The sequence below is a fragment of the Malus domestica genome, chromosome 17, assembly GCF_042453785.1.
Source record: "Malus domestica chromosome 17, GDT2T_hap1".
In the NCBI taxonomy this organism is placed as follows: Eukaryota; Viridiplantae; Streptophyta; class Magnoliopsida; order Rosales; family Rosaceae; genus Malus; species Malus domestica.
The window spans coordinates 7777035-7849123 of NC_091677.1; the positions used below are offsets into that span (position 1 = coordinate 7777035).

Genomic DNA, 72089 nt, shown 5'->3' on the forward strand with positions numbered 1-72089 from the left:
TAACTGTTATGTAGGCATTCTTTGAGTATAGCGATTTGGAATGTTCGACAAATGTCCTCTGTAAGAGATGAAGGCAAGAAGTAAAGTGACTTATGTATGAATTGTTTGACAGAAAGAGAAACGTGGTGTTGTTCGCTACGTAATCTTTTTGAAGTCAGCTTTGAGTACGTGATTGGTTGATAACCGTAAATACATTGTTGAATTCACTTAAGTTATTGTTAGTAGGGGAACTTTAACGAAAAGCACCCGGTACTGTTCACTTTAACGAAAAACCACATTTTTACACTAAAAAGTCAATCCTGGTACTATTCACTTTACCCTTTATTTTGTCCTTATCATTAAAACTCAAAGTTTTCAAGCCCTTTTCATTAGTTTTCCTTGTTAGTAATTGATGCACGTGTGACTTGTCGTAGCATTTGTAATAATTAGGATTTATATTTAATTTTCTAATAGATAAATCAATTTGTAGTGTGTTTACAACTATTCCGAATGGCGCGTGAGATTTGTGGAGTTCTCCAGTACACAATCAGTAAACAATTGATTTGGATGGGGATAAAAGAAGATAAGAAGCTGAGAGGGATGGTTAAGACATTACAATTTTTAGTTGGCCATCATCGAACATGCTGTCGTATTATACCATATTTTTTTGTTTTCTCATGGCATTTTCTTTTTCTTTTTTTGGACAATCATTTAATTTGTGTGATGAAGTCTGTTAACAATTTTAGTCATAATTATGATTTTTCCTTAAACTTCGTACAAAATTGCACATTAAGCTCATATGTATGCATAGCTTAAAATCTCAATAAAATAATTTTCTCCAACCATGAAATAAATTTCTGATGAAACATCTTACTCATGTGATTGAGTCATGTCAGGATCATGTACAACCTTTGTTAAAACGTAACTAGTTCCACCACATATAAGAGCACATATAACATCTCTATGATCATAGTGACAACAAACGTAGTTCCACCTTTATATTTCCCAAACCTGAAGAGTCAACATCTAAAGACCACCTATGCCAACCAACACTTGATTTAGAGGTATGAGTACAATTACTCCAAGCTTTCCAAATCATCAAAAATTCTATGCCAACCAACAGGTAAGTATGCAACTACCTATCAAAGGTTGGACTAAAGAAAACTCCCCGCTTTATCCAACTACCATTCTTCCTTTGTCTTCCTCTCTCTCACCTCACAGCCCGTTCTTCCCCTATCCTATCCATCGTCATGCACAACATTATTTTTCTAGGATTCTTCCTCCTATTTATTCGACGACTGCCTTCAGTTTCAAACACAGTTTCCTGCACTACTTGTTATTTTCTATATATGCACTCATATATAAACCCTAGTTGAAATCTGCGGCTCCAATTTTTCTCATATTTTCAACTCCAATGGCTGACTTGGATCACTCCCACTCCTCTTCTGACGACAATTCTGTGGATTCTAGAGGTACCCTTTTCATAATATCATGTTCTTTTTTTTTTCCAAGCCATATATTTCAACTAGTGGTCCAATTTTCTACTCGCTATTGATACTTTGATAGGTGACCCTTTGCAATCTGTGTTTTTGGTTTTACATCTTATATTCTATTTGAATTTTATATGTTATATATGTTGGAGAATAAGATTCTATATCAGTTGTATAACAAAATAGTATATGACTAATATATAAGAATTTTCACCACTAATATCATCGAGGTCTTTTATGTGATTAAACTTAACAACTAATAATAGGTGGTTATGCTAGAATAATATCGGTGATGGTGTGATAGGCTATGGTGGGCCTATAAAGTTTACCAATATGTAGTATGTTTAGTTTTTGGATCTATTTTTCTCTTCCCAGGTAACTCTCTTTGAAATTAATAATCATTTAGTTGTTGTGATTAAACATGCATCCACTTTGTCTTAATATGTGATTATTGGTTTGGGAAATTTTAGTTTTTTCTCAACAAATAACTCACAAATAGGCACCTTAATTATATATCTCAAATTTTTGCAGAGGAAAGTAGTCAAGACTCTAAGCTTGACTTTTCGGAAGATGAGGAAACTCTAATCACTAGGATGTTTAATCTGGTTGGTGAGAGGTGAGCCATTATTTTCTTCTTCAACTTTTTATGTCTAATTTTTTCGTAGTTTCCCTTAATCAACTTGGCTAGAGAGCAGTCTGCTTCTCTTCGGCTCTCAGTTCAAATCCTCATCTCCGTAGTTAGATGAACGTAGTGTAGTATATCGCTTGCATAATAAAATGACCTAATTTCCCTTATCTTTTCTTCTTCTTAGGTGGTCTCTGATTGCTGGGAGAATCCCTGGAAGATCAGCAGAGGAGATTGAAAAGTACTGGACATCAAGATACTCAACAAGTGAATGAAGTGCCAAAAACAATGAATGGTTCAATGGCGTCTCTCTCTGTTTAGAGCAGAAAATTTTGGGGGTGTGGTTAACAACGTTTGGGGTGTACTTAAGGCATGGGTTGTTTTTTCCAGTTTTCTTTGCTTAAACAAGAAAGCTGTAGTAATGAGGTTTTTGCTTGCAGTCAAATGGGGGCATTGTGCAAGTGCCCATCTCTCTGTACAATAGTTATTGCCTTATTGGTTTAATGATGTTTGGGTTGTCAGTTTTAATTTACTTCTGTATATGTAAAGTTGTTTGGTTTAAGCTGCTTAATCTATGGGCTTTTCTTATTTTTAGTACCGAGTGTTGAATTGATTAAGATTAAACATTGTCATTATCATGTGGAGGAAACTGTTGATTCCTGCACACATTCTGAAGAAATCCAATACAATAATCCCTCTTCACCACCAGTCAAAACCTTGGACTACAAGCAGAGGCGGATGGAAGTAGGGACCAAGGTGGTCCCAGCACCATCAGAATCTAAAAAATATACAGGCCTTCTGAGAATCTGAGAATCCTTCAAATGTTTGATACGATTTTCTTTTATGCCTATTAAATGTTTGATGTAGTATATGCTAAGCATATCTTAACAGGTTGTGTCGACAATACTTGACAAGTTCTCTTTATATCAATCATCAAATTCTTTCGCCATATATCGCTATCTGTTGACATGTGTGCAATACAATTTGGTTGGCGAGAACAAGCTCACCAACCGTTTGACGAAGTGCCTCAGTGAATAAGCTGAATTTTTTTTTTTGTTCGCTTCACGTTCTGTTTCTATCTAAAAAACTTGATTTAACATTGAGACACCTCAAAGTTCAAATCATGGATCCAACACTAATCACAATTAATGCACGCATTTACACGAGAAAAACGTATCTACATCTTAAATGTAACTGTGACAGTACTCCAAATCAATCACAAATTGTTATATACCATTTCGTATGTTAGTATCTTACTAGCTCGGAATAGTGGCATGGTATCACAAGTGTAACTGTAAGTAATTAATTAATCATTCTCATTTGCAGAAAAGGCCATGCTAAACCATATTAGCTTTTTGTGTCCTGATTCTTTCAATTTGGAGCTATCTGTCAAGGCTCCTAGTCATGGCAGTAAGAAAAAGAAGATGAAAATGACCTTTAAGTTTTCACCTTCAACTTTTGGATAGGTAGCAGGTCCAAATTTCCAGCTTGTGAAATTGGGTGGAGGACAATTTCATCGTCACCACATTTACCAAGCATGAATAAGTTTAATTATACTACATCATGAAAATTATTTTCAAGTTTGGTTCATTCTTTCCTCAGAAAAATGAAGGACAAAGTTTGATTTTAGTCCGTATAGTTTAGCTGAAATTCCACTACGATGAAGTGGAACTTTGCCTAATCTACAAGGACCACAACAATATACTTTGGCCAAGAAGTCCCTTCGAAGACAACTGTAAAATTGGAACGATATATGTCAGCTGAGAATGAATGTAGTAACTAAATTTTCCTTGTTGAAGAATCAAAATAACACATTAATTATAACAAGGTTTTTTAGCCAAAATGGTCCCTAAGATTTGCAAAACACATCACTTTGGTCTCTAAGATTTGAAATCAATAAAAGTGGTCCCTAAGATTGTCCACCATCAATCATTTTGATCATTCCGTGCAAGATTATGTTAAATAAGGATCAAAATGATTGATTATGGACAAACTCAAGGACCAATTCTATTGATTTCAAATCTTAAGAATTAAGATGAGGAGTTATGCAAATCTTAGAAACTATTTTAGCTAAAAAACCTTATAACAATGAACAGCAAAAAATTCCGTTCACTTTCTCTTCTCTCTCGCCCAAAACACGAAGCCCTAAACTTTTCTATCTCAACCACCGACCCCTCACTTTGGTTAGTGTCGGTGGCAATAGTTACTTATGCCCTATCTTTTACTTCCCCAATGTTTCCTCCCTTTCGCTTAACTTCTATGGCTTTAGTTCTTGGAGCCATTTTTATGAGCTTTTTGCGTCTCAATGTTCTTTGAACTTTGTCTTAATTTAGTCTGAGCTTGTCTTAGATTTGGTCATTCTTTTTGTCTCCAATTATCGTTACTCATCGTGAATCTTCTACAATCTACTCCTACTACTCGGTTCATTTGGTGTCTCCTCCAATGATTTCCTCCAGCAGCACACTTTGGTGATTGGTAGCTTTTAAAGTGCAATATGCACTATTTGGTTGGATTATGGGAGCCTCAACTTCTGTGTGGCTATTTACAATAAGAAGTTATTCTTCTATACGTCTAAGTTATAATCTAATACATATGTAAAAGTAATTTATCAAAAGTCACAAAAATAGCAGATTTTACGCATATTTTAAAAGGGAATTGTTATTAGCACTCCAAAATTCTTATTTTGCACCCCAAGCTTTCTATATTTAGAAAAAATAATATACTTGTGAGGAATACAAAATGAGATTTTTAGAGTGTCAATAACAGTTCACTTTTAAATTATGATTTGTATTCACAGGGACATAATTCGTTAGGTGTAATTTCATTGGGAATTGTTATTAGCACTCAAAAATCTCATTTTACACTCCAAACTTTTTATAATTAAAAAAATACACTTGTAAGGATAAAAATTTTAAAGTACTAATAATAGCTTTCATTTTTTTGTTTGTTTAGTACTGTAAGAAAAGCTGAACCAGCCAACTAAATTTTTCATTTTTTGTTTGTTTAGTACTGTAAGAAAAGCTGAACCAGCCAACTAAATTTTGCAGAAATCGAAGTGTGCTTAGAAATCTAGTAAAAATCCATCTTTTTGTTATTAATTTATAGGAGAAGTGGAACGTGAGCTTGGGCATAATCATGATCCAGGGATAAAAAGCACCGTTGTGGCCAAAGAAAGGGGTCTAAAGAGAAGAAATACAGCTTTATGCTTTTCTCATATCATCATATGTTATATACGATGAATGATTTCCCAGGGCGAAGACCGTTTGTTAGAATAAGATGGAGCAAAACGATAAGAAATAAAAGCATGCCAGAAAACATGGAAACCGTGGAAACCAATGGATGCATGTATTTATAAAATGGCCAACCTACTTTGCAATTCGGATTGGATTGACTATGTAAAATTTATAAGATCCTACAGATTATAATAAATATGTATTGACTGTATTCAAACATGATTTTATTAAATAAATAGTCCCAATTCACATCTAACATAAGATAGTGTTATTCACACATTCTTTTATGAACAAGGATTGTCTGCCCTCCTTGTTCCCATGTCATCTCGTGCCTTTCTGTTTGTGTGATCACGGTTAAGCCACGTCAACATTTTATATTACTATTCATTTTTGTCTTATTATCTCTATAAAAAAACAATATAAAATGTTGATGTGGCTTAACCGTGACCACACAAAACAAGAGGGCACGGGAACAAGGAGGGCAAACAATCCTTGTCCCTCTTTTATACCTCCCACATACTTTTATTAATTTTTTATTTATTGATTTTCTTTAATTTATTAGATCTCACGCTCGAAAACTAAAAAAAGTATGTAAGAAGTAAAAATTAGTGTTTAGATAACACCACCCTTAACATAGTAAAACATCGTAACACATATAACAATTGAGTAGAGAAAGCTAGTTATGTATTATGAACTTTTCTGACACCTGCGATTGAATTAAGTTGGATAACTCATTATATAAATAAGTTATATTGAACAAAGAAATTAAATTTTGTTGTCTAACTTAAAAATAAATTATAAATTACTTATTCAAAGAAACTTAAAACTAAAAACTGGAGATCTCGAGTTCGAAACCTGTTGCTGATGTAGAAGCTAGACTTGTGGTCAGGGAGAGACTGAAATGCCTCTGTGAATCTTCCCGACCCCCGGAAGGGGTGGATAACCGTGGCTTGCCACCAGTTGTTTCCCTTTTTATAAAGAAAAATAATAGCATTAGATTGAATATGAAATACCTTTTAACATATCATGAGTTAATCCATTTAACGGACCATGTATATCGACTAAAACATTGTATATAATTTTTTTCTTTATAAAAAGGGGACAACTAGTGTCAAGCCACAATTATCTTCTTTTTTTTGGACCCGGAGAGGTTATTGAGAATTTCACCCTGTCCATAGTCACAGTCAAATAAACTTATCAACTCAGAGCATCAAACACGAGATCTCCCTATAAAAGGGTTAGATCTATTTGAAGTTGATCGGGCTTACAAGCCCGGGGACATAATATGGGCTTGACCTTGATGCGACACCTTCATGCATGGCCCTTATATCACCAACCAAACTATACATTGACCCAAGGATTTGTGGCTCGAAGTAGTAAGACTCAGGCCACGTGTGATATTGATTTTTTTCATCAAAAGTTAATTTTAAAGTTTAGTAAAAAGTTTTAAAATGAATTATTTTGCTTATTTTAAAACAATAACTTAAACATATTTTATTTATTATTATTATTATTATTATTATTATTATTATTATTATTATATACATATTTTTTTATTAAACAAACTGTTGTAGACATAATTTAGTGAACAATTATGAAGGTCGTACAGAGAGGGGGTGCGTCAATAATAGAGAGAAGAGATAGATGTGTAATTGTGAGGTGTTCTATTCCACCTCATTGTACCTTTATTTATAGTGTTAGAGAAGGTTAATTCCTTACCCTTTTAGAATTACAACTCTAATGGGTAATTAACTACTAAAGGGAATATAAAAGATATCCCTAGATATGTTAGGATTTACAAATCACATTCATAATCTAATAAGACTGCAACACTCCCCCTTGAGTGTGTAACTACTCAAACAAATGGCACATCAGGTCTTCAGCGATGAAGTAAGTACAATTGATGAAGTCGTCGGCACAATGAGCGAATGCGAGTCTCAGATCAATGGAAGAATGCATAAAAAGATAAAACTCACAAAACCTCGCTGTGGTAAAACCCAAGATGGGAGAAAACACATAGGCAAAGGAGAAAAGTGAGAAATTGCATTAAGTCAAAACTATACATCTTTTGGATCCAAGTAGAAGATCTCACAAGGGTATGATCAGCCTAGGATGTGTGCCTTGTCAAAACCTAGTTAGGTAGCAAAAACCCAGTGGAAAAAAATACTCCTAATCGTAGGGAAAAAGAGTATATTAAGATCAAGTGAGTATACTTCTGGATACTCCCCCTTAGTTTGACAGAACTTCCAAATGAGAACTATAAGCATTGCATATGAATAGTTAGGCATACCAATTCCTCGGAAAAACGTCTGAAAGGTTGACTTCAACAGTGACGTTGTGTAAAGATTGACAAGGTTGTCAGGGATCGGCTTGCATGACTTCAATCTTCTGATGCTTTGCTGATGTAGATGTAGACGCAATATGTCTTGGCGTTGACTTCGTTGATGTAACATGCCTTGGTCGGGTGGATACATGCTTCATAATCTTCATGGATAGTTGTTGGGACTCAACGATTAATGAAAACACAGCAAGTACTTCGAATATGCTCAACAAGAACTTCTAACCATGTCTTACTTGTGGAGTAGTGCAGTGAGGTGAGTCTTGGAACGATTCGAAGATTTTGCAATTAAGGTCATATCATGGACCTTCAAGATATTGCGATATCCCTTAACGGTAAAGACATAACCATTCAGGGATTTGCCTTGTGCAGGTTTGATAAGTAACATGTGTCAGCATAACAAACAAGGCTCATATTTTCTCGAGATGCGTTGGGATTTGCCCAAACTCGTAGTACCTTCAGGTTACTTTTTAAATACAAATTTAGTGGTTGGTGTAGGTGCGGTGCTGCATTTTTACAAATAGATCAACAACGAATGAGATATCATGTCTAACACAATGAGCTAAGTACAATGAGCACAAAGTTGAACTTAGATATGAAATTTCGGATTCCATAACCTTTTCAAAGGTCTTATTTGCATATAGCGCATGGACGATCATAGGTATACTCAAAAGTAACACATTTGGGATATAGTTCGATTGGTAGACCAAGGTACCATCAGAACAACGTTTGAACTTCATGTCAAGGTATAAACGAGTTTTCCTAAGATTCTTCATCTGAAATTTCGTCTTCAGGTGCGATGCAGTTTTCCCAAGCTCTTCTAGTGTCTTAGTGAGATTTGTGTTAACGACATAAACTGTAACTCAAGCAATTCGAAATAAGACTGCATAGTTTAACACGCAAGAGCATTCATTCATATCCCTGACTGATCAAATAATCACTTAGATGAGTATACCACATTCCCCGGATTGCTTCAATCCAAAAGTGAACGCCCCAAACGAGTTGAGAGGGTGTTCTGTGGTTTGGAACTATTTGAACCAGTCCATGTTATTCTTCGGGAACTTACATGTAAATCTCTATATCAATATCCCTATGGAAAAATGCTAACCATATTACATAATGTTGCTATCAATCACATAATGTTTAAGAGAAATATTGCACCGTAAGGCGTGCATCATATCACATTATTTCATTCATTTCAATACGTTTCCTTTCCCAATTGTAACACAATAAGGTTACCTTGGGCAGTGTAAGAATGATAGGTTCAATACACACTTTGGTAAGGAATTTGACTTGGATTGTAATTTCGGTTGTCCAATCAGTTTTATGTTGTCACTTAATCAACAAAACACGGTTCGATATTGTCGCTTTTCATTTATATCAGTAGTTACTATATAAGTGAAAACATCATCGATGGTAATCTCATTTCAATTCCATTTTCTCATCCAAAAATAGTATATTGGACCAAGAACTTCAAGTCTCGGGAGTAATTTGGATTAATCTCATGAGATGGAAATGATTTGAGATAGTGATCGAGTATAGATTCATTGTTGTGATGTGTCTTCCTCTTCTAGGGAAGTGAATCCTATGAACTGAGTGGTTTTCTAAGCTAAGATAGATTGATTGGCTATCGGCCGGTGTACCGAATCGTCCAATAGGGGCAGCACACCCTTCAGGGATGTTGACTTAACGTCTGTTAAGTATGTCTATCCTTGCAGGCATGTTTGCAGCTGGTATATGATCTTGTCACTTTAGCTAGATCAGAGGAATGCATCTGGAGCAACATTCTGAAAGCTAGAATTCATCGCACTTGCTAATCATACTTGTGCGGTTTGAGGATCAAGATGAGACATAATGGGTAACGTCCACGTAAATTCGCACCGTTTTACAGGAACGTTGATGTTCTTATCTCCCCCTAACGACGGGAAGACTGTCTCATTAAAGTGAGAACTCACAAATGAACGGTAAATAGATCGTATGCAAGGGCTCGAAGAGAGCTAGTGTAAAGGAGAATCATAATTGACAAAGATTCACATCCTTCGTTAAGGACCCATATTGGTACGTTACGGCGGCGCAACTTGGCATATAGAATGCACACCCAAATGCGTAAATACGAAAAACATCAGGTCAGTACCTAGTAACCAACTGTAACGTCAAATAGGTTGGGTGGCAATGAGCCTTAAGGTGGACCAACATAACTGCGTACAAGATTGCATAACCCTAGGCAGAAACCAAAAACTTGGTACGTTCACCAAAATTTGGGCAATCATTTAAATTGCGCTTTATGATCACTATGCGAGGCTATTTGGGGGGTGAACATGAGACTTCGATGTTTAATTATAAACTCAAAAGACTTGCAATACTTTATCTAAAAGTGTTGATATAAACTCTCCGACATTATTTAAGGGATAAATAAAGTGGTGAACCCTTAATCGGCCAGAAGGTTTAGTAGCAATGTGTGTAGACAAACATGTGACCAGTTTGCCGATTCATCAACCAAAACCATAAGTATTTGTATGGTCCCCATTTTAGTTGGATTAGTCCACATATATTCCCTTTAATCCACTATGAAAAAGGGTGATTTTGTATCTTTGCGAGGAATGATATAGGAATCAAATTTCCCAGACGAACGGGCTTTGGCAAAGTGTGCTTATAGGCACAAGATCCTTACTTCGGGTAAGGAGATGCGTTGTCGCATCATTGTTTGACCTAAATGTCCCAAAAGGTTGTGCCAAAACAAGTAAACTGCTCGAATCACCCAGCTCCAAGCCGGCCACATGTGGCGTGTTCCTAGTTGGAAGGCAGCCCATTGACCCCAAATCAAAGCTTCATGCTCATTTTTTGAAGGTGGTGCAAAGATATTTCACTCTATTTTCTTAAGTGGTTTCATTCATGATCATTGTCATCTCGAATATCCTTAAGAAAACTCAACGACGTTTTTCCATAACAGATAGAGTATAAGGTCTCTGACATGGTAATTCAGTATCATTCATACAACAAGGAGCGTGCCAATGCTTTTAATTAGGTTGGATAGACCTGAAGTCGTTGCTAGAGATGTGATTTAGGTATAAAGTTAGTGTGCGTAGTATCACATTCATCCAGACAACTAACTTTTTCACATTCGTATCTAATCGCGTGTTTAATTGAATTCAGTGACATGTATACACCAAATGTGAATCCAATAACATAGAAAATGTTCACAAAGTAAATGGTTTGCAAAGGGGATTTGGCCAACAAGGCCATCCATGTCAAAATTATGCTCTTCCAATGTTGTTCAGTGGTGCAAAATCAGTCTCACATATTGACTATGAGAATGGTACTCCTCAACGACATTGGTAGGGGCACAAACAGGTGCATAACCAATGATTTATTCAATCGAGAGGGAAGTATATTCTGCAGGGTTGAGGTTCGGGAATACTATCCCTTATTCTTGAAGTTTTAGGTCTTAGGTACCAAATATCATGCTTCGGGCATGATGCCACACCTTGGCAGACCCTGATTCTACATATGTTGTAAAAAAACAAACTCGAAATTGGATTGTGAGAGTGACAGGCACAGACTTGAGTTCAGTAGGCTCCAACTAAAGTTGGAAGCTTTGTTCGGTAGGCCTCTGCGGAAGTAAAGCAGTACCATTCGGTGCACCTCTGCCGAAGCAGGGCACCATTATTCGGTAAGCTTTGACCGAATTGGGTTAAGCCATTCAGTAGACTTCAGCCGAACTGGGTCTATACTGTTTGGTAAACTCCAGCCGAAACTGGGTTTATACCTTTCTCTCATGTTTGTGGTAGTAATCAAATCCAAGAATTTCGTAAACTTCCACATTCTACACTGCTGCTTTAGGATCGAGTTAAAAACATGGAAGGACGAGAAAAAAAATACTCTCCAGTCAAAATTCGATAAGATTTATAAACTTCAGAATTGTACTCATTTATGGACGTAATCATGGTGTGCTTCAGGCAATATCTTTCATGATTACACAGTCCGTATGAGGGAACCAAAGAGCCATGGAATCCTCGTTAGGGAGGTACTTCTGTTTGTAATGCTTTGAGCATAAGTCCTTGAATGAAGATCATGGCAGAGGCTTATTCAGCTCTTCCATGACATTGTTGGCTTCAATGGTTTCTTAGCTTCTTGATAGTCAAGTAAAGATTCACGTCTTGTACCCCACATAAAGTAAAGTGGTTTCTATTATAAACGTCCAAATAAGGGAAATCAAACTTGTGACGGTTCAACAATCTACTGAATTGGAAGGAACAAGATTGTGATTTGTGCTATGAGAATGAATCATCCATAAACATCAAAGTTAGAACTTCGAGTTCTAAGACATGGTTTTCATAAAAAATGTCGGGTTTTCATGGGTGTGTTGTTTTATGAAAACTTTGGGTTTCAAAGGCACTAATTTGAAAGTACAGGTTCAATTTAGTTTATGAACGTTTAGTTCATAAAAGAGAGGTTCATGCAAGAACACATAATGCAATATGCTGATTGAAGTGTAGTGGACTTGATTTGTTTTAGACTTAAGTGTGAGCACTTCGGGACTATGAAAGGATGTCAACGGTTCAAAGAATAGAAATAAATTATTAAATTGTTAATGTTCAAAAGTGATCTTCAGGTCAATAATTTTCTATTCATTATTAGATTAATGGATTGTAGGTCACTTTTAATTAATTCAATGAATCGGGACCAAAAAGGGTCGATCATGGAAGCAAAAATAATAATAACATTCAGGTTAAAATTATTTAGAAAGTGAAAAATTAGCATTGGGTCGAAAAGTATAGCCCAAACGAATTTGGGCTTGGGTGCTGTGAGTGGGGCAAATCCCTAGATGCTTGGGTTGGTTGCAAAAGCAACTCAAAAGTGGCAATAGGCCACGGGCCGAGGGTTTTTAAGCCCAGTAGCAAGTTGTTGGCATATGTGGGCCGAGACCATGGTGAGGGGGAAAGCCCAGCCGAGGCTGGCTTGCTGGTTGGCTTACGCGAGACCCAGTCAGAGCTGGGGCCATATTCATTGGGTTGTGGGACAAGCCTAGCCACATGGGTTAACATATATAATCACAAAGCCATGGCAAATGCAAAGCCCAGCAAGCACAAAGCTTGCCGGCAAATTGGGTCGAGTTCACAAGGATGGGCCAAAAAGTCTACAGGCTTTCTTAGGGAGTAGGCTGGGCTTCGGGCTCATGCAGGTCAACTAGACCAAAGGCCTGTGGGATGTCTATATGGTTGCAGCAAAGCCTAGAGGGTTGCTGCTATGGTGGTGCCATGATGGAGGTGCGGAGGTGGTGTCGCATAGTGCCCATAATTTGTTTTGTTTTTCGATATAGTTAGGGTTTGACAAACCCTAAATTGCTTCTAATTTATTTATATGCTTTCACTCACAAATTCCACATAGTAAAAATTGAGTAATGCATGAAACGTGTGTGTGTGTGTGTATATATATATATATATCAGAATGTAAATATAAATGTAGGGGTTCATGTAGGCCTGGAAAACAGGTCGTGTCTGTCATGTTCGTGTCGTTTTCGTATAACACCTGTTATCTTAACAGGTCGTGTCGTGTCACACCTGTTATCTTCAAAATATTACCACATAAATATTACTTCAAAACATTAAAACATATTTGTCATTTAAGTACTACATCTACACTCGAAAATAAGAGCTTAATGAAAAACAAGTTTGACGGTTGGATCGTTAAAATTAGTTTCATAGAATTCGTATCCCATCAAAACGATAGATTCACTGACACTTTATTTATACTTTCTTTAAGTATAACATAAGATTTTGTGGTATCCACTTGTGTAAATATTTTAAATTGACGATCAAATTCATTCATTGTATTCGTATAGGGTCAAGGAGTGTAGCTGTAAAAAATCATCAAAATCGGAGTTAAAATAACCATTAAATCGTGATTTTTTGTTTTATAACCGTCGAAAAGCTTTGTCTCATTACTTGATCTCTGAATGTTTGTTTTTTGTGATTTTTGGCGTATGCGATCTCGAAGCATATACAAACAAGTTTGATGGTTGGATCGTTAAAATTAGTTTCATAGAATTAGTATCCCATCAAAACGATAGATTCACTAACACTTAGAGTTTATTTATACTTTCATTAAGTATAACATAAGATTTTGTGGTATCCACTTGTGTAAATATTTTAAATTGACAATTAAATTCATTCATTGTATTCGTATAGGGTCAAGGAGTGTAGTTGTAAAAAATCATCAAAATCGGAGTTAAAATAACCGTTAAATCGTGATTTTTTGTTTTATAACCGTCGAAAAGATTTGTCTCATTTCTTGATCTCTGAATGTTTGTTTTTTTTGTGATTTTTGGCATATGTGATCTCGAAGCATATACAAACAAGTTTGACGGTTGGATCGTTAAAATTAGTTTCATAGAATTTGTATCCCATCAAAACTATAGATTCACTAACACTTAGAGTTTATTTATACTTTTATTAAGTATAACATAAGATTTTGTGGTATCCACTTGTGTAAATAATTTAAATTGACGATCAAATTTATTCATTGTATTCGTATAGGGTCAAGGAGTGTAGCTGTAAAAAATCATCAAAATCGGAGTTAAAATAACCGTTAAATCGTGATTTTTTGTTTTATAACCGTCGAAAAGATTTGTCTCATTACTTGATCTCTGAATGTTTGTTTTTTGTGATTTTTGGTGTATGCGATCTCGAAGCATATACAAACAAGTTTGATGGTTGGATCGATAAAATTAGTTTCATAGAATTTGTATCCCATCAAAATGATAGATTCACTAACACTTAGTTTATTTATACTTTCATTAAGTATAACATAAGATTTTGTGGTATTCACTTGTGTAAATATTTTAAATTGACGATTAAATTCACTCATTGCATTCGTATAGGGTCAAGAAGTGTAGTTGTAAAATATCATCAAAATCAGAGTTAAAATAACCGTTAAATCGTGATTTTTTGTTTTATAATCGTCAAAAAGATTTGTCTCATTTCTTGATCTCTGAATGTTTGTTTTTTTTGTGATTTTTGGCATATACGATTCAGAAACATATACAAACAAGTTTGACGGTTGGATCGTTAAAATTAGTTTCATAGAATTCGTATCCCATCAAAACTATAGATTCACTAACACTTAGAGTTTATTTATACTTTCATTAAGTATAACATAAGATTTTGTGGTATCCACTTGTGTAAATAATTTAAATTGACAATCAAATTCATTCATTGTATTCGTATAGGGTCAAGGAGTGTAGCTGTAAAAAATCATCAAAATCGGAGTTAAAATAACCGTTAAATCGTGATTTTTTGTTTTATAACCGTCGAAAAGATTTGTCTCATTACTTGATCTCTAAATGTTTGTTTTTTGTGATTTTTGGCGTAGCGATCTCGAAGCATATACAAACAAGTTTGACGGTTGGATCGTTTAAATTAGTTTCATAGAATTCGTATCCCATCAAAACGATAGATTCACTAACTCTTAGAGTTTATTTATACTTTCATTAAGTATAACATAAGATTTTGTGGTATTCACTTGTGTAAATATTTTAAATTGACGATCAAATTCATTCATTGTATTCATATAGGGTCAAGGAGTGTAGTTGTAAAAAATCATCAAAATCGGAGTTAAAATAACTATTAAATCGTGATTTTTTGTTTTATAACCGTCGAAAAGTTTTGTCTCATTACTTGATCTCTGAATATTTGTTTTTTGTGATTTTTGGCGTAGCGATCTCGAATCATATACAAACAAGTTTGACGGTTGGATTGTTAAAATTAGTTTCATAGAATTTGTATCCCATTAAAACTATAGATTCACTAACACTTAGAGTTTATTTATACCTTCATTAAGTATAACATAAGATTTTGTGGTATCCACTTGTGTAAATATTTTAAATTGACGATCAAATTCATTCATTGTATTCATATAGGGTCAAGGAGTGTAGTTGTAAAAAAATCATCAAAATCGGAGTTAAAATAACTGTTAAATCGTGATTTTTTGTTTTATAACCGTCGAAAAGTTTTGTCTCATTACTTGATCTCTGAATGTTTGTTTTTTGTGATTTTTGGCATAGCGATCTCGAAGCATATACAAACAAGTTTGACGGTTGAATCGTTAAAATTAGTTTCATAGAATTTGTATCCCATCAAAACTATAGATTCACTAACACTTAGAGTTTATTTATACTTTCATTAAATATAATATAAGATTTTGTGGTATCCACTTGTGTAAATATTTTAAATTGACGATCAAATTCATTCATTGTATTCGTATAGGGTCAAGGAGTGTAGCTGTAAAAAATCATCAAAATCGGAGTTAAAATAACCGTTAAATCATGATTTTTTGTTTTATAACAGTAAAAAAGTTTTGTCTCATTACTTGATCCCTGAATATTTGTTTTTTGTGATTTTTGGCGTATGCGATCTCGAAGCATATACAAACAAGTTTGACGGTTGGATCGTTGAAATTAGTTTCATAGAATTCGTATCTCATCAAAATGATAGATTCACTAACACTTAGAGTTTATTTATACTTTCATTTAGTATAACATAAGATTTTGTGGTATCCACTAGTGTAAATATTTTAAATTGAAAATCGAATTCATTCATTGTATTCATATAGGGTCAACGAGTGTAGCTGTAAAAAATCATCAAAATCGGAGTTAAAAATAACAGTTAAAATTGTGATTTTTTGTTTTATAACCGTCAAAAAGTTTTGTCCCGTTACTTGATCTCTGAATATTTGTTTTTTGCAATTTTTTGCTAATGCGATCTCGAAGCATATACGAACAAGTTTAACGGTTGGATCGTTGAAATTAGTTTCGTGTATCCCATCAAGTTCAATGGTGTGTGTGTATATATATATATTTTGTAGATTTAAATCTATTTATTTTGTACGTATAATTATTATAGTTTTTAGGGGTATAAAATTTAATTTAAAATTTAATATATATATATATATACATATAATTATTATAGTATATATAATTATTATAGTTAATTTAATATATATATATATAATTATTATAGTATTTTTTAGGGTTATAAAATTATTAAATATTCTGCTTATCGTGTATCGTGTTACCCACGTGTATACCCGAACCAACCCGTTATCTTAACAGGTGCTTATCGGGTTACCCGATAACACTCGATTCATTATCGTGTCGACCCAAACACCTGTTAATTTCGTGTCGTGTCGTGTCGGGTTATCGGGTCGTGTCAGGAATTGCCAGGCCTAGGTTCATGCATCATGGAGAATGTTTTCATGCTTCATGGTCGTTTCAAATATCTTACTTTATTTTAAGCGTATTGGCAGAAAACAATAAAAGCCTTTGAATTTGTAGAAGATCCATCTCGGAAAGTCAGAATTGCATCTCCAATGCGTTGTAACACGTTCAACACAGAAAAATTAAATTGAATCAATAGCATGTAGATCAATTTAATAAAATAATAAATTAATCAGAAAGAGAATGATTAAAACGTAATATTCCCCTGATTGAAGAAAACTCTCTTTAGCGCAACGTCAAAAGCGTGCTGATAATGTGTTGTGGGCATAATTTATTGAACAATTATGGAGGCCATATAGAGAAGGGTGCGGCAATAGTAGAGAAGAGAGAGATGTGTAATTGTGAGGTGTGTTCTATTCCACCCTATTGTGCCTTTATTTATAGCAGGAGGGAAGGTTAATTCCTTACCTTTTTAGAATTACAACTCTAATAGGTAATTAACTACTAAAGGGAATATAAAAGATATCCCTATATATGTTAGGATTTACATAATCACATTCCTAATCTAATTGCAACACAAACAATATTAAATACACTAATGAGGAGAGGTGAGCTTAGCCTTACAATGGGCTAGTAATAATGTGATTCAAACTCGCATTTGGTGAGAATCGAACCTAAGATCTCTCACTTACAAGTGGAGAAGAATATCATTAGATCGTAGTACTAAGTGGCTCTAGATAACAACTTTTAAAAACTATTTTCATAAAAAGTGAAGTTGAGCCTTTAATGCAGATTTTCAACTCCTGTAATATTCTCATAGTTTAAGAGTGACATTATCTTTGTAAACACTTTATCCTTTAAATAACACCATCATCATCATTGTCACCACCACCAATGACATCACCACCATCATTGTTGCCAGCAGTGCCGCTGCGGCCACCACCACTATTGCCACCACTGCTACCTTTAGATCATAACCACCACACTCTATTATTGCCACTACCACGACACCCACCTTTTTGCCAATGCCCATGACCCCACTGTTGCCACCACCCCCTACTATAATTTGCTTAACATATACAATTATATTACTTACATTAAAATTTCTCAAACGCTACGCTTTTACACTGCTTTTGATACTCACGATAGTTTTAAGAATACAGTTTATTAAATACTACATTGATTTATTTTACAACAGATTATTCTTAAAGCACAGATGAAACAATTTGAAAAAAAAAAAAATCATAGCAATCCTAAACTAGCCCTTAGAAACATGAATAAATGATTAATACTTAATTCCCCATAAGAGGAATAAACATGTTTCATTATTTGTAAATAAGTAGTTGGCGTGGCGTAAAGTAAAGATTGAGGGAAGTAGAGCAAAATTTTCTTTTGGGGTATTCTAAAGGTGTAACCTAGCTTCATTGTATAAATTTTATGTTTAATATTTCAATATTTATCTCAAGATATTCTTACAAAAAAAAAAAAACCAAACATTAAATTGTTTAGTCATCATGAATTTTATGTTATGTGATGCTTACACCATCTTTTTTTCCCCATACATTTAGATGCATAAACAATCTCTAATCAAATATTTTATAGGAATAGATCTTCAAATGAAGATTAAGAAAATGAACGGTTTTGATTATAAAATTTATTAGGCAAAGATAGTTAGTTGTAAATGGTCAAACATATGCATTCCTTTCATGAGCGAATGCATGTATTATTCTAAAAGAATTTACCATGATATGTCGCTTGAATAACAAAAAAAAATTATTTCTTTCCGGACACATTATATATCTTAGATTACAACCTATATATACGTGACACTACGTGAATTTAGTAACTATATCGATAAATTTGCAAGGTAAAACTATTTCCACTATTTTTTCACAAATCAAGTTGTAATTCTCATTGCTTAATATTCACCTATATAACCTGTCGAAGATAATTTCATAAATTTTTTTTATAATTATTGGAAAAGGAAAAGGGAATGAGGGATATCCAATGACATGTGAGATAAGAAGGTTCTTTGTTTCACCTCGAAGTGCTCGAAATCCAATTATGCCGTGCCCTGCAAGGATTAGCAGCTGCAGCAAATCGAGGACCACTGGAAATAGGTTGACGAGTTGAGTCCCAGCTCGATCTCTATTATGTCACCCTTTGTGAAGATTATCAATGTTCTTTTGCCAATCCCCCAATTCCCAAAGGAGGCTTTGTTCCTCACAATATATGTCTATCTCAATCCATTATCCTGATCTGGTGTATTGTCATTCAGACGGTGCAAATATATCCCCTCCATATCCATGACGTATATTTATGCACATACCTTATCATCCTATTCTTACTTTTCTATACATCACCAAGACTAACCATCGTAGACATCGCATATAATTGCCAACTTGGCAACCCATATACCACAGTAGAAAAGTTATGTATTAGGTTATGTTTACAATCTTAGCAAATCATATTAGAGAAATGTCAGTCAGTCAACATTGAATGTTGAATGATTTCGTATTGGTCGAGAGATTTAGATTAAAAACAACCCCTAAGTTGTCCTTAAATCGTGCTTAGACGCCTAGGCGTTATATCGTGCTTAGTGCCCCTACTTAACTGGAACCTAACGCTTTTTTAAAACCTAGCTTAAAAGTTATGATTTCGAATCCCAAGGACCTAGGTGAAAGTGGATAACCCTATCTCCTTAACTAGCAATCTTATCCTGGTTACATATGTCATATTGGATGTGCCACCACTAATACTTTTGAATTCAAACTTCTTTCTTCCATGGCTCTAATCATATATTTATTAACCCTTCTCCTTTCCTTTTACATTATTTCCATGCAGCGTAGGTTGGTTATGAAAGTTGTTGAAATTTACATAAACCATATGTAAACTAGATACAAGGAGTATAGCTGATCACCTGATGATTAGGCTGTAGGAAGTTTTATATTAAAGATACACTTAGGTCAATGTTCTCATGCCAAATTTACACACACATATATATATATATAGTTTTATATTAGAGATACACTTATGTCAATGTTCTCATGCCAAATTTACATATATATATATATATATATATATATTGGTAAAGAATAAATTTAAATTTCTCGATGATGATAATTCAATCAACATCCATATTCAATGGCTTAATGATTAGACAAAAAGAAGTCTATATCTAAAATACCGAATAGTTACGTCAAAATTCTCTTGCCAAACTCGTATTGTCAAATAATGAATCTAAATTTTTCAAAGACGAACAATACACATCTTATATCTGATGACCTAATGATTAGGCTATAGGAACTTTCATGTCTGAAGTACCGTATAGTTATTTCAGTATATATTCTTCTGCTCGTGTTATATTGTTGAAGTTTTATTTAAATTTATTATATAAAATATAATAAATGTCTACTTCTACTAAAAAAAACACATAATATTATTGGTATTCATTGCAGAATTGAATGGCATATACATTATAAGATATTAGAACATATTGAAAACAAACGGAAAGGAACAAACACACATAATAAGTGTTCATCTAGTATTGCAACATGTCTCTACAATTTATTGAAAAAATAAATACATAATGAAAGTTATATATTTTTTGTATAAGTCAGAGCTGCGACCTAGGCTGCGCTTAATTTTCCAATGCCTAAGAATTTATTGGGGTGATAGCCAGTTGCATGCCTAGTGCTTAAGCGGGGCCTAGACAATGCTAGGCGAGATTTTTTAGAATTGTGCTCTTAAGCATCCTTCATTGATACTCATCACCATCTACTAACATCGAAGGACAGCGCTAGGTGGAAATTCTTACAACAGTGCTCTTTTAAGTACCCTTCATTTATACTCACCACCACCAATCTAACAAACTCTTGCAGCCCTCTTTACGCAATAAAAGGAATCTTTATATATGTGATTACTTAATCCCCAAGAACCCTTTTTACCCAGTCGAAGGGGTAAGGTATAAAACATACATATATTTGAGAACTGAAGAATTTGCATACAAGGGAAAGTTCGACCTAATACTACGCAACAAATTAAGTTTTCTCTTCAGTTATCCATATGCGTCTCAGATGTCCTGACACATGTATGTAATGTTACAGGCTCCGTGTGTATTTATCTACATCTGTCACGGTTTTGTGACTTTGGCACATGTTCTTCGTTGACACTTGGAGAGAGACTCATTACCCAGAAAAAGAAAATCGTAGAACAAGGCGATTGAAGGACAAAACCGACAAACTAACTGTGGTAGCTAGCAGAATTCGAGATTTCATTTTGGGTAATGTTAGAGAAACTAAATTTGGAGACAAAGTTTTGAAAACTAAATGACATGAAATTAATGATTGATTTTTTACTTTAATATTGATAAACATGTTTATTTCTATTGGTGACATATCATTTAGTTTACAAATTGAGTTTTCAAATTTAATCTCCCCAACATTACTCTTCACTTTCACTTTTACTGGAGGATGAATGTGACAAATGTTCGACTCAATCTCATCGCATTCACATGCAACTAATTAAGAATAGCTTTTTTTTAAATAAATAAATCACGAATCTTATCAACTTCATGTTAAACAATTATTTATTTTTTTTTTAACAAGATTACAAGAAACGAACGGAAAGGGATCCTCTCTGGATTCCTTCCATCAAATCCACCAAATCATCTAATCTGGACCCTTGAAATTTGATCAAACGGCTAAAGTTATTATAACTTTTTAAAAAGCCTCATGTTTGTAGCCGTTTAATCAAATTTCAAGGATCCAGATTAGATGATTGGGTGGATTTGATGGAAGGGATCCAGAGATGATCCCTTTCTGAAACGAACCAACAATGTACATCATCATAAATGATAAACACCTATACCATGATCATTGTGATTTTGTTTATTTGGAAATTATAGTTACTCCTAGTCCTAGCTTCTCAAGTTGTTTACCATGAATAGAGGAACCATTCAGCCCATTAATACCATTTTATATAGTGGCTAGTGGATGAGCATAGTAAGCAGGCATGAATATATAGCTAGCGCTAGCTAACATAGTTGATCGGTAGAAACCAGAAAGCAAACTGGAGATTAATTAAGTGTGGCCTAGGCACATCTGAGGCAGTTGGATAACAAAACAATAATAATATAAAACAGAAAAACAGAATCAGTTATTCATAATCTGAAATAATTAAAAATCGTGATATCATTTCCAAATTGGAAGAACAAGACAATTATGCATGGTGATACAGGATAGTTAGAGAAGTGCATGCCATCACCCTACGTGCCTGCAAATGCTGCTCCCATGGGACAAGTTTCGCTCCTTTTCTGCAAGATAACAATGAATCTATTTATTACAATTTATAAAAATTTGAAATTAATTTTGAGAAAGCACAGGAAATTTCTTGAATTTTGTTTCTTTCTTATCCGCAAGGGTAGAGTTTTATCAATGTCACAAGAATTCTTACCTCCCCACTGGCGTTATATATGTAGGGGACTTTGGAGGAGGTTCCTCAACTCCTCCTAGTAGTTGTTTAACAAAGCTCATATACCAAAACAAGTTCTAGCCATGGCTGCATCTTACTCAGTGCCTTCAATGGTAAGCCTTCAACAGCCTTCCTCCCATTTCATTTCCTCCAATTTTCTAATAGTTGTCTTTGCTAGTGAGTCTCTACTAGGAATTTTCTAAGTTTGAGCTATTTCTGTAGTACATTATAATGGTGTTAAAACGCTTATATATTCGGTTTCATGTCCTTGGTTTTGCCTAGTTTTTCTGTGTTGATTCATGGTTTATATATGTAAGTTTTGTAGCCCTCATCACCAAACAAACTTCGATCTTGAGGTCGTGTAATGAGCTCTCACAGTAACAGGTTCTAGGTGTGAGACCTATTATTGTTCGAAGGTCTCACACCTTTTCTACTGCGCCGAGAGCTAGACCTTTTAATCAGAGTCAATGTGATTAAAAAAGAGACGCAATTAAATTGCAACACTTGAATCCCCCAGTCACAGTTAGTCTACAAGGAATTGTTGCCAGTTGAATTAAAGATATAGGGGTTCATTTGGTCAAGGAGGAGCTTAGCACACTTAAAGTTGATAAATTTGCTAATAAGTAAAAAGCATAGCCTAAATTATGTCCTAAATTTACATTTCTCTTTATAATGGTTATGTATGCTGTTGTTGTTTTGAAGAACCGTACCTCGATAAAATTTTGGTTAGCATTAAGTCTAGATATTGGAATAAAAAAATAAATGAATTTCCAATTTAAATGAGCTAAAAAATTAGGCACGCAAATTGGTTTTCCACATGTTCGTAACTAGTGAGAATTGTGTATACAGATAATGGAAGAAGAAGGAAGGTTTGAGGCAGAAGTCGCGGAGGTGCATGCATGGTGGGGCTCAGAAAGGTTCAAGCTCACAAAACGACCATACTCAGCTAGAGACGTTGTGGCGCTAAGAGGCACCCTAAGACAAAGCTATGGCTCAAATGAAATGGCCAAAAAGCTGTGGAGAACTCTCAAAATTCACCAAGCCAATGGCACATCCTCAAGGACTTTTGGTGCCCTAGACCCCGTCCAGGTCACCATGATGGCCAAGCACTTGGACACAATTTACGTCTCTGGTTGGCAATGTTCGTCCACACACACCAGCACCAATGAGCCTGGTCCCGACCTTGCTGACTACCCTTATGACACGGTCCCAAACAAGGTGGAGCATTTGTTTTTCGCTCAACAATACCATGACCGCAAGCAAAAGGAGGCAAGGATGAGCATGAGCCGGGAGGAGAGGGCTAGAACCCCTTATGTTGATTACTTGAAGCCAATCGTTGCTGATGGTGACACTGGTTTTGGTGGCACCACGGCGACTGTTAAGCTTTGCAAGCTTTTCGTGGAGCGAGGCGCTGCTGGTGTTCACATTGAGGACCAGTCATCTGTGACAAAAAAATGTGGTCACATGGCTGGGAAAGTGCTTGTTGCTGTTAGTGAACATAGTAACAGACTTGTGGCTGCAAGGCTACAATTTGATGTTATGGGAACTGAGACTGTATTGGTGGCTAGAACCGATGCGGTTGCAGCTACATTGATCCAGACCAATGTGGACACTAGGGATCATCAGTTTATATTGGGGGCTTCGAACCAAAATCTTAGAGGGAAGAGCTTGGCTACCCTTTTGGCTGAAGCAATGGCCGCTGGCAAAACAGGAGCTGAGCTGCAGGCCCTCGAGGACAACTGGACTTCAATGGCACAGCTGAAGACATTTTCAGAATGTGTCACTGATGCAATCAAGGCCATGAACCTTGGCGAACATGAAAAAAGGAGGAGATTGAGTGAATGGATGAGCTATTCTAGTCCTGAAAAGTGTTTGTCAAATGAGCAAGGGCGCGAAATCGCTGAGAAGTTGGGGCTTAAGAACCTTTTCTGGGACTGGGACTTGCCTAGAACAAGAGAAGGGTTCTACAGGTTCAAAGGGTCTGTGATGGCAGCTGTCGTGCGTGGATGGGCTTTTGCTGACCACGCTGACATTATTTGGATGGAGACTTCGAGCCCCAATATGGTTGAGTGCACCCAATTTGCTGAGGGGGTGAAGAATAAGCAGCCTGAAATCATGTTAGCTTATAATCTGTCACCATCTTTCAACTGGGATGCATCTGGGATGAATGATCAGCAAATGATGGACTTTATTCCTAGGATTGCCAAGCTTGGCTACTGCTGGCAATTTATTACACTGGCCGGTTTCCATGCAGATGCGCTTGTGGTTGATACTTTTGCGAGGGACTATGCGAGGAGGGGAATGCTGGCTTATGTTGAAAGGATCCAGAGGGAGGAGAGGAACAATGGAGTTGACACACTTGCTCATCAGAAGTGGTCTGGTGCTAATTTCTATGATAGGTACCTCAAGACTGTCCAGGGAGGCATTTCCTCCACTGCTGCTATGGGCAAAGGCAAGTCATTCTAGTTTCTAGTTTTCTAATTATATACTATCCTAATTCATGAGAAGATGGATTCGAACTACAAAGCATGGGTGTGCACACTGCCCTACCCGGACATGCAAATTCAAATTCCACTGCAATGGGACATATATATTAATTAACCTAGCCGTACTTACTTCCCTGACCAACTGACTAACCTGCATCTATCCTATATTCAAATTCTCTTAGTACACTTGAAAATGTTATTGGTAACTTGTATGTTTCATTTTACTTTTTCAGGAGTGACTGAAGAGCAATTCAAAGAATCATGGACCAGGCCAGGAATTACTGATCTGAGTGAAGGCAATGTTGTGATTGCCAAGGCAAGAATGTAAGAGAAAAAAGAGAGAGAAGCACTTGAATGGAGTTTGGTCTAGAGTACTTTGGGATATTATCCGGCTCATATATTGTGGGGACTGGTGTAGAATAATGTGCTGCAATAGTATATAATGCACGTGATTGGCCTTTCTGGGTATACTTTTTTGTTTTTGTTACCTAGTGGCTAGTGCATTCTAGTGTACTTTTATTAGTCTCAAATGCGAGGACCAAAATTGTTCTTGTGTAATGTATTATGCGATATTCTTCCCTATGTTAGAAATATATCATTCGATTTCCTATTTAACGCTATGTTTCCTCATTCTCTTTGTTGAAGTTTTTGCATAAACCCTAATTCCTCGAAATAGATGGCTTATGAGACATGCTGAGCAAAAAAAAAATTAATGAATCTTTTGTTCTTTATTTCTCATAATTTACTTATAATTGTCTATCGTGCATTATGTTGCACATACATTTCAATTTTTTAGGATATGAAGTGCCCGACACAGACACATACATGGCACTTTACAAGACCGTTCAAAGTGTGTCGTACATGTATTTTAGGAAGTCAGTTAACTTTTTTAAACATTTGACAGCCTTGCACTTGTAATTATTATAAGTATGATAACATACAGTGAGATGTATGTGATTAATGGAAGATAAGATTGTCAACCTTGCATGCAGTGGTAATTACTTCTTCCATGGCTTGAGAATAGAGAGTACGATGATCAATGCAATAATCAAGAGCAAGATTATGGAAATCATCATGCATTTTCTTGACTTCTTTTGCAAGCTCTTTGCAGTTTGTAGGGCAACATTCCCTGATTGTACATGATCCACTGCATTTGTCACCTGTGTACCAAAAACAAATAATACCAACTCAGCATGCATGTTTCCATATTACACCCATAAACAAAACACATGCGTTTTCCATTAGTCTAAGGCTCTAAGCCAAATGAATTTTGTTCAATTGTATTTCTAGGTCTCATTGACTACATGTTTGTACTAATCGGACTTGATATAATCTTTTAGAGTACAAGTGTGAATTAAGTACGAACATTTACAAACAAGCCACCATCTAGTATATTAAACCAACCAGATGGTGTAGTAAGTCCTTGGAGTGGTTCTACACCGCTCAATAGGCTATGATAATAGTATTTATAAGTGTATGTACTATACAACCAAACCCCAATGATGATGATTGAGTTAGACTTGTTACATGAAAGGCAACCAAACATGACATGAACAAACTGGTAAAAGAGCCCAAACCAAATTTTATGTTGATACAAAGTTCTAATAACAAATGTTGGTTAATTATGAGCCCAAGCCAAGTCAACCCAAGTTACCAATGCATAACCAATTCCTAAAGTTCAACTAATGTCATAAATGAACAAGAGCGTCTAAGGTATCTTGTTACACAATCAAGAACAACAACTAATTAAGTAAACTAAAATAATGTAAGAGGGTTTTAAGGTATCTTGTTACACAATCAATAAAAACAATAAATAAAGTAAAATTATGTATAAAGATGTGGGCATGATAAATTGACAACGTAACATGTTAGATTTTCGAGTAAAAAACATTAGTATGAATATATATATGCATGTACGTGTTCAACCATATGCATATGCAAAAATCTTCACTTTGTTAGCTCAACTCACATAAGCACAAATAGAAATTAAATAATGAGTAGTAATTTTAGTTTGAAACCTTATGGTATAATCATACCCAATTTCAATAACCACAGAAGTAGAACCACCCTAAAAAACTTTAATCATTATATGTATAATCAGATTGCACTACTAGCTGCATTGAGAGAGATTTTTCAATGTACTCGGAACACAGACACATATACCATATGTCATTTTATAAGTGAAGGGGCACTTGAATTTTTTTTTTCCTCCACTCTTATAATAACATAGCATACCTCCCCGTGTTCCGAACACATTGAAAATTTCTCTTGAATTGGAATCTTAGCATGAGAGAAAAAAAAATGGAGAATATCAATTGTTGTGTTAAAGGTATAATAGACAAGGCTTAGGCTAGAACTTGAAAAAAAAAAAAAAACTGAATTCACGAGTCATGTATAATTTCTCTCACAACATGCACGATGGATAGTAAGTCTCACTATTTCGTAATGAAACCTAAATGCACGCAATAAGAAAATCGACTCATACAAAAACAAAAATATCATCCCCCGGCCCCCCAAAAAAAGAAAAGAAATCAAGATGTCACCTTGCACACAGCAACCCCCCACCAAAAGACATCAAGATGTCACCTTGCACAGTTTTAGGCTGCGTGGATTCGATTGCAATTTTAGAGGTGGTGACAACTAGGCATGGAACCCATTTCCATTAACTTCATCATCCACCAAAAGAAAAGGGAGGCCATTTTTGCAAAAGACCAGGAGACAAAGGGTTTACCTACAACCTTCTTGAAGAATAATCATATCTAATCAATTTTTGGGTTTGATTCACGAAAGGGATGAAATGGAAAGTGACAAATTGGCATATAATATAAATACGTGCACAATTTAATCTCTCTCATAATAACATGACATAAAAAAAATATAAAAACAAGTTTAGAAATTGCTTGTAAGATAGATTATTAACATAAAAACTTAGTTAAAGACGAGATTATTAATATTAAAACTTGCTTAAAGATAGATTAGATCAAATTAAAATTCTAAAATATTATAACATTATTGAAAAAAAAAATCCATTTTTTAATATGTTACGTGAGGAAAAATAACCTTTTTTTTTATATTTATTATATGTTTTTATTCAGCATGCCTACCATTTGTCCAAACATTTGAAAATGTAAAGAATTAAAGAGTGAATCTTTTCAATGAGAAAGCGTCAAATACTGCAACGAAATTATAATGCTTTGCCGAAGGACAAATTTACAATCGTTTTCAATTCGTAGTCTGAAATGCAGACACACCACCATCAATAAACCAAAGTTTCACAAAAATACACATAAGATAAAACACTTATAGGCAAGAAAGAAGAAGAAAGCACACCGAAAAAATCGCAACCGAAGAAGTAAAGACACTCTCCCGGTCCTCACAGACGTGAAACCAAAAAATTAACCTCCCAGCCAACCCGTCTATATTACACGGTGAAGAGACAAGGGCAAACTCAAGCACCCTTAGCCACTTTTCCATGGTTTGAGGACGCTAACGACTATTATAGCTACTATTATTAATAGAATAATGATTGCTATGCACATCCATTTTCGGGAGTTCTTCTGGAGTTTCTTTGCTTTTTGAAGTGCAGTGTTCCCAGATTGAACATGATCGACTGCATTTGTAACCTGGATAAGATTCCCATCAACACACAACACAACACAACACAAAGGAATACGCAATTACACATGCAGCTAACTTATATGCATGACCGAACATATGTTCAAGGATGCAAAAGTAGAATTAAACCTGAGTTTCGATATTGTCTAAAACCTCTCCTTGAGCATCGACCAAGACTGCCATATCGAGGTAGATCTGAAAATTTAAAACAAAATCATATTAGAAAGGTTAGTTTCTCAGGTAGACGCACCAAACCTCATGCTACAGCAAACATACCTGATGCAAGTCAAGAAGCTTTTTCTCAATTTCCTTCACGGCGTCATGCCTCTCTTGAATTTCTTCCACCGTATTTAGTACCTGTAATCAGAGTACCTGATTTAATTCTCACAAATTTTTCCAAAGTGGAAGGGAAATCTCAAAATCAGATGTAACAAAACTCAAAAGAAGTATACCTGTCCTCGTCCCTGTTCTTGAACCGCCTTTTGGAATATTTGCTCACTATTTCCAGTTTCTATCAGGTTGTCAATTGTCTAATACAGTCAACATATTAGGCGGGTTAGGAACACATTCAAAATAATATAATCTGAAGCTCAAATTCAGTAATCAGAAACCCACTCACCTCTTCATCTGGTCTGGTTCCCGTAACTGCAAGTGTAATGAGTAAAGATATGAATCATATGATCACCCAATAATGAATATGAAGATAACACTATAACACATTGTCTTAATATGTAGTTTGTAAGTTCTACTTGTTTGTGTTGAAAAGGCATGCTAACCTGTAATGACTCTTCTCTCCACAACCTCACGATATTCATCTTGGATTCGTTGTCTAAGGGTCTGAAATATAAAACATTATTGGGCGAAAAAAGTGTTGGAGAGAAATGAGTCCAAGGGTAACAAGCAGAATTTATATACACATACCTGAAACTCGATCATTATCTCCCTAAACTTTTTTGTCAACGAACTGCCAAACAGAAAAGTAGGTTATAAGTCAATTTGCTAGACCATCAGCCCAACATACAGAATTAAATACTCTAAAAACATTCTCTACTAACTTTGTCATGTTCATCCGTGATCTATCAACACCTGTTCCCTTCTCACATCCAGGCTTTTGTCGGTTGGCTAAGTTCTGGGGAAAGGATAAGGGCAGTCAATAGGAAAACCAAAAACAGCTGACTGATACTAGACAAAGTTGGTTGATCAAAGAAGAATTATAAAAGTATTACATCTTTGCTTATTGCTTCTAGTTTCGCTTTGACACCACGTGCAATCTTTCCTACTTCATCAATATCTTTTTCCATCCGCTTTTTTATTCCTGAGAAAGGATAATGGTCTTAGAGTATTGCAAACAGAGCAGAGAATAACAAAATCAGAAAGCATAATGCACCATGAATCCATGCTGAACAATTGGCAAGTTCCAAACAATTGCCAATTCTTCTTAAAAAAAATCACTTTTACAGTTAACTTTTTGTTCCAGCAAATGAATTCATGCCAACTATAAGCTGATTTACGTTAATATTATGTAGAACAATAATACTGATGAAATTTCGTTTAAGGTACAAGCTTCTGAAACTATGACTGAGTTGGAAAATAGCTTATACCTTTCATGGCAGATGCTTTTGTAACAGATTTCGACTCCTCATTTGCATCCTATATAAAAAAGTTCCACAGCATTCTAGTTAACTACTAAAATACATCCTCGACCAGAAACATTCACTCAGTAGCCAATCAAATTCATATAAATCAGACCCCAATTCCAGAAAAATTAAAATGTAGAAGCATGTCCAAACAAAATTCAACCACAGCTATGTATGGCACGTATGCAATAGCATACCTTAAGTTTTTTAAGAAGCCCGGAGAGCTTATCCACCTGTTTCTCAACCTCTTGTATCTAAATTCAGCAAAAAAAAACAAAAGAGATCAGGAGAAAGCAACTGATGAAGTGTTGACGAAAATGAAAAGAAAAGTAAACAAAAAAGCAAACTCCATATAAACCAATAACTAATGATTAAGAAGAAACATAATGCATGTGTTAGATTAGGGATTTCTTTCTTCTTTTTATCTTAAGAAAATAATTTTGCACAAATCCCAAATAGATTAAATTGGTTGCATTTCCAATTTACATAGCAGTCTGCAACCAAATGCAACTTTGTGATAGAAAAGACCTGCTTATTGAAAGCATCCATCCCCGCATCGGAATAGCTATGTGGCACTGGCCTTCCCATTTCGATATCATCTGTTCCAGAAGTTTGAGCCCTTGGTTCAGCAACAAATGAATCCTAAAGCATCATTATTTCACAATATAAGCACTGTTTACAACAGGATGAAATAAATCATCAATTTTCCTTTAATGATTCAAAGGAAGATGCAAAAAATGTTACACATTACCCACTCAGTTAACCACAAATTCAATTCAACCTACTTAGAAATTCAGGTGAAGAAGGGTTTTACGTCATTCGTACTTATTGACAAAACATCTGATCTCACTGATATCATTATGGTCAAATAAATTAAACAAAAAGAGCAATGAAAATAAGGTATTTGTGATAGAATTCAGCAAAGTCTCTGGTTTAGTAGCTAAGAAAACTTCAGAACAACACAATCAAACATCGAAGACTTCCGATTTTTCGGGACCGTTGGATAATATGGACCAGTCAAATTGAGAATTCGAATAAATCTATGCTGAAAAGTTCTAAGACTCTATTTTGTTTTTCTTCATAGAATTTCCCCTTTCAGTCAGTCAAACTCAAATTTGATGAGATCTCTGATCCATCTATTTGAAAATTCGTCTCAAATTACAAGTGGGTATTCTCTAGAAACTTAAATTCACATAAAATTCTCCGATAAAGATTGTGAGGCAGTCATTAGTCAATCACAAGTAAAAGGGTACCAATCCAATCCAAAAAGCATCAACCTTGTTCTAAAGCAAAGCACAAAAACCCCAAATTCAGAACATTTATCAAATTTACTAGCTTGTACAACTGAATTACAATTCCAATCGACTGCAAACTAAACTGTCACTCCAAAAACAGCCACCAAACAATTTAATCAAAATGTATTGAAAACCCAATTACCGTAAGCAGGTCGTTCATCTTGTACAAGATCAGATGGCCGGAAGAAGAGAGAGAGGGAGAGAGAGAGAGGAGAGAGAGTAAAGATGGGAGATGGTGGGGAGGGAGAGAGCTGTAGGAAGAGTGATGAAGTCGTTGGCTTTGTTGGTTGGCCGGCGAAAGATGAAAAAACAAACGGAAATGGAAGAGGCAAAATAGAAGTGGCAGACAGGCAAATAATGGGTAACCGGAGGTGATTAAATTATTAATTAAATGTTGATTAATATGTTTGTTTATTATAAATGATATATTATTTAATTTTAAAATTTAATTTAAAATTTTAATCTTATTAATATTATCCAACAAATAATAGCCTACCCGCTTAGTTGCTTACACGGAAAGGGGCGTTACATACAAATTTTAATACGGTTTTAGCAATATTTTACGTTGTTTTTCTTATTATTATTTTGAGTACTATTACGTTGTTTGTGTTGGTGAGCTGTGAGATCTTCGGAGGTAGGTCTCTTCTGACAACAGATAGGTTCTAAAAATTTAAGAAAATCAAAAGGTTTTTTTAGCCAAAATGGTATATGAAATTTGTATAACTTCTTACTTTGGTCCTTGGGATTTCAAATCAATAGAAGTGATCATTGAGATTGTCCATCATCTATCATTTTGGTCATTCCGTTAAAAACTCCGTTAAGTGTCCTGGAGCTCTTGGTCGGAAGTTTGGCAATTTTCAAAGCTTCCTAACTCAATTGTTTCTTAACCAAATTCGACCCATAATATATCAAAATAAAGATAGGAAAGTGTAGAATAAGATTATACATATTTAGAAGCCCAATGGTTGCCGGAGATGGTCGGAAAATATCCTCAAAGTTGACTGGTCCGAGGGAAAACTAGAAAACTTGCCGGAAACTGGGTAAATTTTAAACGTTCATAACTTCTTCAATACTCAACGAAATCAAGTGATTTAAAACGAAAATCATACTTCTCGACGAGATGAATAGAATGGTACCTTTTTCAGCGCTAAATCGTCGTGGTTTGGCCGGAAAACGGCTCGAAATTGGCTGTCTTGGTCTCGAGTTAGCCACTTTCGAGCCATTTGTTTTTGCCAAAACACGGCGAGTTAGCCGTCAAAAGAGGTAACAATCTCTTCGTCTCATTGAGAAGTATGATTTTTATTTTTAAATCATTTGATTTCGTTGAGTATTGAAGAAGTTATGAACGTTTAAAGTTTACTCAGTTTCCGGCGAATTTTTCAGTTTTCCCTCAAACCAGTCAACTTTGAGGCTATTTTCTAACCAACTCTGGCAACCATTGGGCTTCCAAATAGGTATAATCTTTTTCTACACTTTCCTATCTTCATTTTGATATATTATAGGTCGAATTTGGTTAATAAACGATTGAGTTACGAAACTTTAAAAATTGCCTAAACTTCCGGCTAACAGCTCCATGACACTTAACGGAGTTTTAACGGAAGGACCAAAATGATGGATGATAGACAATCTTAGGGACCACTTATATTGATTTGAAATCTCAGCGACCAAAGTAAGGGGTTATGCAAATCTCATGGATCATTTTGGCTAAAAAGCCAAATCAAAATAAAGAGAAAAGTGTTAGAGCTCGTTTGAATGTACTTTTAAAATGACTAAAAGTACTTTTGGTGAAAATGTTTTTGGAACCAATCCTTAGTAAAAATGTAAGTAAATTCTGGAAAAGCACGTAAAGTGCTTCTTGGAATGAGCACATAACTGGTGCTTCTTGTAAAAATCACTTTAAGTGCTTTTGGAATCAAAAAACATTTTCTCTAAAAGCACTTTCAGTCATTTTAAAAGCACTTTCAGTCATTTTAAAAGCACATCCAAACAAGCTTTTGATAATCTTCTCACCTATTTTTTATTTTTATTTATTTTTTACTTCTATTCATATTACGTGTATTCTACCATCACATAAAATTAAAATAACTATTTTTAGTTATCTTCAAAGGTTGCTCTCTTCCGACAACAGACACCTATAGTGCAATAACATTCCGTTTTAGAAGTTTTAGTCTCTTACATTTTGACAATGATTTGCAGTTAAAGTCCAACTGAAAACGTCTCTATGAATTATAGTTGCTATTAGATTGTCCCACCAACTCCTAATCCCACGGGGAAGGCTATATTTTCAAAGGAAAATTAATGAAAATAGCTTGAAAACTTTGAATATGAATGATAAGCACAAGATAAAGGGTAAAGTGAATAGTATTAGGATTGATATTTTAGTGTAAAAATATGATTTTTCGTTAAAATAAACAGTATCGTAAACTTTTGTTAAAGTTCCTTATTTTAAATTTATTTTGGGTTTGGGCTTGGTTGGTTTCAAATAAAATTCCTAGGTTTTGAAATCATATAAAGCCTGGCCCAAATTAAACAATGTTTTTAGTTTTAATTTTATTTTTTATCATAAGTATGTCGAGCATTGAAATCTATAACGTCTTCTACTATGACTTCAATTTATAGGCCTCCTATACAGCTTTCAAACTTTTGATTGAAAAACTCCTCTCTTGTCACAGTCTCAGTGAACCAGATTAAGCATTCATCTTTCATTTCCTACAAAGCAAACAAAATCCAACATCTAAACAAGAACATTAACACAAACCCTTCTGTATTTTTACCTCCTATATATATGATCTTAATCACTATTATGATTTCCATTGCTTTTAATCACCATTACCTGACAGCAATCTAAATTAAGCCGGTACTCTAAGCTTATAGTAAGCCTCCATTTTCTCATAAACCAAGCATGGAAACGGACAAACGGTCGCGCAGAGGCCTCAAAGTCTGCTGTGGTGCAACAGCAATTTTCCTAGTCATTGTAATCATCATCCTCACAACTCTTTCACTTACCATCCTGAAGCCTAAACAACCCATAATCGATGCCAAGCCTGTTGGCGTTCAAAACATTCAGTTTTCACTCTTCCCAAGTGCGACTCTAAATGTCACATTGAACATGCTTATTACAATAGAAAACAGGAACCGTATTGGGAGCTTCAAGTACAAGAATGCCACGGCTTATGTTCAGTACCGTGACAGCATTGTGGCCGAAGTTCCAATCCAGGCAGATTTTGTGCCTGCAAGAGGCAAGGTTAACATGACCACCTCGGTGGATCTTATGGGGGAGACCTTACTGTCGAACCCAAATTTCATGTCAGATGTGGCCAGTGGGAGCTTGAACATGACCTCAATTGCTAGTTTACATGGGAGAGTGAGTGTACTCAATTTCTTGAAGTTCCACGCGACGGCTTTAAGCACGTGTGACATCTCGTGTTCCATCCTAACCAAGACTATTGATTCTAAATGCAAGTCCAAAATGAAGTTCTAAATACTGTATTAGTATATGCATCAATTGAATGACTTCATCATTCAAACGAGCACTAAGTTGCTATCTACATGTTGTTTCGTGTTTGCTCATCATGTAATATAGTGAAAGAGAATGAAAGCAATCCCTTGCTATCCAACAAACCCATCCTAATCCTCCCTGACATTCTGAACTTAAGTTATTGCTTTAAGACAGTAAAATATAAAAGAATTTTTTTTGTTTAAGAAACAAAAAACCCAATAAATGGTAACTTAGAATAGTTGGCATTCGCATAAATACTTTTCAAATTATAGGTTTTGGATTGCATTTTCTAGTGTATCACTTGCATAATTTTTAATTTGTGTTATATAATTATATATACACATTAAGGGGTGGGAGAATAAATTAGTTGTGATTTGTCATCCATAAAATTCGAGCCTAAAAATTCTCATTTACAAATGACTAAGAATATCATTAGACCGTAATACTAAGTGACATCAAATCTATAATTAGTGTTGCAAAAGTTTGACCATTTAGATAAAGGGTATCACCTGTCGGCATATGCCAAGGGTTCCTTTGTCACTTACATGAGTGGTATATAAATTTTCATTAAGACTGCTCTCGGTGATGATATGGACTAACCCTTTTTTTGGGAGGAATTAGCTTATTATATATGTTGTTACAAACTCTTTATTATTTTAATTTTGCGGATGTAATTAAATCGACGCTTTAGCTGAAGACACGCAAGTTTGATGGCACTCATCAAAATCAAATAAAAAATGTTGCTAGTTAATTTCAACAAAGAAAATGTTTGACTGAAAAGATAAATTGCACGAAGCAAAGCCTGATATTCCGTAATCAACGTGAATATATAAGCTAGAAAGGATAAAACATGCATGAATTTCACCTTCTTCCTTAAGGTACCAACAAACCCATCCCAATCCTCCCTTGCCTTCTTCAACTTTTTCATCACTTAAAGGCTTAAAATATACCCAAAAAGTGATACCTAGGATTGGATTTGTTGGAACTTCATATTCTGTCGGATGATAAGTAGTTTTCGTATCATAGATTTAGAAATTTTAGCAAAACCACCAAAAGGTCTAAAGACTGAGGAGAGGTAACTTATTAGTTGGCTACGTGGGCAACTATAAAGAAAGACATCAAGAGATTCGTATCTTCTTAGAGTTTTTCTTTGTTTTTTCGGTGCTGGTTAACAACTCGAGGATAAACGTCAATAAAGAAAAACTACAGTAAGACATCAAGAGGCAGCTGGAAGGTGCCGCCGACAAGGGTCAGAAGCTTCGTCAAAATATATATTCGATCCAGAGCTAGAATAATGTGACAAGACTTCACAAATCCCATTCTTGTTTAAAGACTAATCAAGGGCAAACCTGCACCGGTTGTATCTGTAAACTTATAAATTGGGTAAATGTAAAAGACTCAATCCTTGAGCGAAGAACTTGAATTCTATCATTTTCACAATCGATTATTACAGAATACGTAAATTACACATCTCAATAACTAGACGTCAAATGTCATCTACAATCTCTATCTTGAATGATCTGTAGACGAGTCGTCAACGTGGAGAAAATTAGGTTTCTCTCTCTAACCTTGCTTGCACGTTAAAACTCTAATACATGTTTTTTCATTAGTGTCCACATTAGACAGGTATGTGCGCTATTTTAGGCAGAGAAAGACTCGTTTCCTAATGAAGTCCATTACTAATTACTACCCATCACAATTAGGGGTGGACACTTGGAACCGAAAACCGAAACTGAAACATGAACCAAATCGAACCATACCAAACGGTTTGATTTTGCGGTTTTGAAACGGTTTCGGTTTGAAACCGAACCACAATGTAGAGAAACAGTTTGGTTTTGGTTTTGACTTTTGAAAACCGTGCCACAAGTATTAAAAAAAACATGATTGAAGTGTATCAATTTGTTTAATTGTTATTTTGTGTATTTGATTCGGTTAGGCCTTTTCTAAAACTTGTAGACTTTGTCTGATATGTTTAGGGTGTGTAATCAAGGGCAAAGGAATGCAATTCGTGTCGGTTAAATTAGGGTGTGCATGCTTTATTTTGTATTTGTATAATATTTTGTGTGTGTGACTTATATAGAGTTATAACTTATACCTTCTACAACTATGGCAAAAACCCTTTGGGATAGCAGCCTTCAGGGTGTTGGGGTCAAGTTTTTTGTTTATGTTGCATCTGTTGGTCTGTATTGTCTGGCATGTTTCGTAATTTCACCAATCCAGTTTCTCTAATTTTAATTCTTCCATGTCATACTATCTTTAGAAAATACAGTACTATTATTTGTTGCAGATTAGCTACAGGCATTTACTGCCCTTGAGTGATATTATCATAATGAGAAGGCATTTGCTGCCTTACTGGGGTGCAAAGTCCTTTGAAGGCTTGAATATGCACATTGACTTTGCATTAGGAAATGTTTGAAAATGGTTTGAAATAAGGTTTTAGATTGTATATTTTTTTTCTTAAAAATACTAATGTTGTTCAGGGGGGAGAGAGGAAGGTAAAGAGATTTTGTTTTTTTTTTTTTCATTTTGTATCTATATGGTTTGAAACCGAACTGAAATTGTTTGAAACCGCACCGAACTGAACTAAATGGTTTGGTTTCATTTCGGTTTTGGCTTCAAAACCGCACCGAACCAAACCGCAAAAAATTCGGTTTTGGTTTCGGTTTCACTCAAAACCACATCGAACTGAACCGTGCTCACCCCTAATCACAATATTAAAATAAGAAACCAATTCTTATAATTTGACCAATATGATTGCTTCCAAAACAATACACATTTTTCTAATTAACGACCGAGTTCCATTCAACATATGAAGCCTTAGAATTCGTTGTATTACTAGCTTTCTTGTTTTTCAATCAAGAAAATAACGGAAAACCTGCAAGTTATGTATCTTAGGTAGTTGACGAACAACATATACATCAAAATATTTGAAGGATAATGCTTGTGTCCTTCTTAGTGGGGACTTATTTATCTCCTACTCATAATTGACGAGCCTTTATCATTTAAACATGTTAGTACCATATTATATTGGGCCTCATTACTTTGGCTTCCAGACATTGAGCCCATGATTTATGTAAAAGGGGAGGAGCCCTTAGTCTATAAAAGGGCCTCATCACCCTCACAATTGAAGGGGCTCATCCTCACATACAGAAGCCACAAGCCTTACATCCAGAGAGAAACTCTCTCAAACTCTCTCTTTCTCTGAGGGACTCCCCCTCACACTTGTAATCCATTCATACAATCACAGAGAAATACAATCAACATCAGTGTGGACGTAACCCAAACATTGGGGTGAACCACGATACATCTTGTGTTCTTTACTTTCTTGCAGATTCACGGTCGAATTTACGTTGTTCCAAGAACTTCGGTTTTGTGCATCAACATTTGGCGCCGTCTGTGGGAATCGACACAAAAAGCTATGTCGGTTCTCTTTCATTTTTTTCATCTCACCACCGTGAGATCTCACCACACTCCACCGTGAATCTACAAAAATCGAAGAACCAAACACCTGAACAGTCACTGCAAAACATATGTCTCCCGCTCCAGCTCCCGGTCACGGCGGCAGCGATGGAAACACAATCACAGCCTCTTTCTCTCTCTTACTCCATGCTTATGTAGTGCAGGTGGTCTCTCATTGCAAAACACTACCAGGAAGAACAGACAATGATGTAAAAAACTACTGGAACACCAAGCTAAAAAAGAAGCTTTCCAAGATGGGAATTGACCCTATCACCCACAAACCCTACTCTTAGACAACGGAAACATCAGTTCTTATCTCCTTCTGCATCAACCAGATGAGTGTTCTTCCAGCGATCTTGGGCGTTGACGGCACCATACTCAATAAGGCACTTGGCGACGTCGATCCAGCCGTGGAGCGAGGCGACAAGGAACAGAGTGCGGTTGTTGTAGTCGCGGACGTGGACGAGGGATTGATCCTCCTCGAGGAGCTTGCGAACAATGACGACGTCGTTGTGGTGGGTGTGCTAGAGTATGAGGGATGTGCGGCTGACTCGGGCCTTCTCCTTCTGCTTGTCCTTGTCGGCCGTGAAAGCACACCCGCCACCTGACAAGTCTGAAGCGTTGGAGCTCATCAGTGCCACCGATATCTGAGAAAGTAAATGTTGAGATATGGCGATGGCTAAATGGCGGTGATAGATTGGATGGTGGCGCCGACGACGTGGTAGTATGAATCGCTCCAAGATTGTAGTTTTCATTTGGATCTTCTACGCCTTGCTTTCTACTCTCTCTTCCAAATGGCTCTCCGGAACTCCGACTCCTCACGTAATTCCACCTCTTCCTCCGATTCTGTAATTTCGAACAAGGAGTGAAGGTCTGCACTGTACGATCAGATGGGTCGGGATTTGGCTGAGCACGGACCAGTTTTTCTCAAACACGGCGGCCCGACCTCCCAGTATCTGTCACTTTCTGATATTTTTACTATCAGGGATGGATCTGTAACACCTGTACTTAAGGCAGTAAATCCTCATGTTCATGCTAATGTGTTGTATCTGAGCACATAGTACTCGCTTCCGACTTTAAGTGAAGTCATCCACATTAAAGTTTAGAAATTTTGTTTGGGGGGAGGTGTTTTGCTGCAAGATTACGGGATTATGAAGGCGCTCAAACCTATACTCGATCCTTACTTTGATGAAGCGATCTGGTTTCAGAACTCGAGCTTATATCATTTTAGTATGTTTGATGCCTCGCATCATATTTCACTTGTTCCTGCTACTCCAGATGAGATTGAAGCTGAAGCAGCTGCCGTTAGGAATATTGCAAAGGGTCTCTGCCCTTTGAAAATTGTCTTGGACATGGTGGTCTTAACTTTAACGGGTGTGCTTCTTGGGTGCTGACAGGTAACCTCTGGATCAGATCCTATAACCATTCGAGAAAAATTGAGGACTGCGCTTCCACGTGCACCAAAAAAACAACTTCAAGGAATAAACACCCATTTGCAAAAGCAAGGAATAAACACCCACATGCAAAAACAAGGAATAAATGGAGGCTTTCTTCTGCGAGAGCACATGCCATCCCACTACAAGGTCCCAGCAGCAACCAGGCCGAAAGCAAAAACAAAAGCAAAAGCAAAAGCAGAAAGTAAAAGCAGAAAGCAAAAGCAGAAAGCAAAAGAAGATAAAAAGAAGCAGACATAATTGCGGTGGTGATGGCATGCAAAAAGGGGAATTATGGGCGTGACCCATTGAGCAGAGGGTCGGATTTATTTTTGAATGATGTGATTTATTTTTCTTATCTTTCGGAAACATCTGTATAACCCCATCAGAAGGTAATAAAAAAAAAGGGCAAGCCCAACATAATGGGCTGGAATATTATGTGGAAGGCGAAGGCCTATATGCCCAAAAAAGCCAGGCCCTCTATTATCACCAACCAGGTGATCAAAAGTACGTCCAGTACTCCAAAATTATTCAGCAGCTTGCCACTATTATCACTAACCAGGTGATCAAAAGTACACTTAGTACTCCAAAATTATTCGGCAGCCTGCCGCTATTATCACCAACCAGGTGATCAAAAGTACATCCAGTACTCCAAAATTATACATGAGCATCACTCATGTCAATCATACAAAAACATTCATGAGCATCACTCATGTCAATCATATATAAACATTCATGAACATCATTCATGTCAACATTTATGAGCATCATTCATGTCAACATTCATGAGCATCACTCATATAAACATTCATGAGCATCACTCATGTCAATCAGCTTCAAAAGCTTCATTTACAGAGCTCCAGCTTCAAAAGCTTCATTTACGAAGCTCCGACTTCAAAGTTTCATTTACAAAAGCTCCAGCTTCAAAGCTTCATTTTCAAAGCTTCACCTACAAAGATTCAGTGCATGGTATACAAAGACCGCCTCCGAACAACTGCCACTTCGGCACATACATGGATTAAATTTGAAGTCTCCAGCCAATAAACTCTATTGACTAAAGACTTGGGGGACTACACTATGTACCATATATTGGGCTTCCGCAACTGGGCCCATGAAAAATACTTGGGGGACTTAGCCCATTATTTATGTATTGAGGAGCGAGCCCTTATTCTATAAAAAGGACTTCCTCACTTTCATTAAAGAGTAACCATTATTTATGTATTGAGGAGCGAACCCTTATTCTATAAAAGGGACTCCTTCATTTTCATTAGAGAGCAACCATCACTTTTGTATTGAGGAGTGAGCCCTTATTCTATAAAATGGACTCTCTCACTATCATTAGAGAGCATCGCCACCTACTGAGTAACCGCCTCTCCGCGAGAATCATTCTTAGCCCATTACTTATATATTGAAGAGTGAGCCCTTATTCTATAAAAGGGACTCCCTCACCATCATTAGAGAGCATCGCGCTTGCTGAGCAACCACCTCACCGCGAGCATCACTCCTAACCCATCACTTATGTATTGAGGAGCGAGCCCTTATTCTATAAAAATGACTCCCTTACCACCATTAGAGAGCATTGCCGCCTGTTGAGCAACCGTTTCGCCGCGAGCATCACTCATAACCCATCACTTATGTATTGAGGAGCGAACCCTTATTCTATAAAATGGACTCCCTTACCATCATTAGAGAGCATCGCTGCCTACTGAGCATCCGCCTCGCCACGAGCTTCAACTTTAGCCCATCATTTATGTACTAAGGAGCGAGCCCTTAATTTATAAAAGGGACTCCCTCACTTTCAACACTACAAGCCGAGCTAACCAAGGCAACATAAGCCACAAGTTGAGCAGCCTTGCAACATGTGCTACTTCTAGTTGAGTATCATTTCACATTGAGTACCGCCTCATATCGAGTATCAGTTATAGACGACATCTAGTTACTTCGGCCCACACATGGACTGAATTTCAAGTCTCCAGCCAACTCTTGACTGAAGACCTGGGGGACTACTGTTAGTACCATATTATATTGGGCCTCGTTACTTGGGCTTCCAGACATTGAACCCATGATTTATGTAAAAGGGGAGGAGCCCTTAGTCTATAAAAGGGCATTTTCACCCTCACAATTAAGGGGGCTCATCCTCACATACATAAGCCACAAACCTTACATCCAAAGAGAAACTCTCTCAAACTCTCTCTTTCTCTGGGGGACTCCCCCTCATACTTGTAATCCATACATACAATCACAGAGAAATACAATCAACATCAGTGTGGACGTAGCCCAAACATTGGGGCGAACCACGATACATCTTGTGTTCTTTACTTTCTTGCAAATTCACGGTCGGATTTACGTTGTTCCAAGACCTCCGATTTTGTGCATCAACAAAACATCATAATTGGGATTGTTCATTTTCTTTATCATCATCTCAATTTTTATATACAAAAAGCTATTTAATTTGGAGATCTTTATCCCATTAATATACATAAAACAAATAGACGGTTCATCATAAAGATGTTACTTGTTACTAAAATCGTTGACTGATTTGACACGTATGGATGACTATAGCGATCTCCAAATTGAATGATTTTTTTTTGCAAAAATAATCTTTAGATGATGATAAAGAGAATGAAGAATTCCGATTATGATGTTCGGATATAAAAATTCGTTAATTATAAGTAGGGAGACAAATAAGTCCCCCATAGAGAATACAAACATTTTCCATATTTTAAGGGGTTTTCATCACAAATGGTCCTTGAAATTGACCCACCCAATCAAGATGGTTCATGAAATTGAAAATCGATCAATGTAATCCTTCGAAATGGCTATTGCAAATCAATGTGGTCCTTCCGTCACAATTCCGTTAAAATTTCTGTTAAGTGTTGATGTGGCACATAAATGGGTCCCACAAATTTAATTAAATATTATTATGTGAATAAAAAATATTTAAGTAATAAAAAACAATTGTTATTTTTTATAATTAAAATCTTAAAAAATAAAAAATAAAAAAGAAGGAGGAGATGATTGAACACTATTCATCATCTTCCTCCCCTCCTATTCACAGAAATATTCACATAAATGATGACATTGGAAGGAGAAATCCCAAGCTTGAAATTGGCAAGCCAGGCGAGGAAGAAAGAGGACAGGCCGTTGAGAAAAATGGTGGTCAGATTGAGAGGGAGGTAGAAGAAGAAGAATGCGATGGGTAGGATGGCAAGGAGTCTAGTGGTGCCTGGAGAAGTGAGCTTACCGACGGTGTGAAAGTAGGATAGTGATGCCACAACCAAAATCCACACCATGAAAGAGTTTGGGATTTCTCCTTCCAAATTCATCATTTCTATGAATATTTCTGTGTATAGTAAGGGAAAAAGATGATGAACAGTGTTCAATCATCTCTTTATTTTTTATTTTTTTTATTTTAAGATTTTAATTATAAAAAATAACAATTGTTTTATATTATTTAAATATTTTTTATTCACATAATAATATTTAATTAAATTTGTGGGACCCATTTATGTGCCACATCAGCACTTAACAGAAATTTTAACAGAATCGTAACGGAATGACCACATTGATTTGCAACAGCCATTTTTAGGGACTGCATTTATCGATTTTCAATTTCAGAGATCATCTTGATTGGGTGGGTCAATTTCAGGGACCATTTGTGATAAAAACCCTATTTTAAATATGTTTACAAGGTGGAAGAATCACACCTGTGACTACATTGCTCTTCATTCACGAATCATCACGTCCAAGTACAATTAATATTCTTTGGGGCTTAATTGAGTGGAAAAGAATGAATGCAGACTAAAAGTTTACACTTATTTATACACTAACGCAAATATGAGTATTTTTTTGCTAATAAAGATGTGTATTATTTATATGGTTGCAAAGACGAAATTAGGTAATCTGATTGTATGCTCACAAATTTCTAGTTTAATATTATATTACAATAGAATGGTTGTTTTAGGGCCGGCAAAAGGAAATTTTGCTAGCTATTCAATGTTTGGTCTGTGACAAATGAAAAGTAGATTCTCGGGACAATTTAAGGTTGCAATATTTCACTCTCATGCTCAGCAATTTGATGGAGTAAAAGTGAATATTTTGTTTGGTGTCTAGAGTCAGATTAAAATAGATAAATCATAAAATTCAAGATAAGAGTGAATGATGTTGTAGGCATAATTTATCGAAGCATTATGGAGGCCAGAGAGAGAAGGGTTGTGGCACATAGAGAGAAAAGAGATAGATGTGTAATTGTGAGGTGTGTGTTTTATCACCCCATTGTGCCTTTATTTATAGTAGTAGGGAAGGTAAATTCCTTACCCCAATAGAATTACAACTCTAATAGGATAATATCTAGTCTACGAGATATGATAGAATCTCATAAGGATATCCTAAATATGTTAGGATTTACACAATCACATTCCTAATCTAATAGGTCTGCAACACTCCCTATTGATTGTGTAAATACTCAAACACATGACGCATCAAGTCTTCAGCGATGAAGTAAGTTCAATTGATGAAGTCGTCGGCACAATGAGCGAATGCGAGTCTCAAATCAACGGAAGAATGCATAAAAGGTAAAACTCACAAAACCTTACTATGGTAAAACCCAAGGTGGGATAGAAACCCATAGACTAAGGAGAAAAGTGAGAAGTTGCATTAAGTCAAAATTATACATCTTCTCGACATAAGTAGAAGAGCTTACAAGGGTATGATCAGCCCAGGATGGGTGGCTCGTTAAAACCTAGTTAGATAGCAATAACCCAATGGGAAAAATGCTCCTAATCGTAGGGAAAAATAATACATTAAGATCAAGTGAGTATACTTCTGGATACTCCTTCTAAGTTTGACAGAACTTCCAAATGAGAACTACAAGCATTACATATGAATAGTTAGGCATACCAATTCCTTGAACAAGCTTATGGAAGGTTGACTTCGACAGTGACATCGTGTAAAGGTCGGCAAGGTTGTCTAGGATCAGCTTGCATGACTTCAATCTCTTAATGCTTTGTTGATGTAGATGTAGATGCAATATGTCTTAGCGTTGACTTCGTTGATGTATCGTGTCTTGGTTGGGTTGATACATGCGACATAATCTTCATGGATCGTCGTCGGGACTCAACAATGGATGAAAACAACAAGTACTTTGAATATGCTCAACAAGAGCCTCAACCATGTCTCATGTGTGGCATAATGAAGTAAGGTGAATCTTGGAACAATTTGAAGATTTCGCAACTAACGACATATCATGGACCTCCAAAATATTGCGAGACATAACCATTCGGAGATGTGCCTTATGGGGGTTTGATAAGTAAGCATCGTTAACATAACAAACAATGCAAGGATCATTCTAAGGAACAAAGGGGTCAGATCCTCTCGAGATGCATTAGACCTTTCAGGGTAGCGGAAAAACGTCTTTAGTACCAATTCAGTGGCTGCGTGTTGGCACGATGCTGCATCTTTAACAATAGATTAATAGCGAATGAGATGTGTTATCTAACACAATGAGCTAAGTACAACAAAGCCCAAAGTTGAACTTAGATATGGAAGATCATAGGTATACTCAAATGCATGTAACGTATGGAAGATCATAGGTATACTCAAATGTAACACCTTTAGGGTGTAGTTCGACTAGAAGACCAAAGTTTCATCATAACAATGCTTGAACTTCAGGTTAAGGCATAAACGAGTTTTCCTAAGATCATTCACCTCAAATTCTATCTTTAGATGCGAGATAGTTTCTCAAGCTCTTCTAGAGTCTTAATGAGATGCATGTCATCGACATAAACTACAACTCTAGCAATTCGGGATAAGACTTCATAGTTTAACACGCAAGGACATAATTCATCCCTAACTGATCAAATAATCACTTAGATGGGTATACCACATCCGCCAGATTGCTTCATTTCATAAGTGAACGCCTTAAACGAGTTGAGAGGGTGTTTCGTGGTTTATAACTATTTGAACCAGTCTACGTAATTCTTCTAGAACTTACATGTCAATCCTCGTATTACTATCCCTATGGAAAAACACTAACCACATTTCATAATGTTGCTATCAATCATAGGATGTTTGAGAGAAACCTTGTGTCATAAGTTGTGCATCATATCGCACTATTTCATTCATCTCATTACGTTTCTTTTCCCACTAGTAACACAACAGGGTTACCTTGGGCAGTGTAGGAAAGATAAGTCCAAACACACTTTGGTAAGGAATTTAACCTAGATTGTAATTTTGGTTGTCCAATCAATTCTACATTGTCACTAATCAACGGACCACGATTATATCGTCGCTTTTCATTTATGTCGGTAGCTACCATATAAGTGAAAACATCATCGATGATAATCTCATTCCAATTCTATTTTCTCATCCAAACTAGTATACTAGACCAAGAACTTCAAGTCTCGGAGGTAATCCAGATTAATCTCATGAGATGGAAATGATTTGAGACAACGATCAAGTATGGATTCATCGTTGTGTCGTGATCTTCCTTTCTATGGAATTGAATTATATGAACCGAGTGATTTGCCATGCTTCAGGCTAAGACAGATTGATTGGCTATCCGCCGGTGTACCAGACCGTCCAATAAGGATGGCCAAACCGTCCTTTAGGGACGGTACACCCTTCGAGGATGTTGACTAGACGTCCGTTAATTATGTCTATCCTTGTAGGTATGTTTACAGGTAGTATATAATCTCGTCACTTTAGCTAGATCAGAGGAATGCATCTGGAGCAACATTTTGAAAACTAGAATTCATCGCACTTGCTTATCACACTTGTGCAGTACGAGGATCAAGATGAGACATAGTGGGCAATGTCCACGCAAATTCACGCCGTTTTACAGGTATGTTGACGTTTTTATCTCCCTTTAACGGCGAGAAGGCTCTAAAAGAGCTATTATGAAAAAGAATCATAATCAACAAAGATTCACAACCTTCTGTGAGGACCCATATTGGTATGTTGTGACGGCACAACTTGGCACATGGAATGCACACCCAAATGCGTAAATATGAAACATCATGTTTGTACCCAATAACCAACTATAACGTAACAAATGGTTAGGTGGCAATGGGCCTCAAGGCGGACCAACAAAACTGCGTACAAAATTGCATTGCCCTAGGTAGAAACTGAAAGCTTGGTGCATTCACCAAGGTCCAAGCGATCATTTAGATTGCGCTTTATGATCGCTCTACGAGGCTGTTTAGCAGCAATGTGTGTGGACAAACATGTCATCAGTTTATTGATTCATCAACCAAAACCATAAGTATTTATATGGTCGCATTTTGGTTAGATTAGTCCACATATATTCCCTTGAATCCATTGTGAAAAAGGGTGATTCCGTATCTTTATGAGGGATGATTTAGAAAATCAATTTCCCCAACGAGCAGGCTTGGCAAAGTGCACTTGTAGGTACAAGATCCTTACATCAGGTAAGGAGATACGTCATGGCATCATTGTTTGACCTAAGTGTCCCAAAAGGTCATGCCAAAAGCAAGTAAATTGCTCGAATTACCTGTCTCCAGGCTGGCCACATGTGGTGTGTTCCTAGTTGAGAGGCAGCCTATTAGCCCAAAAAAAAAAGCTTCAGGCTCATTTTTGGAGGTGGTGCAAAGATATTCCACTCTATTTTCTTCAACGGTTTCAATTATGATCAGTATTCTCTCGAATATCCTTAAAACTTAAAGATGTTCTTCAGGAACGAGGAGAATATAAGGTCTCTTAAATGGTAATGTAGTACCATTCATACAACGAGGAGCATGCCAATGCTCTTAATCAGGTTGGATGGACCTGAAGTAGCTAGATATGTGATTTAGGTGTAAAGTTAGTGTGCGTAGTTTCGTATTCATCCAGACAACTAACTTTACCTCATTCATACCTAATCACGTGTTTAATTGAATTCGATCAGATGTATACAAGAAACATGATTCAATTAATTCATTTTCGAGGACAATATTGATAACATAATCTAATCCATAACTAAAACAAACACCAAAAGTGAATCTAAGAACATAGAAAAATGTTCACAAAGTAAACCAAAGTTACTAAGGGGATTCGGCCAAAAAGGCATTCATGTAAAAATTCTGCTCTTCCAACAATGTTCGATGGAGCAAAATCAGTCTCACATATTGACTACTATAATGGTACTCCTCAACGACATTGGTAAAGGCACAAACAGTTGTATAACCAATGATCTATTCCATTGAGATGGAAATAGATTCTACATGGTTGAGATTCAGGAATACTATCCATTATTCTTGAAGTTTGTAAGGACCCGTATTTTCCAATATATATTTCTCCTAAGCAAGTTTATAGGTTAACATGAGAATTCCACGTGATATCCTTATGCTACAACAACCTGTCATAGCATTATATTATTAGATATTAATTTATAAGTTGTAGTATTCCATAGATATCTCCCAAAGCAGATGTTTATTTCAATTAGCATGAGGTGGAAGCCATTCATGCATTCCTATCGTGATTGAGTGAGTAAGCACTTTAGTATGATGATTGTAGAAAGCTACTAGTGAAGGTGTCCCCCTTAAGCCATCCATTTGACACCTTGCATGCCACCATTGTCTAGCCGCTAAAACCAACCAATTGGAGGTCATAGTTGGCCGTCTCCTACTAGTATAAATATGAGCTTTGCTCCATTGTTTTTTAGAGCATAAAAAGAAGGCAGCATGCAGAGCATGCATGTTACACGTAGAGAGAAAGAGCTAGGGTTTGTTGCGGGGAGATTGTTAGTAAGTTGTCTTGTCGAGATTCAAGTTATCGAGGTGAGTGGTTTATATAATGTGTTTAAAAATTCTTATTTTCGATAAATGCAAACCACAAACTATTGTGGGATTTATTCTATTTACAAATCTCGATCTATTTCAAGTTAAGCATGTTGGATTTTGTGAAGTACCTTTAGAGTTATTATATATCTGGTCAGTGCATTGTTTGAGATGTTCATGGAGCATGAGAACTTTAGTGTTGCATTAATCTGAGGGATAAATGTAAATTGTACACGGGGACACTAAGGCAGAATGGCTATTAGGGGTCACATGGTGAGTTTCAATTTATAAAAGATATAATGGAAATGTGAAGGGACGATGTGATATGAAATTATGTGGCTAAAGCTATGATATTATTATTGTATTTTCTAGAGTGTGTAAAAAGGCATCGCTTGATTGGCATATTATATATTCTACTCACTGAGTGATGGTGATTGTTGCTCACACTTCACCTATTATTTTACAGATGAGTTATTTGGCAAGACATGTGATAGACGAGCTGAGATTGTGTTAGATATGAGGGATTTAAGTTTTTAATTTATTTTGTATACCTGTAAGGATTTTGGAGTTATTTTTATAAAAGAAGTTTGTTTTTCGTTTTTATTTTTACATTTATTTGCTTGCCGGGCGATGGGTTAATTTTTCTGCCGATCTTGGGTCTGGGGCATGACAAAGTTTTAAGTCTTAGGTGCCAAGGATCACACTTCGGGCATGATGCCATACCTTGGCAGGCCTTGATTCTACCATATGTTGTAAAAACAAACTCGAAATTGGATTGTGAGAGATAAACCCAGACTTGGGTTCAGTAGGCTCTAACCGAAGCCGGAGGGGTTTGTTCGGTAGGCCATTGCCAAAGTGGAGCAATACCGTTCGATACAACTCTGCCGAAGTAGAACATCACCTTCAATGCATCCCTGCCAAAGCAGGGCACCACCATTTGATAGACTATAGCCGAATCTATACCATTCACTCATATTTGTGGTAGTAATTAGATCCAAAATTTTGGTAAACTTCCGTTCTCTACACTGTTGCTTCAGGAGTTAGTTAGAAACTTGGAAGGACGAGAAAAATATTCTCCAGTCAAAATTTGATCAGATTTATAAACTTTAGAATCGTACTCATGCATGGACGTATTAATGGTGTGCTTCAGGCAATATCGTTTATGATTATATGGTCCGTAGGAGCGAGCCAAAAAGCCATGAAATCCTCGTTCGAGAGGTACTTCCTTTTGTAATGCTTCGAGCATAGGTCTTAGAATAAAGATCATGACAGAGGCTTATTCAGCTCTTCTATGCCATTGTTGGCTTCAATGGTTTCTCAGCTTCTTGATAGTCAAGCAGAGATTCATGTCTTGTACCCTACATAAAATGGTTTATATTAGAAACGTTCAAATCAGGAAAATTGAACTTGTGATGGTTCGACAATTCATTGAATGGAGGGAACAATATTGTGAATAGTGCAATGAAAAATAAAACATCCATAAGCTCAAAGTTAGAACATTCAGGTTCTAAGACATAGTTTACATGAAAAACATCAAGTTTTCATGGGTGTATTGTTTTAAGAAAACTTCGGGTTTCAAAGGCACTAAATTTGAAACTACATGTTCAATTTAGTTATGAATGTTTAGTTCATAAAAGAGAGGATCTTGCAAGAACATAGAATACAAGGTACTGATTTAAGTGTAGTGGATTTGGGTTTCTTCGAGAACTCAAGTGTGAGCGCTTCGGACTACGAAAGGCTATCAATGGTTCAAAGAAGAAAAATAAATTATTGAATTGTTAATGTCCAAAAGTGATCTTCGGGCCAATAATTTTGGATGTCTTGTCAGATTAATGGACTACTGGTCACTTTAATTAATTCAATAGGTCAGGACCATACGGAATTGATCGTGGAAGCAAAATAATGACATGTGGGTCTTATTAGCTTCAATTAGCGGTGGGCCATGTGACAAGTGAATTATAGGTTAATTAGCGTTAACCAAAACATCCCAAAAATTAAATGGGTGTGGTTATGAAGCGGGAATGCCAAAAGTTGGCATTGGATCGAAAAAACAACATAGCCCAGCTTAATTAGGTTAGTTGTAATGCAAGGGCAGGGCTCTGTAGCATGGTTGCAGGCCTTTAAGGGTCACATGAAGGATGCAAGCCTTTGAGCCGTGGGTTTGGGGTGAGCGCAACAGCATGGGCTGCTGGTTTGGGCCAAAACAGGGCATGATGGGATAAGCCCAGTACGAGGCTGGCCTGGGTGTGCGGGAAAGCCCAGCCAAGGGCTTGGGCGAAGCAGAGCAGGCAAGCTTGGGTTTGAGGACAAAGGCCTAGTAGAATAGGGCTACTGCTTTTTGGGCTAGGGACACGGTATGACAGATCCAAGAGATCTGCAGGCCTTTTTTGGAGTTGGGCTGGGCTAAAGGCCCAAGGAAACCCTACTAGGCTGAGGGCTTGGTATGTCTTGCGTGCGCAGCAAAGACTAAAGGGTTGCTGCCATGTGGTCCAGACGTCAAACATCGTCCCAAGGCCTTCCACGCTGCTAGGTTGCAGGCTAGCAATGAGGCTTAGCTCAGTGGTGTTAGTGGGGTGAGTCGCGACTTATGCCGTAAAAATCCTATAATTTTTTTTCCCGACTTTTGCTAGGGTTTGAAAAACCCTAATTGCTTCTAATTTATTTCGATGTTTTGACTCACAAATTCCACATAGCAAAAATTACGTAATGCATAAAACGTATATATATATATATATTGGAAGGTAAATGTAAATATAGGGGGTTCATGCATCATGTGGAATGTTTTCATGCTTCATGGTCATTTCAAATATCTTCCTTTATTTTGAAACAACCTGATTGGCAAAAAACAATTGAGCATTTGAATTTGTAGAAGATCCTTCTCTGAAAGCCGTGCATCTCCAATGCGTTGTATCACGTTCAACAAAAAAAAAATTAAATTGAATCAATAGCATGTAGATTAATTCAATAAAATAATAAGTTAATCATAAAAAAAATGATTAAAACGTAATACCTCCCTTATTGAAGAATAAACTCTCTTTAGCGCAGTGTTAAGAGCGTGCTGATAATGTGTTGTAGGCATAATTTATCGAAGCATTATGGAGGCCAGAGAGAGGGGGTGCGGCACATAGAGAGAGATGTGTAATTGTGAGGTGTGTGATATCACCCCATTGTGCCTTTATTTATAGTAGTAGGGAAGGTAAATTCCTTAGCCCAATAGGATTACAACTCTAATAGGATAATATCTAGTCTAAGAGATATGGTAGAATCTTATAAGGATATCCTAAATATGTTTGGATTTACACAATCATATTCTCAATCTAATAGGTCTACAACAAATGATTTATTTGATGGAATTATACAAAAAGAAAATTTCTTCCTTCTAATCTTCTCATTTGAAAGGGACTCAATATGATAAGTTTCATTAATGAGTTATTTTATCTTCAAGTTGAACACAATTTTTTTTTCATTTCTTTTTTCAGCATACTTTTATTTCCTTTTATATTTTGTCAAGGGACCTGAATGGCCATCATTATTTTCTCATCACGGGCAATGTATTACCATATGAGATTTTGCAATCATACATATGTTTTCTAATGCAAAACCAAATTACAAGCAACACTTTTTTTTGGACAAAATTACAAGCAACACTCTGGTGAAATGATTAATTGAATATATGGACGAAAACTTTGACGAGGCATGGTGGCACATGGCTAATTGGGAAGGGGATCCTAGATCCCTTTTCACCTAATCCATATAATTAGGGATTCAGGCTATTAAAATTTGATTCAACGTCTACAGTTATTATCATTTTTAAAAGAGTCATCTGTTTGTAGCCATTAGATAAATTTCAACGACCCAGATCCTGAACTAGGTGGATTAAGTGGAAATCTCCGGATCCCTTTCCGGCTAATTGCCCCTTCAATTCAATCAATGATCAAAAACTTCAGCACGAGGTGGACCCTGCATGTTTTTGATATGGAAATGTTCTTCTTCTTCTTTTAATAGTCTTTGACCTATATATTTATATATATACACACACACATCAAACAGACAATGGACATGCCCAAAAATCACGCAGTACAGAAAAAGGAGTAATCATCTTCATGTTATATGTTGGTCTTTGTCACACAAAATCTAGGTCTTCGATAGAATATATTGTTGCTTTTGTAAAGTGGCCATTAGTTATAAAATAATGTTGTTCTTCTAGTATTTGCATTTCTTTTTGGTCATACAGACACACTGCTCTGATATAGGATAATCAGATTAAGTTACTGACCCAACAGAAAGAAGGGAAGAAAGGAAGAAAGAGTTAACCTACCCATGTCAATACATAACATTTCGGCAACTTAACAAGTGGTGGATTATTCTGATAGTTAAGATCTTCATTTTTCAACCCACCGAGTTTTTGATTCAAACCCTCTTCCTTAATGTAGTTTAGATAAGAATACCGCTTGTAATAAAAAAAACATTTTGACAGTTTTCCTAGTAAATCATACATTTTTTTTTAATCAATAAGAATGGTGAGATTTGAATATGAAGCCTTTATCACTATCAAAATATAGTGGGAGCCGCCCTGAGTCATTCTAATACTAGGAAGATATAACAATATAGTACAATTTTTATTTTTTTTTATTTTTAAGAAGACTACAACATTTCTTTCCTTAAAAAAAGGGCATTATAAATACATATCATGAAGAACTCAGTCCTAAAAGGGTCCTTACAAACTCTCTAAAAATATCACAATAAAGTATCACTAATCGCAAAGCAATAAATAAACATCAAGCACTCGTCCCTCATTGAGAATCACACAATTACACAAATCAATAAAATTGTTAAACTTCGTGTTACAGGGAGATCATGTGAGAACAAAATCTCATACCATAAATTGGGACAAGGAGTACAATGTCCATGGGTCGATCGTATCACCTAATCACTGCCACAATCCCAAAACACCAAATGAAGTAGATCCAACAAATCAAACAGCTCCACCTTTCACACATAGATCCAAAAGAGGTAGCACACCAAAATTAAAATTAAAATCATGCACTCTCCTATAAAGAGCAATCAAACTAGCAAACTCTCCTACAGAAATAAATCAAACCAAATTCCAGGAAAATTCCTGGAAATTATTAAATAGAAATAACGTAAAAGGATAAAATCATGTCGTTGCTCCACATCCTTTGGACATCCGCATGTCATACCACTGCACTGGCTAAACCCAAAATATCGTACTGATTAAACTCGTTTCCAACGCAATTTGACATCTTCCATGGCTTCCCGCTTCAACGCTATGTCGAAGGTGATAACTAGATTAAAAAAACCTTGTGTTAACTTTGTGCATGAGCCAAAAAATGACGATGACTATCACGGTGACCACAATATTTCATGGTGATAATCCAACACCAAGTAAAGTAAACAGAAAGTGAGGGAAGAGATGAAGAATGATTTTCAAGAAGATTATCGCCGACCCCAAACCAAAGGCAGGAGCCGACATCAGAGAATTTTTCCTTTGATTTTTCTCTAGGCATGTAGGGTTTTTAACATTGTTTTTGTTAATATAGTACAATTATTTAGCCCCAGTTTTTTTGTTTTTATTTGTAAATTTCTATATTAGAAGTTGTTAAAAAAATGGAATCTCCTCCAAATACAAAACTAACAAAAAAAAAAGAATGAAAAAGGTGAGAAAGAAAAAGAATGAGAAGATTGAGGAAGTGTGCACACTTTATGGTTTACCCCTCGTGTGTCTCTTCCTATTTTTTTCCTTCTCTCTTTTCTTTTTTCAAAAGTTACCAAATAGATCTTATGGTCTAGTGGTATTCATCTTCATTTGTTAATGAGAGGTCTTAGGTCCGATTCTCGCCAAAGAAAAATTTAAACCACATCATTGCTAACTCATTGTGAGGTTAAACCCACCTCTCCCTCTTATTGTAAATGATATCTTTTGTTCAAAAAAAAAAAAAGTTACCAAATGGATCCTAATTAATATTTTCCTATACAAAAAATAAACTTATGGCTCTTGTACTCCATTATTTCCAGTAAACGCAACTCAAACGCACAAGTAATCGCGTGAGGAGGAAGAAGATGCCTTTCAAATCTAAACCCTAAAATTTGCGGAAACAATGGATGGACTTCAAATATTAGACAGCGACATCGACTTAAAAGTGACGATGTTTAGAGATCAGTATCACTAAAGATTTCGCTCGCAGGTACGAGCATAACAAAAAGAGGGAGGCTCCGCAACATTAGGCTGGAGAAGTGACGCCTTGTAGACGATGAAAGGTAATAAGTGAATATGATGAATTTATGAACTCAATGAATATAAGAAATCGAATTACAACATGAACTACACGACTAAAGAAAGGTCCTTAATTATTGAACTTGGAATGTGTTGTAGACCATGAGAAACCAGTAAGCTTCAGGAATTAATCACGGGTTTATCAACTGACGCGTCCTCTCCAAATTCAGACTTTGCTTCAAAATTCGAAGAGGAAGAATCATTGGACGATTTGGCCAATCCCAATAAGGAAGCACGAAACTTTTTGGGGTTTAGGGTTCAAAGGAAAATAATGGGGTACTGTTGCTCATCGGGGGACTTCGGGTTGTGGGACGTGGGTGTAGAAAAAAAAAAAAACCATTATTTTCTATTGTTGGGTGTAAAGACAGTTGGTAAAAACGAATTTTTGTTTTTTTATTCTTATTTCGTTAAGGATAATTTTGAAAGTTTGGTGGACAATTTTTGTAAATTAGGTGTAAAAATATATAATCTTGGTTTAAATAAAAAATTTCATGTATGTTGGAGAGCTTGCATTTGAAATCTTCTCAAATAATGTGCATCCAAAAGCACCTATATGAAAATCACAGCTTTAGTTGTACCCTTTCTCTGAAAAAACCCTAACTCTCTCTCAGAAAAAATCGTAACTTTGCAAAAGCTTTAGCTGCCGGTCCCTTGCTTGGGCTTGGGCCATCGGTAGCCTCTCTCCCCCTTCCTTCTAGCGCCTCTTCTCTTCCCCTTTACTCCCCATCTTTTTCCCCTTTGTTTCTAGTTCTTGTGTTGAGAAGCATCTCTTCTTCCCTACCACTCTGTGGGCAACCAATCTTCTCGACGTTGTTGCAGCCTCCCGTCCCCAATTTCCGTGATCTTCTACTTTATTGGCAAGATTTGCGGGTTTGGGTGAATGGCGGCTGATGGTTATATGGCAGATGTTGGGGTCATGGATTGAGGTGTTCTGGCTACGTTTGGATTTGGGTCGCTTTCTTGCTTTGTCGAAGAGAGATTTTGAATTTGTGTCGTTCTCGAGGAAAGCCATTGTGGTTGGGTCGCTCTCTCGCTTTATTGTAGAGAGCATATGTGGTTGTGGTTGTGGTTGTGGTTGTTGTTTAGTGTTTGTTGTTTATTGTTTAGGATTTGGTTTGGTTGTTTGTACCTGGCAAAGGACTATGTCAACTTCTCCACGTTGTCTCATAGCAGGGCTTCTTTGCTGAAATGGCAGGATACAAAAAAAAAAAAAAAAAAAATTATGCAACGAAAATATTCATCGCGCAAGAAAAAGCGGGAATTTTTTTTTTTTTTTGCAGCCAAATGTTTGCGCGACGAATATTTCCATATATTCATCGCGCAAAGTTTCACTGAAAATGATCAGATGCCCTTGACCACTCCCATTTAGTGCACATTTATAACGCATTTTGCGCGACCAAGAGGTTCATCGCGCAAAGTGTTACAGGTTTTATATAAACACAATTTAAAAACCCTAGTTTTCAAAGGTTTTGTTTCAAAGGCGATGGCCGATTCGGTTCATGATTCAACAAAAAGTTGCGTGGGAGAAAGCTCTTGTGAAGGAAAAGGTCAAAAAGAACTTTATTGTTGAATTAGTTGTCTTATATTTGATATGGTTGAAATTATTTTTTTAATAGTCTATTACTTTTAAAATTTTGTGGTAGAAAAAGAAATGAGGAAAGCTATGTTGCGAATAGAGAGGTACTGACGTAAGCGATTGCCCTCATTTGAAGACAAAAGTAGGGCTAATGCATATGCCGAACTTAGGTATGATATTGGGGGTTTGGTGCAGAACCAATGTTCTACCGAGTTTAAGTCTTCGAAAATGGTGCATGGGGAGTTGAAGAAGTCCATGGTGGGGGAGTTATTGGTAAGTTTGTATTAAAGAATGTATAATTATTTTGGTTAAAAAGTAGCATTTTTTAAATTACTAATTTATTTTTATTGGCATTAATACAGGTTCATTGGGATGTTGATGAAATTGATGAGAAGCAACAGAAGTATCTGGATGACATTTTCAAGATGCATTTCCGGCTATGGAAGTTCGATATGGAGCGGGGCAGCGGAGCGTGCGGGAGTTCCCGATGCCCTGGAGGAGGAGGATTGAAGTTTATTTGTTTTTGTTTTTTTTTATTTATAAAATTTGGACATTATGTTTGGCTTTATTTAATAAATTTATGTTATATGGATGACTATTAGTATTTAGATTAAAATAAAAATTTACATTAGTTAAAAAAAGGGAAAAAATGAAAAAAATAATAAAAATATACATGTTGTGCGACCAACAGAGTATTTGTCACACAACTTGTTTACATTAATTAATGATAAAGAAAATGAAAAAAAAATATTTAGACTTGCGCGATGAATATATAGGTTCATCATGCAAATGCAAAAGTAATCTTTATAATATGACTTCAGCTGCAGAGGCAGAAACTGCAGTAAAACTGTAAAATCCGCCTCTGCACCTCCTTCCCCTTTGTTTTTCTTCAATCCGTCATCCGTCACTTCTAATTTCTCTCAATTTCATCATCTAATACCCTCCATCTTCTTCTCTAGGTTGATCGAGCTATCTTAGTGTGTCTGGTAAGCGTTTTTTTTATTTAGGGTAAAACTATTAATGTCAATTCATACTAGCGACATGAAATTCGTTGTCTATAGGGATATTGTATGTGATTAGCGATTGGTGGAGAACGATTTGGAAGGTATTTTCTTCGTTTTATTTAAAAAAATATATATATAATTAATTAAATTATGTTGTGAAATTATATTTATATTATGCTGTTAAATTTGTACGTGGCGTACAAATATGTGTTGTGATGTAAGGAATTAATTATAGTTAACTTTATACCTGTTTTTTTTTTTTTTTTAGTAAAACTTAGTTTCCCATTCGAGAATTAGTTGGATTTCGTGCATGGATGCAAAAGTATGACTGTGGTCCAATTGATTCTTGAATTGTCCCATTATTTAGATAGTTTGGGACTGCACAGTTATGGCGCGTAGTTTATGGTTCAATGATTAGGTTTCGGTTGTGGGGATTTCGGTCTCATCTCTGGATTTTTTTCGGGTGGCATATAGGTATTTCATATCTACGTCGTCTATCTGAAGAACTGTATAGAGATGCTGCCAAAATTCCTCCATGTCGAAATATAATCTGATGTAGCCGTAAATTACGTGACATTACTTTGCATTCCAAAATGGGATAAGGCACTTACTGGAGGCATAAGGTGACAATATTATGATGAAGTTGTGATTTTATTGACTTTGCATTCCAAAATGGGATAGGGCACTTACTGTTATTGTGGCTGCAGGAATTATAGACAGAACGGGGGTACATAACCCGAACAAATGCACATACGAATACTTGGATGGAATCGAGGATTTTATTGACTTTGCACGTACACACAACCCGGGTGCAACTAGAATCCGGTGTCCTTATAGGAGGTGTAACAACACGTTAAGAGACACAATTGAAAATGTTCGATTTCATTTTGTAAGGAATGGAATGGTAGAGACTTATAATACTTGGAACCATCATGTTAACGCCACAAGAGTGGACAATGTTGAACCTAATGAACAAGTCATTGATATTTTAAATGATGCTTTTCCATTTGCATCGACAAACACCAATCTGAAAGGGGAAGATGACGTGCCTACACCAATGGACAATGCAGAATTTGAACAATATGAAAAACTATTAAAAAATGACAACCAAGAGTTATACCTAGGGTACGAGGGTTTTTCGGTTCTCACGGCTATTATGGAACTAATGCACGGAAAAATAAAATATCGTATGTCGAACCAGTGTTTCAATTACTTTTAGGGGCTTTTCAAGAGAATGCTACCAAAGGACAATTGTTTGCCGAAGGGCTATAGAAACGTACAAAAGATGTTGAATGGTCTTGGATTAGGTTATGAAAAAAATTCACCCTTGCAAAAACAATTGTATTTTATTCTATAAAGAGAATACAGCATTAGATAAATGCCCTGTATGCAAAAAGTCAAGGTTCAAAATGACATCTTAGAATAGAACAACTAAGATCCCACAAAAAGTCATGCGTTATCTGCCTTTGAAACCTAAGTTGCAACGATTGTATATGTCGACTCATACTGCCACCGACATGAGATGGCATAAGGAAAAACGGGTAGACAATGATGTGATAAGGTATCCTGCAGATGGGAAGGCATGGAAAAAGTTTGATTGAATGTTCCCTGAGTTTGTTGTTGATCCTCGGAATGTTAGACTGGAATTTGCCACTGACAAATTCAATCCATTCGGAGTTCTAAACCAACACCACAACACTTGGCCGATTTTCGTATTTTCATATAATATGCCAGCTTGGAAATGCATGAAAAAAAATACATGATGATGACTCTTTTGATAATTGAGGATCCTAGTAGGTTAATCGATGTTTACTTAAGGCAGTTGGTTGATGAACTAAAGGATTTATGGACAAACGGTGTGTGCATATACGATAAGTGTACTGGGAAGATGTTCGCTTTGCAGGCATCAGTTATATGGAATGTGAACGATTTTCCTACATATGTAATGGTTTCTAGGTAGAGCATTAGGGGTTGTATGGCATGCCCTGTATACAAGAATGATGTAACATCTAGTTGGCACGCCGGAAAAGTTTGTTACCTTGGTCATCGGAGATGGTCGCCATGGGAACACGAGTGGTGGGAAAAGGATAAAGAGTTCGATGGGAAAACAGAGCCTCGCCTTAGACCTAGAGAATGGTCCAGTGATCATATTTTGAAATAGCTTAACCGTTTGGATTTTGCTTCATCTGGGAAAACAGTGAGTACGACCAGACCTTCTACACATATGAACTGGATGCACAAGTTTACGTCTTTTGAGCTCCCGTATTGGTTGAATCTAAAATTGAGACATAACCTAGACGTTATGCATGTTGACAAAAATGTATTTGACACATTAATGGGCACCATTCTAGATATCGAGGGCAAGACAAGGGACACGATTAAAGCTCATCGTGATTTGGAACGAATGGGAATACGGAGGGGTTTATGGATGAATATGGACAATGATAAAGCCATAAGGGATCTTGCATTTCTTTTTTTTTCCATGAAACCGAATGACAAAAAAGAGTTTTTAAAGTTTTTATCGTCTGTAAAGTTTCCCGATGGGTATGCTTCTAAAATGGCACGTTGCGTGAATGTTGACGGGGGTAAATTTGTTGGATTAAAGAGCCATGATGCCATGTGGTTATGCGATGCCTACTTCTTGTGGGTATTCGACACCTATTGCCAGAAGATGTAATGAAGCCAATCATTTTGTTGTCCAGTTTTTTTTCCAACTGACGTCAAGAACATTGCAAAAGACGGAAGTTAATCAGTTATACCATGACATTGTCCAAGTCCTATGCAAGTTTGAGATGATATTTCCTTCAACTTTCTTCACAAGTATGATCCATGTGATGGTTCACTTGCCAAAAAAGGCATTGATTGATGGTTATGTCAACTATCGCTGGATAATAGAAAGGTATATAATCCTCATCATTTGTTTATTCATCATTAATTGATGCTTACTAATTTGTATCGTATCGTTTTATTTTGGCAGGCTTCTCGAAGAGTTGAAAAAAAAGTGTACACAACATGGTGAAGACCGAATAATCAATTATAGAGGCTTAGGTTCAATATGAGTCGCTTACATTTTGTGGAATGTATTTAAAAGATGTGAAGACGATTTTCAATCATCCTCAGCACAATAATGACAGGGGTGTGAGAAATGAGAAACTTTCTGTTTTTGCCCAAAGCGCACGACTCTCTGGAGATCCTGTACGAGGCGAGTTGTTTTCAAAAAATGACATGGAGGTATCACATTGGTTCATACTAAACAATTGTGATGAGACAATGGCATACCTAGATGAGCATGAAGAGATGATGAAGCGAGAACATCCATCACATTTGTATGCCAAGAAACACCGTGAATTGTTTCCACAGTGGTTTCTCGAATATGTAATTTATAATTGTTTTGTATTTAACATATATATTATAGTATTTACTTTTCTCAAACTAACAGGTGTATGTTTTTGTATAATGTTAGGTAAATCAATTGAAAGTATCGAATTCCCCTACTTACCATGAAGAGTTATATAACATGGCGTTTGGACCAATTCGTGCTGAATTGTTCTCGGGTTGCCATGTTAACCACCTCAAGTTTTTAGAGGCTGAACGAGATGACAAGTTATGTACACAAAACAGTGGTGTCCATGTCTCAGGTGGAGGCGAAAGTATAGACATTAATTTCTATGACAAACTAACTAGTTTCGTGCAATTACTTTACAAGGGTTGATGCCAAGTGATCATGTTTAAGTTTCGACGGTTTGATACAAACCTAAATAGGCATGGAAGTGTTAAAATCGACCATGACTTACTATATGTGAACACTAGCAGAACTTGGTATGATGGTGACCCTTACATTTTGGCGAACATGGCAAAACAGATTTTGTATCTAGATGACCCTAAAGTCAGGAGGTTGAAAATTTGTTCAGAAGATGGATCAGAGGAATGCATATGTTATACCAGAACAAGATCCTACTGATGACGACATTGACAACGTTGCTGACCAACATTTAGAATCTTCAATGGAAAATGATGCGGAAACACTCCGAGATACAAATCTTATCCAACAACCATTTTAGATATAAGGAGTGGTTTCAATCGAAATACTGATTCAGTCAATTACAATTGACCTCGGTAATCTTCCATAATACGATACTGCAGTGGGTCCAAACAACAACGGTGACATACCTATCGACGAGGAGGAATGGGAGACTGAAAATGATGATAGCGACGATAATGAAAGTATTATAGTTCGGATGATGATGAATAATGCAATTTATTTGTGACTTGCTTTGTAAAACATATTAAATGATATTCTTATAATTTATTTATCTTATGTTATAAATAAATTGTTTTTATTTGAATAAATTTAAATTAAAAAAATTTGACGTAGGTAAATTAAAATTTTCAATTTATTGCACGACCAACATGAAGGTATTCGTCGTGCAAATGTTCTTTGCGTGACGACCACAATCCTTTTCGTCGAGCAAGGAGTTGAAAATTTGACTTTCTAGGCGGGCACCAAAATAATTTTGTGAAAATTTGAATTTTTTGCACGACGAATACCTTTCTTTTCATCGATCAAGAATCTCGAGATTTAATTAAAATGCCAACACCTTTTGTCCTCAGTTCTTCCTATCTGTTTTTCTCGATGCTGCAAACTCTCTCTCACTTAACCTTTCTCTCCTCCTCCCTCCGACAACCCTCACTGTCACTCAATCTCTGTCACCCTCTCGGCATCTCACCCTCTTGCCATCATACCCCGTCGCACTCTCTTCCTCCTCTGATAGCCCCCTCTCTCACTCAATCTCTGTCACACTCTCTCTTTGAGGTAATTTTTCAATTTACTCAACTCTAGTGTTATACTTGTAATTAGGGTTCTAGGAAGTAGTAATTGTAGGATTATTTCTTAATTTCAAATCAAGGATAGGAATTTGTAATTTTAGGATTTAGTAAAGTTAGGAATTAGGGTTTTAGAAAATTTTAGGAATTTGTAATTTTAGAAATTAGAATTCTAGAAAATTTTAGGAATTTGTAATTTTTGTAATTTTAGGATTATTTCCTAATAACATACATATCTGCTTTGCATGCATATCTATCTTGATTGCATATATGATCCACATTTTTATTGCTCACAATGGTTGCCTATATATATGTTGTAAACTTTCCTAATTTAAGTGTAAATGCATCAAGATTAGATTTGATTTTAGTTATCCTTTCCCCTATTACAACTTGTATTTGTTAGGGATGAAGGAATTTCTTTTCTCCTTTACTACTATAAATAAAGGCACTATGTAGGAGGGATACACATTTCCCTACAATTCTACAAACACATCTCTCTCAATCTCTCTACTCTTACCGCCGGCCCCCCTTCACTTTGTCAAATACAATAGGCTACAACTATATATATATGCATTAGATTAGGTTTTCATTGTTGCTGCTGCCGTATCACATTCACACACATATGAGAGCAATATATATATATATATGCATTAGATTAGGTTTTCATTGTTGCTGCTGCCGTATCACATTCACACACATATGAGAGCAACTATTAAAAGTGAATTACTCGCTGGACAAACTTCACAAGATCGTCCTGACTTACTCATTAGAGTATTTCGTGCAAAACTTGAGCAACTAAAAGAAGACATCATTGAAAAATGGGTACTGGGCAGTGTTGTTGCCTACACATACGTTATTGAGTTTCAGAAACGTGGTCTTCCACATGTGCATATGCTGGTGGTGTTAGATGAAAATGATAAGATCAATAACCCAGATGAGTATGACCGAATTGTTAGAGCTGAAATACCAAACGAAGACGTAGAGCCTCAACTTTACAATATGGTGTTAAAGCATATGATTCATGGCCCGTGTGGGATTCATAATCCTCAATCTCCATGTATGAAAAATGGGAGTTGTAAGAGAAAGTATCCCAAACCATTTGCACCAGTCACTGTTTAAGGGAATGATTCGTATCCAATTTATCAAAGGCAAGGAAATCAATTGCCCGTCTCTCTTGATCGACAAGGAAACATAATGGTTGATAATAGTTGGGTCATTCCATATAATCCATGGTTGCTGTTAAGGTATGATTGTCACATCAATGTTGAAATTTGTGCAAGCATAAAAAGTGTCAAGTACTTATATAAGTATGTTTACAAAGGCCCAGATAGAGTGACAGTCGAAGTGCAATCAGACCCTGAATACGATGAAATAAAGCAGTTTCAGGATGCAAGATGGGTTTGCGCACCAGAGGCATTATGGAAGATATTCAAGTTCATTATTAATCGAATTTACCCATCTGTTAAGCGATTGCAAATACATCTTCCTAATATGCACCAAGTTCAGTTTCGTGCCGATGAGAGCATAATAAATATTCTCCATGATGAGAGTACAAGAAAGACAATGTTAACTGAATTTTTTACGCTTAATCATGTGGATGCAGAAGCGCGACGGTACTTATACATGGAAATCCCATCACATTACAGATGGAATTAAGCTCAAAGAAAGTGGTCTAAAAGAATGAATCGTAACAAGGTTATTGGGCGAATATATGCAGTTTCACCTGCTGAAGGTGAAAAATTTTACCTTCGGATTCTTCTTAATCATGTTAGAGGACCAACATCCTTCACATACTTGAGAACAGTTAATGGGGTTTTGCATCCAACATTTAAGCAAGCAGCAGAACAACGAGGTTTGTTAGAAAGAGATGACAGTATTCGACAATGTTTGCTAGAGGCCCCCACAATTCAGATGTCGTCGGCTTTAAGAAGATTATTCGTCACCATATTGGTATATTGTGCACCAATTGGTGTTCGAGGGTTATGGGATGAGTTCTATCCATTCATGATAGAAGATTATGTTTCCATGACTAACATAACTCCCACACTTGCTACCAACAGACTCTTGCGTGAGTTGAACATACTTTTGGTTCAATTTAATAAGAGTATAAACGAGTTTGATTTGCCCCAAATGACAAGAGGAAATGAATCAAGTTCAGGAATGACAAGATGTATTGAAGATGAGATATCCATAGGTATTCCACAACAAGATCTTGATGCAATTGAACGTTTAAATGATGACCAAAGAAGTGCGTTTAACATAATAATGGGTGCAGTTCAACGATCAGAGAATGTAACTTTTTTTGTGGATGGTCCTAGTGGAACTGGAAAAACTTACTTATATTGCGCATTGTTAGCAAGCTTGAGAAGGTTGGTTCACATAGTATTAGCAACAGCATCATCTGGAATAGCAGCTATGATATTGCCTGGTGGGATGACAGCACATTCTAAATTCAAGATACCACTTAGTCTTGATGCATCATCGATGTGTTCGATTGGTAAGCAATCTGATTTAGCAAAGCTAATACAAAAGGCAAAGGCAATTATCTGGGATGAAGAAACAATGACGCATCGTCATACATTTGAAGCACTTGATCGAACGTTCAGAGACCTAACAGATATTGACTTACCATTTGGGGGGAAAATAATGATATTTGGGGGAGATTTTCGACAAGTTCTTCCTGTTATCCGGAAAGGAACCAAGTCCGAACTAATCCAAGCAAGTGTTGTTAAGGCATCATTTTGGTCACATGTAAAGATTTTAAAACTCAAACAAAACATAAGATCCATAAATGATCGTGAATTTTCAGAATTTTTACTTCGTGTTAGTGATGGGAATGAAGATGTTATTATGGATGATATGGTAAAACTACCTGAATGCATGGTGATACCATGGGAGAGTGAGCATTCCATTAATCAATTAATTGCCAAAATCTTCCCTGACTTAGAGGATCATATAAATGATGCAACCTACATGGTGGAAAGGGCAGTGGTAACTCCTACAAATGAAGACGTTGATATGTTAAATGAAAAGATAATCAATATGTTTCCAGGTTTATAAGAGACAATGTATTCATTTGATTCAGTTGAGGATGATGAAAGGAATTTGTATCAGCCAGAGTTCTTGAATTCAATCTCACTTGGTGGTTTGCCTCCACACAAGTGAACTCTGAAAAAAGGTGCTCCAATCATGCTTTTAAGGAATATTGATCCGAAATTGGGATTGTGTAATGGTACAAGATTATTGTGTCGTGGTTCTTACCGAAATCTTATTGATGCTGAAATTCTAACTGGACAATTTGCCGGATTTAGAGTTTTCTTACCAAGAATCCCTCTCAAAAGTACTGATACTGCTGGGCTTCCATTTGAACTTACAAGAAAGCAGTTTCCAATGAAACTAAGTTTCTCTATCACTATAAACAAATCTCAAGGTCAGACAATACCACATGTAGGCGTTTACCTTCCAAATCACGTCTTCAGTCATGGACAATTATATGTGGCTTTATCGAGGGGGGTCTCAAAGTCAACCACAACTGTGTTAGTAAAAAATGGCTCCATAGTTGGCCAACAAGGTGTATTTACACGGAATGTAGTATACAAAGAAGTCTTGCTTCATTCCAGCTAATTATGGTGATTCCTAATAGGTAACAACTTTATTAACGATAACCTTTCAATATGCATTTCTCACTTATCATTTAACTCTTTTTATTTGATTTTTAATTTTCTCACTATTGTTCTAGATTGGCAATGAAAATTTGAAGCGTTAATAGGAACAAATGGGTGGAAATTGCAGCATTGATGTCAATTTTCATACCAAAAGAAACAGTGACATATAGACTTTATGGGTATTGTGAAAAATGTACATATTGTGATGTAGGTTTTATATTTTGACATTTAAGTTGTTTTGTATTTTGCTACGAGTACTTAATGTTTTCATCTACTCTTTTTTTATTCACATCTACTTACTATTGTTTATGAACTTTAGGTAGGTAGGAACTTGCATCCAAAATCTCATGTTGTTTGACAATTGCACAAGTAACATTTAAATCATTACTTTACGCAAAGTGAAAACGAAAAACATGACAACTTTTTAGGATATGCATGATAAAAAAAGAGTTCCTCTTTGCACAATACATTTAAAATATATCTTGACAATAAAGATGGGAAAAACTAACAGAATACACCTTTAGGGGCGCGTAGCGCCCGTGATGTAAAAATGCCTCTCGCACGCACGTTAGTGCGTACGGAGAGGCTAGTATGTATATATATATATATATATATATATATATATATATATATATATAGAGAGAGAGAGAGAGAGAGAGAGAGAGAGAGAGAGAGAGAGAGAGAGAGAGAGAGAGAGAATACTATAGGGTAAATTACACAGTAACCCCTCAGGTTTGAGGTCTTGCATAAACCCATACAACATCTTTAAAACATTTCACTTTCATATCTCACGTACCATTTTATTTCAAAATAATACCTCTGTTACATTTTTCATCCATTAATCCGTTAAGTGTTGACGTGGCTGCCACGTGGTAAAAAAAATTAATTTTTTTTTTAAAAAACCTAAATATTCTAAATAAATATTATAAAAAAAAAAACTGAAATAAACCACCCCCGTACCCCCCCCCCACCCCACCCCACCCCACCCGCGTCCCCCACCCCAAAACCGGAAACCCAGAACACACACCCCAATCCGCGAACCTTCCTCCCTAGATCCCAATTCCTACAACCAGTTCGTCTTCTCCCCGCACCCGCACTCACCCTCCCTCCCCCTTCTCCTTCCTCCATGTTTATCTTCTTCCCCCGAAACCCCTTCCTGCAACCCTAAAAAAAAAAAAAAAAAAAACAATCCAGTTCATCTTCCCCCCGCACCCGATTCCACCTGACCAACCCGGCGATGGCGGCGTAGACGCGATCTGAGTTTTTTTTTTTTACCTTCCCTTTCTTTTCTGGGTTGCAGGGGGAAGAAGATGAAGATGGGGAAGAAGAAAGGAGGAGGGGGAAAGACGAACTGAAAGGGTTTCTTTTTTCTGTTTTTTTGTTAAATATGTATTTAGAAGATTTAGTTTTTTTTTTAAATATAAAAAAAAAATTGCCACGTGGCACACATAACGGATTAATGGATAAAAAATATAACGGAGATATTATTTTGAAATAAAATGGTACGTGAGGTATGAAAGTGAAATGTTTTAAAGATGTTGTATGAGTTTGTGCAATACCTCAAACCTGAGGGGTTACTGTGTAATTTACCCAATACTATAAGCTGATAAATAATTTTTGAAATTAAGTTTTGAGAGCAACATGTTGAATGGGTGCAAGTTTGAAGGTTCTTCCATTGTGCAAGGAAGAACCTTATCAAAAGAAGGTTCTGGGCTGTTTTATCTTGGGGACGACGTGATGTTTGTGAACTGCTTGCACACTTTTGGGCAGAGCCGTGAAACGTCTTAAAGAGAGTGACTTAGTCTGCGACTCATCCCAAGAATCATTCATCACTCAAGGCTTTTACATTTTCTAGGTAACTTCGTTCATTTCTATTTCAATTTTCAACAATTACTGCATGCATTTTCACATATCAGCATCATAACTCTTACCTTTGTTTTTCTCTCATGTCGCATTAGACTAGGAGTTTTGATTTTGGCTGTTGATATAGGAATTATGCATTGAGAGTCTAAAGTTAAAGAAAAAGAAAAAAGCATAGCAAGCACAGTGCATTGAGAAAGAAATTGGTTAGCAGCATTGCAGGTCTTTTATATATTTCAGTTCGAGAGCGAGTATGTTTTGAAGTTATATATAACATATAGTAGTTTGCATTTGTGGCAACACTAAGACACCGAGTGCACTTATATTGCAGCAAAGAGTTTTTCCTTCAAGCTAATCGACATCATATTTTTCAAAGAAAAAAATCTTTTGTGTATTGGTATTTTGAGCAGCCTCGAAACCAATGTCTTGTATTTCAGAAAATTCGGTGTTTGAACTCAAGTGTTTTAAATTATTTTAATCACTGTTTTTTATGAGCTTTAATTAGAAATCAATTATGAAAATATGTCTTGTGATTTTCGTAATTGATTGTTTTTCAAAAATCACACCATTCATTCATTCTGCATGATCGCGTTAGTATCTTACAAAGTTCGAGAAGAATGTGATTGACGACCGCGTTAGTGTCGTGCATATCTGATTTGGTTGAAAATCCTAAGTCAGCATGTTTCTATTGATTTTTTGGAAGCCTATATAGAGGCATTAGATAGGATTTCTAAAGGTTGCTGCAGTTTTATGATTAAAAAAAAAAAAAGGTTTCATACTGCTGCCGTATCACAACATATATATACATTGAATTTTTTTTTCTAATTGTGCAGATATCGCATCTTATTAGAAGTCGTAAGGCGGTGACAACTGCACCCCGTTCAATTCCCCCGTTTCCTATTTTAGCCGCCACTGCTCCAACAAAAATGGACCCCAGGCTGGTTAATCTGGTTGATCCGGTTGGTCGTTGGGTCTCCCAAGTGCCGACGTCATCGACCTTTTCAGTGGTGCTACCTGTTAGTGTGCTCACCGCCACCCCCACACGCCCGACACAACATCGGGATCCACTACTGATGCCTAAGGGTCACAACCAGGTAAAGTTAAATAACTCCCTTTATTTCCTTGTGAATTTAGTTATTCATATATTAAGTTCAATCAAAATTGTTACGTACTGCAATTATGCGCTTGGTCCAAATTTGACTTATTCAATTGTTGTGATTGTTGTTGGATATCATATATTATTCATTACAATGTCCAAGGTTTGGGAAATGTTATAATCTTAGGGGAGGTTTTGTTGAAATTTTGGTATAATTTGTAGTGTTTGTTTGACTTTTTTTTTTGTTTAGTAAAGAAAAATGCCCAGGGGCATTGTCGCTAGTTAAAGACGGTGAAGGACACATGAATGACCAACGAACATAACACGATTGGATACGATGACCAGCATCGGTTGCACCAACGACAGAGCAACATAGCGCATTGGCCCATGACATTGGTCATGTCGTTCAGACCTATTGCCCTATGCGATGAAAGTCTTGGAAGGGTGATGTCAGACGAGGTGAGGACGAAGGTGCGCGATTATTTGTCGGTAAGTATCCTGACTTTTTATTGCTTTTCGTTTAAAGTTTATATATTTATATTAATTAATGTATGTAATTAATTTGTTACATTGCAGACGAACTACAATTTCGACGACATCAAAGACAATATGTTGGTGTACATCAACAAGCTTTTCGCTGAACGGTACAAGCAATGGAAGAGTGACTTGCACCAATATTTTGAAACGTTTGATGATCTACAAGTCGCTCTTGAGGAGGGTTGCCCAAAGGAGTTTGAGGACCGGGAAGAAAATTGGGTGTAGCTTTGCAGTCATTTTCAGGAGCCCGTCTATGTGGTATGTTTTTTTATATTAAGTCTGAAAGTATTATACGTTTCATACCAATGTTTATTGATTTTTTTTATATTTCATTTAAATTACAACTAATACGTTTATGTGTATAACAGAAGAAGGCGAAAGCCAACAAGATCAATTGGGAGAAGAAGATTCTTCTCCACCATTTGGGTTCGAGGCCATTCTCATATAGGATGGAGGCGCAGTGGTAATATTAATTTTTTTACATACTAACATTTTTCTTATCTTGTTTTATTCGATGTCTTTGCAAATGTTTATGTTCGACCCGGGGATGAGTTGGCCGAGTCCCTTCATGTAAGTATTCTTCAATTGTAATTACTATCTTACGCATTCAAGTATCATGGTTATTATTTCAATGTTATTATTAATATTTCATGGTATATTACACATGCGACGATGATGGAGAAGAGGCAATCGGTTCTTCAAGAGTCCGTCTTCCAGCTTCCTCCTGACACTCCGATCGAGTTTGTGGATCTCCTCAAGGATACGGGGTTTCAGATCCTTACAGACACCTTAGATCAGACTCTAGGGCAGAGGCCGGGAACGTATTGTAAGGGGATGGGGAATGCCCAGTGGCGGGAACCTAGAGTCTCTTCATCCTCGCAGTTGAACGGCGAGGTGACAGCTTTGACAGAAGAGGTGGCCGGCCTTAGGAGTAAGCTCGCCTCGTATAAGAGCCAGATGTCACTTATCGTAAAGGCCCTTAGTGAGTCCGACATTCATCTCCGGATATTCGTACCCCATCGATGTCCGAGCCCCTCCAACTAACGCATGCCCAAAACTTCGCCCCTTCGACCTCTGAGCCTGTCCTCATCCTCGAGGCCTTCTTGCCCTAAGATTTCCAGCCGCCTATGAACGACGACCCCGTAGATTATTCGACCTTCCTTTCTTAGTTTTTTACTCCCTTACTTTTTAAACTTTTCCCTTGTGCGTACATTTTCTTTTTATTTTAAATAAATTATTTTTCTCTTCATTACATTTTTTTATTGCAATTTAATTTCATTATTGTATTACAAAATTAAAACCAAAACAAAAAATAAATTTTAAGAAAAAATTTATTTATTGAGCTACGAATACATTCGCTTTGCATAATTTTTAGCGACTAATCCGTTTTCGTCATGCAAGAATAACATGTTGTTGCGCAAAGTTCTTAGAGATAAAGATTAATCATCCCATGTATGTATCCTGACGACTGCTACTCGTATCCTAGCATTTTGTGCGACGAAGATCTTCATTCCTAAAAATTTGGTGCAACGAAGTTTTCGTCGCTTTGACGTTTATGCGATGGAGATAAGCTTTGCGCGACCAATTTGTGTTCGTCACGCTAAAGGTTAAACGTAGTGGTGATATGAATAAAACGCTCACAATTAACGAACACAAGAAAAAGATAAGGAACCTTGACGCTCAAAGAGCAAAAATAATAATTATTAATCCAAAAGATTTAAGGCTAAAAGCTTTACGTACATAAATTCAAATTAAAACATCAATAGCCATGAAAACGAAAATTTACGAGAGGAAGAAGAGATTCTGCAAGTTAAAACCCTGCTGGAGTGCATCTATAAAAGTTAAGGTAGTGTCAAATCTGAAGATATTATGATTGACATATTTGTAGGTGATAAAGTTGATATCGAATTAAATGTTAAGAAACAAAAAACTTTGGGGTACAAGAGTTAACAATCAAGAATGAAACTAATTATCAAGTTGCATATTCCAATATTGTTTATGGAGTTGGGTTCATGATAGTTCCGTCAAGATATGATGAAGCTTGGTCTCATAGCTGCTTGGTAAAGTTATTTTATTTTCAGTTTTTACTCAAGAACAACTTCTATTCAAGGTAAACTCGGGGTCGAGTTCTTTACAAGTGGGACAAACTGATGTAGGACATATATTGGGTTATACATGCAATAAAATTAAAAGAAGAAAGCAGCGATATCAATCAAGAAAAATGATTGGGGAATCGGAAATTCAATGGTTAGTAGATTATTTGCTACTACCATCTCCCGGGAATAGATATGTTGGACTGTTCAAATTAATATAACTTTCATTTGGCATGTCAATTATAGGCCCGTAATATATGGATTGGAAGAGAACGATGAGATCTACAAACAACGACTCCAGTTGGAATGAGCAAACTATATCATTTACCATGTTCAATTCAAATTTTAATATTTTAGGATTTTTTTTATATTTTGTTATTTATTTCATTTCTTTTCTATTTGGATTTCTAGGGTTTTCAGGGTTAAGTTACATTATAAATAGATCATTTTGGGCTAGGATTTGTAATATTTCAATTATTATTCAATAAACACGAGTTTTCTCTCTATTTTCCTAATAGACACTCAAGCTAGGGCTTGCTAGTAGATTTTAGCATAGAAATTTTGTTCGATTTCTCTTGTCATATGTGCAC

General features: G+C 36.2%; 3 protein-coding genes and 1 long non-coding RNA gene across 4 annotated transcripts; 3 read left to right on the forward strand and 1 right to left on the reverse strand.

Annotated features, from left to right (window-relative positions):
• The first annotated feature begins 1090 nt into the window (after positions 1-1090).
• Positions 1091-2688, forward strand: LOC103404798 (transcription factor CPC-like). The gene is made up of 3 exons (XM_008343758.4): positions 1091-1451; positions 2001-2085; positions 2282-2688. The coding sequence occupies exons 1-3, from the start codon at positions 1394-1396 to the stop codon at positions 2367-2369; spliced, it is 231 nt and encodes a 76-aa protein (XP_008341980.1). The 5' UTR covers positions 1091-1393; the 3' UTR covers positions 2370-2688.
• A 20515-nt stretch (positions 2689-23203) lies between these two features.
• Positions 23204-25365, forward strand: LOC103404799 (isocitrate lyase-like). The gene is made up of 2 exons (XM_070816308.1): positions 23204-24803; positions 25071-25365. The coding sequence occupies exons 1-2, from the start codon at positions 23204-23206 to the stop codon at positions 25163-25165; spliced, it is 1695 nt and encodes a 564-aa protein (XP_070672409.1). The 3' UTR covers positions 25166-25365.
• A 181-nt stretch (positions 25366-25546) lies between these two features.
• Positions 25547-31767, reverse strand: LOC103442593 (syntaxin-132-like). Its single transcript, XM_070816853.1, has 13 exons — positions 31527-31767; positions 30618-30731; positions 30287-30343; positions 30054-30102; positions 29679-29767; positions 29508-29581; positions 29374-29416; positions 29229-29289; positions 29072-29097; positions 28905-28982; positions 28729-28809; positions 28582-28647; positions 25547-25997 (listed from the first exon to the last, which is right to left on the reverse strand). Exons 1-13 carry the CDS (start codon positions 31542-31544, stop codon positions 25836-25838), a joined length of 918 nt encoding a protein of 305 aa, XP_070672954.1. The 5' UTR covers positions 31545-31767; the 3' UTR covers positions 25547-25835.
• A 24398-nt stretch (positions 31768-56165) lies between these two features.
• On the forward strand, positions 56166-56909 carry LOC139193563 (uncharacterized). The gene is made up of 3 exons (XR_011577787.1): positions 56166-56391; positions 56488-56693; positions 56783-56909. It is a non-coding gene; the product is annotated as an uncharacterized lncRNA (long non-coding RNA).
• The last annotated feature ends 15180 nt before the right edge of the window (positions 56910-72089 follow it).

What these genes read in the sequence shown, in the direction of transcription:
- LOC103442593 (XM_070816853.1), bottom strand. An exon ending in AGATAATGATCGAGTTTCAG is followed by an intron (nt 29,290 to 29,373) that starts GTATGTGTATAT and finishes TTTATATTTCAG; the next exon opens with ACCCTTAGACAACGAATCCA. An exon ending in TAGACAATATCGAAACTCAG is followed by an intron (nt 25,998 to 28,581) that starts GTTTAATTCTAC and finishes TTTGGTACACAG; the next exon opens with GTGACAAATGCAGTGGATCA.
- LOC103404798 (XM_008343758.4), top strand. Translation starts at nt 1,394, where the DNA reads ATGGCTGACTTGGATCACTCCCACTCCTCTTCTGACGACAATTCTGTG. An exon ending in CAATTCTGTGGATTCTAGAG is followed by an intron (nt 1,452 to 2,000) that starts GTACCCTTTTCA and finishes AAATTTTTGCAG; the next exon opens with AGGAAAGTAGTCAAGACTCT. An exon ending in TTTAATCTGGTTGGTGAGAG is followed by an intron (nt 2,086 to 2,281) that starts GTGAGCCATTAT and finishes TCTTCTTCTTAG; the next exon opens with GTGGTCTCTGATTGCTGGGA.
- LOC103404799 (XM_070816308.1), top strand. Translation starts at nt 23,204, where the DNA reads ATGGAAGAAGAAGGAAGGTTTGAGGCAGAAGTCGCGGAGGTGCATGCA. An exon ending in CACTGCTGCTATGGGCAAAG is followed by an intron (nt 24,804 to 25,070) that starts GCAAGTCATTCT and finishes TTACTTTTTCAG; the next exon opens with GAGTGACTGAAGAGCAATTC.